Genomic DNA, 66,116 nt, shown 5'->3' on the forward strand with positions numbered 1-66,116 from the left:
AGGTGACCATTTCTTAAACTAGTATGTTATGTGTATCATTTCCAATTGATGTCCATAATCCTCTGTTTATCCGAATGTCAAATTCACCCAGTTACATTTATTAAGATAGCGCATTTATTTGTTTCCTTGCAACCTCTATCCAAGTTGTTCCACCTTTGAAACACATTTAAACTTCCATCGTAAATCATAATTTCTTTGAACACCAGTTTTCATGAATTTGTACATTTCCACGGTCATTATATCGTTTGTTTGTTTTTATTTCGCGCAAAGCTACACGAGGGCTATCTGCGCTAGCCGTCCCTAATTTAGCAGTGTAAGACAAGAGGGAAGGCAGCTAGTCATCACCATCTACCGCCAACACTTGGGCTACTCTTTTACCAATGAATAGTGGGATTGATCGTAATATAATAACGCTCTCACGGCTGAAAGGGCGAGCATGTTTGGTGTGACGGAGATTCGAACCCGCGATCCTCATATTAAGAGTCGAACGCCTTAACCGACGTGGCCATGTCGGGCCCATGTCCATTATACACCTTTTTGATATAAAGATATATTTCAGTATATTTGAGACGCTTTTCAACCATCTTTAGTGATTTGGAAGTTTTTGTGCAGTTTGCTAATACGTTGTTTTGACATGAAAATAGTGGCCCATTTAAAGTCTCTCGTTTCATCACGCGATCTCGTGTCTTTGTCTCTTTCTCGGTTTTTCGTATTTGGTATCATTCCCTCCGCCCATGTATATGTATGGGCATCCTTGGGTTAGCAGAGCGAACAAATCAGTATGTCCCAGGCAGAGAATTCCATGAGAGAGCGACTAGTCAGTCACGTGGTGACATGATCGCGAAACAAAGAAACCGAGGGTTTTTTTTTTGCATTAGTATGGTCCTTAGTTTACAGAGTCCCATTTGGCTTTCATCGTGATTGACTCTGCAGAGATTCATCTCAAGAGAATAAAAGCTGAAGATGAAGACACTGGTCGTCCACTTACTACAAAGGTATTCAAACTGATTTTATTTTCATAGTTGTTGTGCCTCTAATAAGAATCGTTTTCAGTGCCGTTAAGAAGTAGCTTACCAATTTTTCAAGCAACTGGAATCTCAGTCGAGTTTTCAAATTCAAATAACGCAGCACAGTTCCTATTTGACCCTCTAGTGTTTAAAAATTATAATATTAGACTTATGAAAATATGATTATGCTTTGCCAGTATGAAAACTTCCTTCCCTTTTTCATTTTATCATCCAATGAAATTTAAATACACTACGAATCAAAGATGAAAATATATTAACTAGCTTGAGATATTTTTTTAAAAATATATATATTCAGAAGAAAAACCACGTATCTTAAACATATACGTGTGTATGTGTAACTAAACGTCAATGAAGTTTGTCGCTACCACTTTTGTTTGATGCAAAGATAACCTCATGCATATATTTATTTTATATGTTCCATATATTTTTCCCCATTTTTAAATCCATTAGTCATTTTTGTCTTTTAAATATTTTATTTCGTGTTCGACCAGCATTGAAATTCACCCAAGGTAAACACCAATACAAAAATGATAAGAACAATTTGTTATGGTATGTTTGGTATGTTTTTTATGTGACTGATACGGAATTATCTTTTTAAGTGGCTGGACATGATTATGTTCAATCAATTCCGACACTAAAGTAAATATAGAAAAACTTAAGGGAACAGTTCCAGGTGTTTGTTCAATAAGTGGGACGAATAGTCTTAAAATGACAAAAAGTAAGTTCACAACTTGTGGAAACCATTTATTACAGTTGCTGTTTCGATGCCTTTAAGGACGAAACTATGGCCATAAAAAATAAAATATTTGTGACACACGCAAATATTTTTATTTCTCCAATTCTGCAAGACCTGGCATGGCCGGATAGCTGGACTCGCAATCTGAGGGGCGCGGGTTCGAACTCTGCCATTGAACATACTTACCCTTTCAGTCATGAGGGTGTTATAATGTGGCGTTTAATCTCACATTTTACCGATACGTTCGAGCCTAAGAGTTGGTGGTGTGTGGCGTTGACCCGCCGCATTTCCTCTAAACTATCACCTATGTAGAGTTATGTGTAGAGTTATATGTAGAGTTATGTGTAGAGTTATATGCAACAAGAAGCATTTCACAAATAATGACTGTATCATAAAAAAATATCAATTGAAACGCGAAAACAATGCAAAGAAACTTGTCCAGCATTTCTTCGTTCACGCAGTTTGTTTGTTAATAAATCCAACGCAGGGAACAGATCCTAAATTTTAGCCTTATGTACCCACAAACTCATCATTGGGTTATCGAAGGCTGTTTTATGCAGACATAAAAGTGTAAGTCTGAGAACGTAGAACAATCACACTGATATAAGCTTTTGTGCCTCACAGTTAATATAAAAACATATTTCGTATTTATGCAGTAGTCTTACTATTGTTGTGGAGGAATTAGAGAAAGGCATGGTGTGGCCGAATGATCCATGGTACGCATCCCGTGAATAGTTTTGCGCGAACATTTGAAGAAACCTCAGCTGTTTATGTTACCATAACCTACCCTCATGTTTATGTCACCATTATCTATCTTTGTTGTTTATGTTACCATAACCTATCTTTGTTGTTTATATCACCATTACCTATCTTTGTTGTTTATGTTATCATTACCTATCTTTGTTGTTTATGTTACCATAACCTATCTTTGTTGTTTATGCTACCATAACCTATCTTTGTTGTTTATGTTACCATAACCTATCTTTGTTGTTTATGTTACCATTATCCTATCTTTGTTGTTTATGTTACCATAACCTGTCTTTGTTGTTTATGTTACCATTATCTATTTTTAAACGTCGAATAACGAAAGGAATATGTAGTTGTTTCGGCTTTGAAATACAGTTGCATTAAAACTATTTTTAACAGTTGTGGTTTGTTAATAAGCGCAAAGTTACACAAAGGGCATTGAAACCCGGTTGGTAGTGGTATCAGTTCACAGACATACCGCTGTACCACTGGGCTCCTTTTATTTTTTCGAAGGGACGTATACGGAGTGAAATGTTGAAACATAACTAAAGTAACTGATTCTAAAAGATTTATCGTGCGTGTTAAAACTTATAGAAATCTGTCAGTTAGTCAGTAGCATTGGTGTTACGTTTGGAAGTTAAATAATGTTGAAGTAGGAAGTTTTACACCATGTGTTATGCCTTGTGACTGAATATGATAAAAGTAGCAAAAACACAAATGCTGCTTATTCCCAAGAACTTGCACAAGATTGTTCAAACTACACAATTTGGTGTGAATTTCACGCAAAGCTACACGAGGGCTATCTGCGCTAGCCGTCACTAATTTAGCAGTGTAAGACTAGAGGGAAAGCAGCTAATCATCACCACCCACCGTTAACTCTTGGGCTACTGTTTTACCAACGAATAGTCAGATTGACCATAACATTATAACGCCTCCACGGCTGAAAGGGCGAGCATGTTTGGTGTGACGGGGATTCGAACTCGCGACCCTCGGATTACGAGTCGAGGGTTTAACCACCTGGCCATGCTGGGCCGTTTGTTTTTTTTAGGCGGGGCGTAGATTGATCTATGATGTAAGCAGCTGTTTGTAAACCGTTTCGCGCCGTTTCGCGGCGAAACAACGCAGACAGTCTTATGTTCAGTTCAGTTTACGCTATAACAAGCAAATGTCTTTAATATATTAATAAATGTGAAGTAGTACAAAGGAAAACATATTTTTTCCCGCTTTATTTCACCGGAATGAATGTATTCTTGTTCATAGAACATGCACAAAGTAAACCTCTTATAACATATTTGTATTCCCAACACGATAAATGGTAAAGTGGTTTTACGCCTGCTTTTACTATAAAAAAATACTCATATATATATATATATGTTCACGTTTTTTTCATAAGCTATAATACTTTTTCACGCCATAACGATAACGTAATTGGTCTTAAGTATATCAGATATGGGTTTTTTAAAGTTTACGTATGCGAAACTGCAGTATTTTCTCTATCATAATTGACATAACAAACTTAATATTCAAAACCAGTTCAAAAGAGGTGGATATTGGTAACCTACCCGGCACCCGCTTACTTCCTGGAGTCTAATGTTTTATCTTTCTTCTTGATAACGAAAAAAAAAAAAAATCTTAGTAACCTGTAACATAATTTCTTTTAATACTTATAACGAACCCAAGATTTAACGTCACAATTCTGCAAACTAAGCAGTATGTTATCCAGTTCTGTAAGACCATTGTCATGGTAACACTGTTTGAACCCAGTAATAAACCTCACGTATTTAGCGCTGTTTCGCTAGTTTTTCTGGATGATAGTAAAGTTAATTCAAGCAAAATAACAATAATAATAAACAGTTGGTGTTAAAGATAATTAATATTGTGTTAGTAATCCTTGATAAATTATTTAAACAATACTGATAATAAGTACACTTCACTTATTTAACCTGCTTCAAACCGTTACAGTGGTTTCTCTTTCAACAGATAATATAAATAGCGCCTAAACTGATTTTATGTTTGTCGTAACCCAGACGACCTGATAAGCTACAGAACTGACAAAAGGTCTCTTCGGCACTGGGTATGGCAGGGATATTGTGGTAAATAACTTATAAACATTTAACGACGGTCTAAACTAAGAAATACAGAATTCACACAAAACTTTCTTACAAACATTTTCATAATCCGAACTTTCAAGGACATAAATCTTTAATCGATCGAATGACTTCACCCTAAGCAGAGCTGACCGTTAGAAAATATTGGTTCTGTTAGGGGCGATTCTAATGGACAAATATCCGTTCTCCAAAAATATATTACTGTATGCTTTGTTTGTTCGTTGTTAAGTAAGAAGTATACACTGTTCTATCTCTGACGTGCCAACCACGAGTGTTGATAAGTCTTGAGACTTGCCAGTGGGGAGCACGTGCAAGATTAATCTGTGTTTTCACTCATAAGAGCTTAGAAGCATCAACACTTATCAACTGCATCCTGATAGTTCAGCCAACTATACAAAAAAAAAAAAAAAAAGTACACCACGTATATACCGATAACTCATAAAATCAAATCTATTCCGGTCACTGTAAGAAAGAATTACTCTTTATTCGAACGATATATAATACCCACATTTGCGGCTCTATTGAGCACATTATCTACCGTAAACACTTAACGTCAAATAATATCAATGTATTAATGGCTTGTTAAACCGTAATATCCTGAAGTATCAAAATGCACTGGCTTGTTAAACCGTAATATTCTGAAGTATCAAAATGCACTGGCTTGTTAAACCGTAATATCCTGAAGTATCAAAATGCACTGGCTTGTTAAACCGTAATATCCTGAAGTATCAAAATGCACTGGCTTGTTAAACCGTAACATCCTGAAGTATCAAAATGCACGTATATATTTTTTTGTATATTTTAGCTGTTTCAAATCTCCCTCCTCTAGAACAGCGGTAAGTCTATGGATTTACAACGTTAAAATCAGGGACTCGATTCCGCTTGGTGGGCTCAGCAGATAGCCCGATGTGGCTTTGCTAAAAGAAAACCCACACACGCAGTTTCAAACCATTATTTAATGAAAGTGGCGTCTTTCTAGCTGATACCAACATCAGGCTTGTCTGTTAGTCGTTAGTTTGTTGAAACTTTATGACCAAAAAACCATTGCATTTTTTGATTGTTGTCCCAGTATTTGCATAAAGCACAAAGTAATTATTAACATGTAACTTTCATCTGGTTAGTGGTTTGCTTAATATCTATTATGTGCAAAGTTCAATTTACTTTTACTTTTTGCATACATCTGTCTTTCCTTTGTCTTCCAGTAATGTACACCCTTGTGCAAATTAATTGAAACAAGACCGAAAATTACGATTTTTTTTTAATTTTTGCGTTTTATTTCTAAGAATCCAAAAATTACTCACAAATTATTACATGATATGACCGCCTTTATTTTTCAGAAGATCATTAAGTTCACGAGTTGGCATCGAGTCCACGAGTTGACTGCAATCTTTACTAATTTTTGGATCGTGGTACCACACCTCAATTATGGCCTCAATTAGCTTATCTTTCGTAGTACAGACTTTTCCCCGAAGTCTTTCTTTACAAATCGCCTAAAGATTTTCAATAGTATTTAAGTCCGGAGAGTTTTCAGGCCAGTCCAGCACCTTTATTCGCGTTGTAGTCATAAAATTCTTCACAAGTTTCGATGTGTGGCACGGAGCCATATCTTGCTGAAAAATGCCAGATCCATCTGGAAATCTCTTATTTAATTCTGGAACGACTTCTCTGCAAAACTTCGATGTACTGTGGTCCTCGCATCATACCTTTTACGATATGTAAGCCTCTGACGCCATAGTAGCTGAAAAAGCCCCAAAACATCTTCTTCAAGGGATGTTTTACGAACTGATTGATGTAAGATTCTCGAAGTTTCTCACCTGGAGATCTGCGAACATGCAGACTTCTTTGACCCTGTACGAAGAAATGAGTCTTGTCACTGAATAACACCTTCTTTCATTGTTCTTGCATCCAGTTCTTGTATTTCAGACCCCATTGATACCATTTTTTCTTCATTGAGTTGGTAAGAAGTTGTTTCTTGACTGGTCTCCTTGCCCTTCTAATGTAATTTTGAATGACGTAATATTCCTCAAACTTTCGTCATATATCCCAAAAATAAATCGACCGTACTGCAAAACACAGCTAATGACGCCGTCTGTGTGAAAAAATGACTATTAAAAAAAATCAGAGGGTCCAGCGAGTCTACACCGGCCGCCATGCTGAAAATATTGTAAAATGACCATTTGTTTCAATTAATTTGCACAAGGGTGTAGTTTAGTGTTAGCTGAGTGTGTCTCGTAACAAATATCATTTAACACAGAGTGCACTTCAGTTCGTTTATTCGAATCACACCTGGTGCGCAATTGATTCTTTTGAGGACCGAACGTTGCACGCTGTATACTTTAAGCATGTGCACTGAAAGGTTCAGTGTATAGTAAAATGTAAAAAACGAGTTACTATTGATATAGTAATTGAACCTTGAAAGCACTAATTTTCAATGACTACAAATACAGAATTTACGTATCATCTTAAAAGCAACTGAGAATATTTTTTTTTCTGTTTTAAACACATAAAACATTTTGTATAAATAAATAACAAGTCGTCTATAAATCGGTTTTGACCAATTCCGTGTTAGAGGGGAGGAGCTTTTCTTTTTGGGTGTTGACCAGACCTGTTTGGTTTGTTTGTTTGTTTTTAAATTTCGCGCAAAGCTACTAGAGGGCTATCTGCACTAGCCGTCCATAATTTAGAAGAGGGAGACCAGAGGGAAGGCAGCTAGTCATCGCTACCCACCGCCAACTCTTGGGCTACTCTTAACAAACGAATAGTGGGATTGACCGTCACATTATAACGCCCCCACGGCTGAAAGGGCGAGCATGTTTGATGCGACGGGGATTCAAACCTGCGACCTTCAGATTACGAAGCGAACGCCTTAATCCACTTGACCACGCCGGGCCTTGACTCGTTTGGAGATAAACGTCTTTGTCTGAAGTCACTGATATTCTTGCACGTATGATATTTGCACCTTTTTTCTTTGCTACAGTTCTTCGAATACATTTGAAAAAATGACGAGATTCTCGTGTTACATCTTTTAGTTGTAATGAGTGATTCTTTTACCTGCGTCACTATGTATAGGGTTTCGGATTGAAAGCAGTATTACGTTTTGTTCATCTCTTCTGCTCTACTGGTGTATAAACATACCACAAATTTTCTATCGCCTTATATTCATAAATAGTGTAATTAATTTATCAGTTATTTCTGTTCTGTGCTATTTTCAGGAAGGTCGTTAAGCTTGTTTCGTTCCAGCTGCGTTTATTCCTTGTCATTCCATTGAGATCACGTTTGGTTTGCTCATGGGAGGGAGGGGTATAATGCTGTATGTTGTAGATGAATGTTGACAGCAGTGCTCTTCAATGTTAGGTTAGGTAGTATCTCGAGGTTACGGCCTCCCCTATTTTGGGATGAGAATAACTAGTTACTGTGGGTAAATACGACGTTACTTGTGAAATAAAGAACCTTGAATTTAAGTGGTCTGGTTTATGCAGTTCCGATCCAGTTAAGCCGGCTGTCCATCTTCCGAGCAAGTATACACACCGTGTTTTTTCTGAGTTTTCTTTCTAATATATTTATTCTGCTTTCATAGATTTAGATATTCAGGTACATATCTATTACTCTGTAATATACAAATTGACCAATCGCCTGTTGTTTAAAGGACCTATCCCATTTCTCTAAGAATAATCAATTCCACCTGAATATACAATGATACCAGTACAGAGTCTTTAACCGTTAATGTATGGAAACGTTTGGTTCTAATTTTCTTTATGTAGTATTTGGCCATCAGCTCTTCTGTTCATTTTATAGCACTGTTATCACCTTCATTTGAAAACAATATCCTTGCCAAATGCTAGGCACTCCTCAATTGATTAGTGTGGAGTGGCTTTATAATTTCGTATAAAATAATCTCAAGTTAGGTATTCATGGCTGCTTTGTGTATTACCAACGTTCAATAATTAAATAATATGTTGTGGAGGTTTAATAAAAGACGATGACACAATAGAAACTCAATAATTGTTACAATATTATTGTTTTTAGCAGAATTATATAAGTTATTCAGAACAAACTTTTCTGTAACGATGTTGTATTATTGTTTGTAGTTGGGAGTTCGTTCATAGTAGGTGGATGTTCTTTTATTAAAATGTCCCCCTTAGCGGTAAGTCTGTGGACAATTAATGTTTCATGTAAACTCTGTTTTATAGTTTTGATCAACTTAAAGTGTTTCAATTTGAATTTTGTTTTGTAGTTTTATTAGAGACAAGTTATACCATAGTACTTATTTTAATATTTGAAAGTTTTTGCATTTAGATCATGTATTATTGTAGTTTAATATATTTTCAAAATATACTTTAGTTAGTCATGGTAGCTGCGCATAATAAGCTAACTGATTAATTTATTTGCATGTTCATGGTTTCCAGAGATGAACTGAGAAGGAAGGGAAAGCTGTGATGTTCTTAATATCAAACCTGCCAACTCTTGTTCTAAAATTTCAAAATTTTAATAATTACTGTATTTTTCTCGACTTTAGTTGCCTCTAAGAGTCAACTATTGGGTGTTTTAAACCAATATTTAAGAAATGTCATGTCTTTCTAAACTGCCTGTGTGCTCTAATTGATATTTAAGGTGTCTCAATTTTCCGGGTATAATCTTCTCTGGTTGCTAGAAATACAGAACTTTTATTTACCTCTTACTCGTATCATTTGGTGCAGCCATAGGCCTATATAGTTGTAGGTAGGCATGCTATCTATTTTTTTTATTTTCTTGTCTTATTATGTTATTGCTCGAAAGCTACCACCCAGTGGCACAGCGATATGTTTGAAGACTTACAGCCCTAGAAACCAAGTTTCTATACCCCGTGTGAATAGAACAGATAGCCTATTGTGTTGATTTATGCTTAACTCAAACAAAAATTTTCGAAATTTGTTAGTTATTCTGGTACGTGTGGTTTTTACATAATGCATATTCAAGATAGTCGTCAATCTGATTTTGTTCTTTGTCGCTCTCTTTAGATAAAATCTAGTCTTTCCATGAAGGCTAGGACTTTAAAACTGTGCCTCGTGTTTGACTGTAGACAACAATTTCCTCTAATGGTAAAACACGTGGCACCTCGATATTATTACCTGCCATTAATCTGAATAAGAATGAACAACTGCACGAATACTACTGCTCACTCTGGGCCAATCTGACATTAATAAGTTATCTGAGTGATGTAAGGTTTAGTTTATTCAGTCTGATAGAAATATTTATCGAGTGCAGTCAAAGGTATTGTAGAGAATCTAAAGAAAGAACACACACTGTACTTTTTTATATGCAATAAACATTCTTCATTATGTCTTGCACTGTGTCTTATAACTGTATTTCCTTTTCAAACACAAAGTCAGTTTTAGAGTAATTCAGAACTACTCAACTATAAATATCTTGCTTAAATCTCCCATCATTCTGCTAACTTGTCTTGTCATTCTTGAGAAGGTCAGTTCAATTTGAGAATACGACAACGTAGTACGAAGGAGAAGATTTTGTTATTGTGATTACAAGAGATACCATTATTGTATTCTGCGACCATATTTACCTCCCCTTACTCATATTCTTATGTTTAAATGTAAAACTACTTCTATATAATAAAAATGGCAGTTCCCACATCTCACAGGATTTACAATCAAGAGGAAGAGTCTGATGTATGATACAGGTGTTTGGGTCCAAGAGCAGAACTCTCCTAAACATTGGACTTCGCCAATGTTGTAAAGAGTCAGGACTTCCATTCCTGATAGCTCAGGAAGAAGAGGTGCTAATGTCTGGTGCACACATAATATTCATTCACACACTTCCTCTGAGAATTGATATCGGTGTGACAGAAGCATAGACGACTGAGGATTGTGAAGGTGTTGTGGCATCTGATAAGTCTGAGGTCAAGTAATGCAGTTGATATAAGACACTCTTATCTTTACAAGTTAGAATAACCCTACTTCAACTCTGGTTGAAGCCGTTTGATGATGGTGAGAATATACTGGAAGAATCACAGAATTTATAGTGGAGGTAGGTATTAAACAATGAAGGTGGTAAACCATTTGGCAGTAGGTAGCTTCTCTGAACTGAGAGGTGTACTTCCAGACAACCATGGATCACGAAGGTATCTGGTGTTACACAGAACTGATGGACGAGTTGCTAACAGCAACTCCCTGTTATGCCACCCTGAAACACTGATTAATTAGATGCACGACAGTTGGAGTCCCTGAGCATGCCTACTATACTACTCGTGATGCCTAGGACATCTTAATCAGATGGTAGCTGAGAGTTCATGAAGGTAAACTTCTAGCCACGAACATGAATGCAGAGTTAATAACATAAAACAGATGCTATCCCGGTATTGAAGGGTGCAGTATATTTTTTTATTTATAATTTCCTAAAGTATTGCAGGCAGATAACTGCTTTGAATGTTTGATATCCTGAATAGCCTGGAGAATGCCTGATCTTGAATTTGGATATCCCAATGATAAACTCCATCAAGTATTTGAGTGAACACAAGGACACAACTATGGGACTGCAGGACAATCATTGCTGAGTTACATCACAGCTTTAATCAGATGGAAAATTTAGCAATTCATCAGACTTAGAAGAAGGGTATCATAGAGTAATAGGCAATCAACACGTACGATCATCTGCATTATTTGCAAAGTGAAGCCTACCTTGCAATGGTTTTGGCAGACTGTGAGGATATCCTTGTTGAGTGTGTTTGTGTGTTTTTCTCATTGCAAAGCCACAATGGGCTATCTGCTGTGTCCACCGTGGAAAATCGAACCCCTGATTTTAGCGTTGTAAATCCAAAGACTTACTTCTGTAACAGCGAGAAATATCCTTCAACTAAAAAAAACTGAGAACAACATATCACGGAGATGTATTTAGTTGATCGACTGCTAAGCTTTAAAAACGAACAATTAAATTTATTAAAAGTTTGTTTGTTATTAAGCACAAAGCTACAAAAAGAGTTGTCTGTGCTCTGCCATGAATACTGAATCCCGGTTCCTAGCAGTATAAGTCCGCAGACCACTGTGGCACCTGGGGGCTTGTTAAAAATAATATAAAATACGAGTAATATTTAATATACTTTTTTTTACTTGCATTTATAGCATTTACTAACTTCACCCAAAATTATACAGCCAGCCATGTCCAGATCGTTAAGGCACTCGACTCGTAATCTGAGGGTCGTGGGTTCGAATCCCCGTCACACCAAACATGCTCGCCCTTTCAGGCGTGGAAGCGTTATAATGTAACGGTCAATTCCACTATTAGTTGGTAAAAAGTAGCCCAAGAGTTGACGGTGGGTGGTGATAGGGCAGATAGCACTCGTGTAGTTTTGAGCGAGATTGAAAAGAAACAAAATTGTATTCAAAAGTTATTAAATATCTCAGCTCATGTAGTTTTGATATATAGGTATATTACCAGCCTTTAAAGTCACTAAGTAACTATAAATTATTTCATATTTATAAATATTAAATATTCTGATGAAAAATAATAACTATGTCATCTTAAAACCACGGTTTACGTAAATAAACATTGGCCAATAGGTGAGCTGTATAGTATTTTGATCTAATCAATTTTCCTTTTTAATATCCTGAAAATAATAATCCGCTCGTAAACCGTAAGCATATAATACACAGATACGGCACACAGTTTGTGATTACAGTGCAACAGTTCATAAACAGCCTGCTATACGAAACTCGGAAACAGTGCCTTACAAAATTATTTAAAACGACTAAACGCAACAACGCAAGTTTTATAAAGAAAGGTAAATTCGTAATTATCAAATCCTCAGAATATTAAAATATCTCTGAAGCCTGCCTCATAACAATTACAATTACTTCTTTAGTAAAATTTATTCAAAAACAAAATGTTCTTGAAACAAGTTTTGTTGGTAATTAAGTACAAAGGTACACAACGGTCTGTCTGAACTCTGCCAACCACGGGCATCGAAACCCGGCTTCTAACGTTGTGAGTCCGCAAATATTTCCGCTGTGCCACTGGTTGTAACATACCCATAAATCTTTGTTTCACTTATAATAAATTCATTTTTTTACATCATTCCTGAAATAATCCGACCATTCTGTTAGTTCACTGCCAATGACCCCGTATACTTCACGCATTTCTTTCCTTTCTACCTTCTTTTCACACTGGAGTAATGAATTCCAATAACATCGTCCCCGGAAGACTAAAATACTCGAAAGGCGCCTTAGTTGGAAGTGAAATTGATCCTAAGCTGAAATACGATATCATTAGTTCCACCCCTTACCCTTAAAGTATCCTGTCTTGTTTTTTTTAAGGTTTAGATTTACTTGCTAATGTATTGGTTTTGCCGAATTTTATGTAATGAGCTGATATATTTATATTTACAAAAAGTAGTGAGTTAAACAGAGTAGCTGCTACACCTTATATTCAGGGTAATGTACATGACTATCATAATCTGAAGTTATTGTTTTTTATTTTATTTTTATTTTTTGCATAAATTATCTTACTAACGTCATATCTCACGGTTTTTCTACTTTAACAAATCTGTTTGAATTAAATTCTGAAATATGTGTTATTAATAGTTATAAACGATGTATCTTTTACCAGTTGACTTGTATTTGAATTACACCGTAAACCCCTAAACGACTAGGCTTACAGCATGTCATTGATATTAAGAAACACCTATGGTTAAACACATGACGTAGTTTTTATAGTAAACTACTCATGATTGAAGCAGCAGCCAGCCATGAGGATTTCAAATTATTCTTTACTTCACTACATTAACTCAGCTCTCATTTCTTAACACAGGTTTGAAATGTGCATATCAGTGAGAAACAACAACAAACAGTTTCCACAATGGACTTTATAAATCAAGTAATTCAAAGTTAGCTAAACAAAAACAGTAATTTTTACATCGTAACTGAAATGTAACCATAATAATTCCTTATTGCTGACAGATACTGGAAACAAGCTATTCTGATTTGAAATCAATTATACAACTTGTATCATTGAGTGTGTTCTCAAGTGGAAGCGATGTGTGTTTTAAAGCCTGTATGTACATTATTGTTTGTTTTGTTTTGTTTTCAGGTAAAAAGTGGTATATTTGTCGAAACTATTTCTAGGTTATATTGGTTCCAACACTCGGCAGTTAACAGTTTGCATAAAAGAACATGTAAATTTAACAAACGCACTGGACAAATACCAAGCAAAGAAAGAACGTAGGTGCATAAGCGGAATACGGAAGCAAGAATACTGAAATAACCTGCTTTCAAATTATACCAGGGTCCTATTGCGGTGTCCCACAATCCTTAAATAATTAACTACTTCAACTAGCATAAAAAAGGGAAAAACTCCTAACTCATAAAGATTTGCACAAGTAGCATTGCCACCCAGTGAAATAAGCTTACCAAATCATAGATTGCGGACATAGTCTCCAGCTGGCACGAGTTTCTATTGGACAGCCAATAGCCATTTCGACTCTTCATTGGTAAAGAGCATTCCAAGAGTTGAAGATGATCGACGCTAATTACATTATTTTACTTCAATATATCACTTCAGTATTAGAGCCTGATGTCATAGATTGCCCTCCAGAAGCTTCGAACGAAAATCATTGTTGTATATATGCAACTTTCACTAGAATCAAACAAAACGAGCAGTGTCTGTCTATGTCTTCAGCTTACTGGAAAGATTTTAGTAACAAGCAAAACACATGCATGAAATCTTAGAACCAAATTACCCAAATGAAGTCAATACTAATTATGGAAGGAAATATATATACACCATCACACTGTTTGCAAACATATAGCAACATTCGACTTATGATAATTTCAACACTTCTTCAAATAAAATGATGGCATCTTTTCAGTAGGCATCTCTACACTTTTAGTCTAAGTCGTGTTTCATTCATGTTTTCACTTAACGCTTTTAAGTATTGCGGAATTATATTTCAATCCACACAAAACAAAAACAAAACATTTTTGAAAACTGCCAATTATAATGTTCCTCAAACCTTCACGAAGTTAAGCAACTCGTAAGAATTATAATAATATATCGCGTCATTTCTCTTCCAAGTGCATTTTAAGCTATATCAGTTACAGTTATTTCACTTTGGACATATTGTAATATTATACTGTTTTTTTTCCAACACAGCTCATTTGTTTGTACTCACAATATACAGGCGTTTCAAAAAACTTATTTTAAGTGCTGTCTGTTTTTCTTTCCTTCACGACGTTTTGTTACCAAACTGTTTATCAATGCCAAGTTGTAGGACTCTTACATTACCACAATATGTCATGCATTTTAAGGATCAAGAAATCTTGCCAAACTCTTTCATATTTTTTTATATAAGAATTTATTTTTTAAGACTTCGTCGCTGGCTTGTTTTATTGTTGATTCGACTTCGTGTAATGAATGTCTTACTACAAGTTAATATATTTTGTAAACATTACGTTAGTCGAAAGCTATACGCTAGGATAACTACATACCAAAAATACCTAGAATATTCTAACACTGTTTATCAAAGTACTGGATAATATTTAAAATTCTCTCATCAGACATGAGAAGATACGTTTTATACTTGTCTCTTTTAAGTGCTGAACTGCTGCATTACCGCAGACCACAAAAGTCAAGGCGAGAAGAATTGTAAGTCGTTCTACTCGGCGAAGACTCGAACTTGCTTCTTTGTAAAACATCCACGTGTTAACAGTTTTAAAATACCTGTTTAATATAAGCAGAAATGTAGCTTTTAATAGAAAACACTGAATGCAATGTAAATACTCACGTATGTAATCTAACAGTTACTTCATCGTTAGGCTCGGCATGGCCAGATGGGTTAAGGCGTTCAACTCGTAAGCCGAGGGTCGCGGGTTCTAATCCCGGTCGCACCAAACCTGCTCGCCCTTTCAGTTGGGTAAGCGTTATAATGTTATGGCCAATCCCACTATTCGTTGGTAAAAGAGTAGTCTAAGAGTTGGCGGTGGGTGATGAATAGCTGTCTTCCCTCTAGTCTTACACTGCAATACTAGGGACAGCTAGCGCAGATAGCTCTCGTGTAGCTTTGCGTGAAATTAGAAAAACAAACATTTTTAAATATATATTTTTCTCTACAAGTGGGTTTTCTCGTCATTGGCCCGGCATGGCCAAGCGTGTTAAGGCGTGCGACTCGTAATCTGAGGGTCGCGGGTTCGCATCCCGATCGCGCCAAACATGCTCGCCCTTTCAGCCGTGGGGGCGTTATAATGTGATGGTCAATTCCACTATTCGTTGGTAAAAGAGTAGCCCAAGAGTTGGCGGTGGGTGGTGATGACTAGCTGCCTTCCCTCTAGTCTTACACTGCTAAATTAGGGACGGCTAGTACAGATAGCCCTCGAGTAGCTTTGTGCGAAATTCAAAAACAAACAAACAATTCTCGTCATCACTGGTTAGGCCACAATATTTCACCACCAAATAAATAACTTATTCTACATGAGCTCTTACAAAAAAGAAACAAAAAACTTTTGTTAATTGCTTTCAAAAAGTTTTTTGATGTATTCTTTTTTATATACAGTTAGAGGGCAATAAATCAAGCATGTTGTTTGGATTTTCTAACTCATTTGGGTCATCCTGTGCTTAACTGGCATTTTACATTAATATGACGCGACTCTTGTAAATGTGACCCCACAATATAATATTATTTCGGTAATTATGAAGCCATACAGCGTTATACTTTAATGTATCCTAAACCTCCTATGGTATTAAAAGTTTGGTACGTATGAATCACTACATATTATTACTTACACTTAAGAGAATCTCAGAAGTAACGAGTGAAAGGAGTGCGTTCTAGGACAGCTGTTCGTTAGAAAGACAACTTTGAATCGTGTATATCAGAAACGATTCGTTTTTTTGTTTCTTTTTTATTTTGTTTTTTTACCATGACATAAACCGGTGCGAGATGGGTTTTAGCGGGAAAGTCTTAAAATAAATCTCCTGATTCTTAAGCTAGTGCATATAAATGTTTTTTATAGACAATTGATCATCAGCTAGGTGCTGAAATAACACGTTGAAAGAGTCAAAGTACCTGGTACCTCTTGTGTTAATTTGTAACACTCAAGTTTCTAAACTAAATGGCAAGTGTCATAACAACAACGCTATAACTGTTTATGTAACTGACGTTCTAAAACTCACCTCGCTGTGAAGGACAGACTGACTTTGAAGATAAACACTTGAACTTGGCCCAGCATGGCCAGGTGGTTAAGGTACTCACTCGCAATCGGAGTGTTACAGGTTCGAATCCCCGTTACACCAAATATGCTTACCTTTTCAGGCGTGGGAGTGTTATAAAGGTGACGATCAATCCCATTATTCGTTCGTAAAAGAGTAGACCAAGAGTTGGCGGGGGATGCTGATGATTAGCTGCCTTCCATCTAGTCTTATACTGCTAAATTAAGAATGGCTAGCACAAAGATACTTCACGTGATTTTGCTCGAAATAAAAAACAAAACAAAAAATGTTTGCTTTTTAGCAAAAAACCACACGAGGGGCTGTCCTTCGTGGAGAATCGAACCACGTATTTTAGCGTTTTTAAGTCCGTAGATTGATCGCTGAGTCAAAAGGAAAAGAAATTTGAAAACCGATCCATTAAAAGTCGGAATCGGTAATTAATTGAATACTTTGTCTATACAAAATGAGGCCAAGTAATTTATGTGTATATTTAAACTAGCTTTATGTCATATTAATGAAAGCCCTTTGGTTGCACAGCGGTATGTCTGTAGATCTACAACACTATAAACCGTTGTGAGAAGAGTACGGTTGACCTTTTGTGTAGCTTTGTGCTTAACTTCAAATAAACAAACAGAGCAAAGAGATTTTGCATTTTTTAAATGTTAAATCTTAACTAAAACATATAAATATAAAACATGCAAGAAAATAAATGGTATTAGGTTGTCTTTATAACACCTTATTCCAAGTTATCTTATAATGAGGTAGGCTAAGTACAGGGCAACAGTTGTATAAAATTATGAAAAGACGAGACTATGACTGTTTAGGTTTCCTTTTCCTATTTCTCGATTGTAAACACAAGATTTGTTTTTCCACACTGTGAGGAGCAAGGGTGGGGTGGATAAACATACATTTTAATGTTATGTTTATAAAGTGTTCGACGTAGAGCATACTGTTTGTTTGTTTTGAATTTTGTGTAAAGCTACACGAGGGCTATCTGCGCTAGTCGTCCCTAATTTAGCAGTGTAAGACTAGAGGGAAGGCAGCTAGTCAACACCACCCACCGCCAACTCTTTGGCTACTCTTTTATCAACGAATAGTGGAATTGGCCGTCACGTTATAACGCCTTCACGGCTGAATGGGTGAGCATGTTTGGTGTGACGGGGTTTCGAACCTGCGACCCTCAAACTGCGAGTCGAATGCCTTAATCACCTGGCCATGCCAAGCCCATTTTCTTGAGAAAACGTTTACGTAGAGAATTATGACTCCGTGACGACTGGTCACGCGCTACCATTCCATTCTTTTACAAAACTATCCCACAAAACATTTTGAACATTAAAGAAAAATAATTATCGCTTACGATAAATCTGACAACTGAAATATACTGCGAATTTTAAAAACGTCCCTAGAAATTACACTAGAATTCTGACTTGCTTTCGTCCCGTAGAAACTGAAATTCTAGTAAAACCGAAGTTTCGAAAGGTTTAGCAACAAAACTTAACGTGACGTTTCTACCGTTTCTTAGTATTGGTACGTTAGATCTTATATACTAGCTATATTCCTGTTTAAAAGCATGTGCATAATTAAATTCTTCAAAACCTTAAAACTGTGGACTCTTAAACAACGGGACTGTATATTGACTGTATTACTTTCAACGTTTTGATCTTCGAATAACTTTTCGCATCTTCTATTTTTTTGGCATTTGTCAACGATCGTCTTTAAACCTTCCAACACTTTGGAACACGAACGTTAGAAATCATATTATTCAGTTTCAGTATTGTCTCCGAATTATAGAAATGAGTTTAAACGCTTACTTCGGTTAATTCTAGATCAAAACTTCGCTGATGAGTGATGAAACGTGTCTTTATTTTTGAGCTAGATATATGATATTGAAATTAAATATACGTTCCATAAATATTGACTAAATTCGTTGTCTGTTGCGTTTCCAGGTGATTAGAACATTCGAATCGTTATCAGAGGGTCACGGGTTCAAATCCTCGTCACATCAAACATATTCGTCTTTTCAGCTGTGGGGGCGTTATATGTGAATGTCAGTCCCACTATTCGTTGGTAAAAGTGTACTCTAAGAGTGGGCGGTTCGTGGTGATGGCTACTTTCCTTCCTTCTTATCTTACACTACACTGCTAGTATATATAGCCCTCTAGTAGCTTCACGCGAAATTAAAAATACAAACAAATAAACTGTCCTTCCGTATTTGGTAAAGTTAAACCAAAACCACTTGAAATATGATGATGTTCTGGTTACTGCTAACTTTAAACATTATAATTAAGCATCATTAATAACTAACATTACACTTCACGTGGGGGAGGTATATACAGTAATATATACCATATACAGTAATAATTTTGAAGACTTAATGTTGCAGATCATTGAAGTACAATGAAAAGGACACGCCCCTAATTATTATTTTATTTATATCGGATATATATATATAATGGTCGGTTGTGTGGTGCCTCTCAAACTATATAAGGAATGCAGTTTCTACGATGTTTGGTTTGTTTTGAAGTTCTCGCAAAGCTACACGAGAGCTATCTGCGCTATCCGCCTCTAATTTTTCAGTGTAAGACTACAGGGAAGGCAGCTAGTCACCACCATTCGCCCCCAACGAATATTGGGATTGACTGTCACATCATAATGCTCCCACGCCGGAAAGGTCGAGCATGTTTGGTGTGAGAGGGATTCGAACCCGCGACCCTCAGATTATGAGTCGAGTGCCTTTATCACCTGGCCATGCCGGACCTGTTCTGCAATGTAGAATTAACCATAAAGTCAGTCTACTAAAAAGTATTGTTACATTAATACCATATATTCGCTACCAATAATACTCAAGTATGCACACTGCAGAACATTATAAGGCACTCAGTCATCGATAGTAATTCCAACTCTAAATAACTCCATACTTCACATTATAACTCTCATTCGTACCGAGAATTTCAGTGTTTAAACAAGTTTAGCGGCAAAAAAAAATAAAAAATCAGGACTGATGGATTGTTTGTGAACTTTGTGCAAAGCTACACGAGGACTATCTGTGCTAGTCATCCCTAATTTAGCAGCGTTAGACTAGAAGGAAGGCAGCTATTCATCACCACCCAAAGCCAACTATTTGGCTGCTCTTTTACTAGCATTTAATGGGATTGACCGTAACATTATAACGCCCTCACAGCTAAAAAGGCGAATACGTTTGATGTGACGAGGATTATAATCCGCGACCCTCAGATTGCGAGTCGAGTGCCCTAACTGCCTGGCCATGCTGGTCCTGAACTAATGGAATTAGTATCGAAAGTTAAATTGCAAATAATTCTTGTATCAAAAGTTAAAATTTTCTTTGAAATAAAGTGCTTCATCTGATCAACATGTTTTAACCTTAACCCTTACTAATGAAAATAAAAAGCTTTATTGAGCGTTTATATAAGAAATGTATATTTTTGTTTTAATATGACGTATAGTAGAGGTGTTTCTAATAGTGTTTTGGCATAAAATGTACACAGAATCTGTAATGGCGAGCATCTCAGCGAATTATTTATTTGTAAGTAGGATTAACTTCACCAATAGTCTCAGTTCTAAACTTTTCAGAATTAATGTCTGGGTAACTGTGACGCTGTAGTCTTGCCACGATTTCTGTAAATTTCCCTGATTCATCCTGACGTCAAACAACCAACATTATCTGTTCTGGAGTACTCAAGGCCACAGTGATAAACTGCATTTTGTTATACATCACCTTACGCTTTTATCATTAAGAGTATACGTGCTGAACTGAAACCACAAGTCTGAAGAACATACATCTTGAATCACAGTGTTGAAGGGTGGGCTCATAATTTCGTATGCGCAAAAACAAGTACTTCATACGAGTTCCTTGTACGACAGGAAAAATGTTTAGAGGCTTCGTAATTAAATACAAACAGAGTTCATGTTTAGGAGAAACTTCTAAGAATTAGTAAATGTTGATATATAACATTAACAGATATTCCTGTTCAGTTGATGTGAACGCAATGAATGAAGTTAATGCTCCGCGCTGCTTACTTTTTTGGAGTGTTATGGTAACGTAAACTTACACCCGTCTTTGTCTAAAAATGATTGAGAAAATGAACCTCGTTCTTATACTGTGTTTCGCAAAATGAACCTCATTCTTATACTGTGTTTCGCAAAATGAACCTTATTTGTAAATAAATAAAAGACAAACGATATGCGAAAAAAATGGTGATGATAAAATCTAAAACATAACACAGTAAGAGCACAACACAAGACGTAGCACACTAGAACTGGGTTATGAAAAACAACACAAAATGTCACTTTAACGTTTTTTTCAAGATGGCTCCTGATTAGAATCTCTTATTAAAAAGCATATGTAACAAAACGTTTCTCCCCTGTCACGTACTCGTTTGAAGATATAAAGCGATGTCCCACAGAATTGGTCAGACGAGAAAATACTGAACTCCCACCTTTTGAGTTTGGTAAAGACCTGCTGAAGCCTAGTGTATCTGGTCTGGTTGTAGTTGATAATCTGGAGAGAACCTCTTATTGTTCCAGTTCTCGTTCTAGGAAGAGTTTACTGAAGCTTCATTACCTCCAGGATTCTTTATACGGTATAAACAATAAAGACGCCATTCATTTGAAATTAGAATAGTGGTTTTCTGTTACTGTAGATGACGAATTGTTCTACAAATGGAGACTCTATCTCTGCACTGGTTTGACTGAGGGATGTAGCTTTGGAGGTGCCATCATAATGACTGGAATTTTGATATTCGTGTGAAGATGGGATAAAGAATCTCAATCATTTGCTTATTTTTGTAAGATTTATCACTTTCCTAGGTGCGAGATTTTTATTATTGATGTAAAATAATTACTCTTTATTTATTTATCCGGTAAATAATTTGAATGAAGCTATGATATATATAAAGGGTATTATGTAATCTTAACATGTTATGAGCTTTATCTATGCAGATGGTACTACCATTTATTTGCAAACAACGTATAGGATCTTGAATGAATGTTGAGAACTTTTGAGGTTTGGGGTAGAGATAGGGTTATTTCCGAACCTAAATAAAACAAAAATATGGTAGTTGACAGCCAGTGACTAAATAAGCTTCTGAACAGGTGGAGTCGTTCCAGTGTTTGGGATCACTTATCAACACAACCAATTGTAACCAACAATAAGGAAAAGACTAAAAATACAGAAAATTAATTTTAACAAACTTGTTATGATGGTAAAGAACAAAAAGTTAGGACTCAGTTTAAAGATTCAGATGTCATATTTTGTCGTTTGTTGAAGAATGAAGGTGGAAGAATAATTTATACGTTCCAAACTCCCTGTTTTAGAAAACAAGTTATTAATAAATTAATATTTACTGAAATATGATCCAGAAAAGTGATTTTGTGGCTTGCATTTCATAGAGAGTTGAGCTGTTTTGTACATATTTTTATACCAAGAAGAATCTTGAATGCATCATCTAGAGGAAGAAGAAAAACGTGGAAGATCTACATCAAGATGGGAGGAAACCATCTAAAATATGACAGAATTAACAATGTAGAGAACCAAGAAAAGAACCGAGAGAAACATCACATGAAGATCTGTTAAGTTGCAGAGCGTTACATCACATGAAGATCTGTTAAGTTGCAGAGCGTTACATCACATGAAGATCTGTTAAGTTGCAGAGCGTTGCATCACATGAAGATCTGTTAAGTTGCAGAGCGTTACATCACATGAAGATCTGTTAAGTTGCAGAGCGTTACATCACATGAAGATCTGTTAAGTTGCAGAGCGTTGCTTGATGGTTAGCGTGTCGAATTGTGGAGCTCACACAAGAAACGCGTTCTACACTTTTGGAAAGAGAGTGCATCAAAAGAATGACACTTACATCCAACTATTCGGTCTCAGAAAAGCACCCAAGAGCTGGTTATTACTATTATTTACTAATTGTCTTACCTCTAGTCTCTCACTTCAAAATTACGGATGGCTAGCACAGATAGTCCAAGTGAAGTTCTGTATAAAATCTAAGAAAACAAACATATAATGTCAATTGGACATTTTGATTGAATAGATCATATATTAATTTGAGTACAATATTTGTCCAGCTTGGTAATTTTATGATATAATTTGGAATTTTTAAAGCTCTTAAGCCTAAAATTACTTAAAACAAGAGCCGATTGAGACTGTTTCGTCGAGTTGCATAAAATTCAGGAAAAGTGAAGTGAACAAAGGTGTGTCGTATACATATTGATAGAAACGTTCACAGGTATGATACAGATTATCTTAGTTAAACAAACAGTCTAGAATCGTACAAACGGATTCAGAGATAACCTAATCATGAAGTTCTGAACTACTCATATTCTTTTTATCTCTTCTGACACATTATTACCACATTACAGGTACTATGTTTATGTGATATATCATAACCACGCAACTTATCGAATCAGAAAATCATGCAGCCTGAAAGGTACTTACTTAGTCACTGAAAAGTGATATCATGTCATAGGAATTACAGAGGAAATCCGTGATCGTATAGATAAAACCTTTGTAGACGTTCGTCCTACAGAAATAGAAGGTTGAAACTGTACAAGAAGGTTACATGTTGAGAAGTCCTACGTTGATACACAAAGAAAAGGATGGGATACAGGTAGGGATGCAAGAATCACGTAGAAATAATGGTCACGATTCTCTTCACATAAAGGTAAACGTTAAAGTCATATCGGGATGCTTCACATAAAGATAAATAATGACCGTTTATATTTATATTAACAGAAGGGTTAAAGTCACATATAGACTATGCTACACATAATATTATACTTGTCTTCGACTCTACTCGGAATAAAAAGACAGGTTAAAGTCATATCGAGATGCTACACACAAAGATAAATAATGTTCCTGTTTCTGTTTACTCTGTTCATATGAAGATAACCGTTGAAATCATAAGACTATTAGAGGTAACAGTTGTTTATAAGAATTAAACCAGCCATTTTGTTTTCACTACCTGGTAGTTTAGTATAACATATTATTGTAACTGTATGAAGCAGCAACACTAATATATAAAAATGGGAAACGTTTTACTGAATAGTTTTTTGTTTAACTTCCTAGTTTTATATAACTTATATAACTTTTTTTTTTGTATCATATTCTTTATGTGGTTGATTCTTACGTTCACATTTGTCTCCTTTTTTGTACATGTAAAATAAATGTACAATTAACGGTCCAGATAACTTTTTGTTTCTTATTGTTCAACCCAGCTGACGAATTCTAGTGTTGAACGATAAGCAGAAAGCTACACAATGGGCTATGTGTGCTTTATCCACCACGGATATCGAAACCCGTAATCTAGCAGTATGAGTCCGCAGGTATACCGCTGTGCCCCTGGGCGGCTACTGAACGATAGGCCTAGTGAGCAGTGCCTTATGGGAGAAAAAAATATATATATCTTAAAATGTTATTTTTACACATCTCTTACTTGTAATTAGAAATTAGCAAATTAGAAAAAAATGTGTGAAAAGAAAAAAACATTTGCATTCTACGTGACTTTTATCGAAAATCTCAGGTCTGTATCTTTAGCCTAAAGATTTTTCTGTTATATAATCCACACAAGCAGAAAACAGGATAACCAGATTTGTTGTGAGAGTTCATTAATTAATTGAAATTGATATTACATATATATATATATATATAAAGCCAAAACATCCGCAAGATGTGAATAAGAAAACACTGGAATATCATACTTTTACATTGAAATATCATATTTCTACATTGCAATATCATACTTTTACATTAAAATATCATATTTTTACATTGGAATATCATATTTTTACATTGCAATATCATATTTTTACATTGCAATATCATATTTTTACATTGAAATATCATATTTTTACATTGCGATATCATATTTTTACATTGAAATATCATATTTTTACATTGGAATATCATACTTTTATATTGGAATATCACACGTTTTTCCCTTTCCATTTATTATTTTTTCTTTCCCGTGAAAACAGTTAGTAAATATATGTATATACTTATACATGTATGTCAACACACACACATGTATCTGTTGCGCTAAGATAAAACAATAATTCCTGTGAGATTAAGCTTTTTACACGCTTAATTTTATTAACTTTTTTATTTAATGCATATTTTATGTTTCTGATTTCAGTTATTGTTTGGATCATCTCGAGACAGCAACACAAGGTATTAGTGTTTAGGTTGTGTTATGATTCGAGACTGAAGTTTAACGTTTGAGGTTTATGTCTGCCATTCTCAAGCTCATCAGCTTTTAAAGATTATACCAGGCGTGTTTATTTTTCCAATGGAAAAGGCATTACAACTTAATGTAGCAGTAAGGAAATACAATAAACATTTTCAGGTTAAGAGAGTTTGAATGTGACCGTTGACGGATACATGTCTTAGGAACGAGAGTATCGACGGGTACGGTACTGTAGAGGGCGTTGCAGGTGGATGTTAGATTATTGATTAGCATAAGTATAAAGGTGTTCCTTTATATTTTGGTTTTAGTTGCTGTATAAGTATGGTGTTCTTTGATTTTGCCTTTGTTTATATTTGTTTCCCTACTTAATATTTGGAAGTATTTTATGGTAATGTTGTGTTTATTCACATAAAGTTAGTTATGTTCAATAACCAAAACTACCTACAAATAAATGGCCTGAGTATGGGGAATCCCGTGTCACCAGTTCTAGCCAATATTTTTATGACACAGATTGAATCACAAGCGATCAAATCAGCCTCACACGGATCACTATACTGGTACAGGTATGTTGATGGTACAATTGCTATATTCACATCTATAGAACACATTTAGTTTTTTCCATCACGTTAACTCGATTCACCCCAACATTAAGTTCACCTGTGAAGGGGAAAAAACTAACCAAATAGCATTTCTTAACCTCAAAATCACTAGAATTGATATACAATTCAAAACAGAAATTCACAGAAAAATCACCTAGACTCGATTATACATTCCCTGGGACTCAGTACGTGAAACAAACCAAAAACTCAACATATTAAGAAACCAAATGAACACAGCCACAAAACTATGTTCATCTGATAAAATTAACGATGAAATCAACCAAATAAAACAACACTTCATCAACGTCAACAAATTTCCTTTAAAAACCGTGAAAAAAATTATACGCACACACCTAGACCAACAATAAACAAACAACAATAAATCTCAAAATACAACAAACTACAAAACCTTATACAGTGGCACCTAGGTTCTCGAACTTAATCCATTCCAGAAGGCTGTTCTAAAATCGAATCAATTTTCCCATAAGAAATACTGTAAATTAAATTAATCCGTTACAGGCCTCCAAATATTTACGCATTATGAAGCATTTTAAGTAAAAATATTGTTTCTTTATACCTGTATAATAATACTTACATGCATAAAGTAAACCACGAAAACCATAAACACAATAAAAAAACAATAAATGAAAATTTAACTGCACTTTACCTGAGCTGAGGAGAGCTGATGACGTATGTGAAAGGTGGTGAGGAACGTGGAGAGTAGAAGGGTTATTGTTTGGAAGGGGAGTCACTTCCATAAAAACGTCAGGTAACTCTCCTTCTGGGGTTCTTTCTCTCTTCTGTCTCTTTGCACCGCTACAACCTGCTTGAGACTCACTGGATCTGTTTCTCACTAAAAATTTGTCTAATGAGGTTTGTTTCTGCCTGGCACCCTCCCCATGTTTCATCACACTATGTATGCCATTTCTCTTCCTAAATTTTTCAAACCACCCCTACTAGTCTTAAAGGCATCACTTGTATCAGCACTCGTTCTAGGGGTGTTTTTCAGGAGGTCAGCATGCAACTGCTTTTCTTTCTCACAAATGATGGTCTCAGAAATGCTATCACCAGTTAACTGTTTTTCATTTACCCAAATGAACAACAGTTTTTCTACCTCTTCCATTGTTTGTGATCTTTGTTTCGTAAACACTGTCACTCCTTTTGCAACATCAGCTCCTTTGATGACATCTTTATTTTTCAGTATGGTGCAGACTCTAGACTTCGCTATACCAAATTGTGTAGCAAGGTCAGACACCCGAACACCACTCTCATACTTCGCTATGAGATCTTTTTATCACCTCTATTGTGACTCTAAAAACTTTTATTTTTGGTTTGCTGCTTTCATTATCCTTCTTTGACCCCATGATGGTTTATTTAATTAGAATGTTTAGAAAAACAACAAAAGAACAAAACAAAAAGAAAAACGAGAACGTTCACAGCAGATTTTAGCGGATGTGTGGACTGAGCGACAGGTGCGGGTAAAATGTTTTGGGCAAGTTTGGCCTGGACCGAAAATGATCGAAGGGTCGTTCGGGTCATCAGTCGGGTTATTTCGGGGGTTCGGAAACCGAGCTTATGTTCGACAACCGATATATTTTTTCTCAAACAATATGTTCGAAAACCGAAGTGTTCGAGAAGGGAGTCGTTCGAGAACCTAGGTACCACTGCACTGCTGCATACCATATGTTCCCGACATCAGCAGAAAAATATCCAACATTTGGCAAAAACTAGTGACAAAATATGACATTCCAGTTAATACCAAATTTATTCAAAAACCAGGCACAAAACTAAGGTCTATACTATGTAAAAACTACACTAATAAATACAACACTAACATAATTTATAAAATACAATGCAACAACTGCTACGGCTTCTATATTGGAAAAACAGGCAGAAAAATAGAAACTATATTCACAGCACACGAAAAAAACAACTTCACACGTTTTTGAAGTCAAGTAAACACAACATAACCATAGAAAACACACAGATACTAATTAGGAAAGCAATTATAAACAAACGCAAAATTTATAGAAACCCTACTTACACAGCAACTAAAACCAAAATTAAACCAATATAAAGGAACACCTTTATACCTATACTAATTCATAACCTAACGTACACCTGCACCGCCCCCTACAATCCCGTACCCGTTGATACTCTCGTCCCTAAGACATGTGTCTGGCAACGGTCACTTCAAACTCTTTCTTAACCTGAAGATGACCCAGGAAGGTCGAAACGTTGTTCTCACCTTATCAATAAAAGTGTTAATACCCATACCAGCTGTTCTGAGATATATTTTTATTTCAAGTGGGTTTCTCGTCATCAAGAAAATAAACATCCATAAAATTTTGGAGACCGCTTAAGAAAAGATATTAAGACAAACACTTACCGTTTTACGATATATTTTGGTTAAATATGTTAGTGTGAAGCGACTTATATTGATATATTCAGACTTTTGAAAGAGCTATGAGACATACCAAAAAAACACGCTGGATGAAAAGATGAGTCAAAGTGAGTTCTTTTTTATATTTAACCAGAAAACTACTCACCCGTAGGGAACTGCTATTCACAGCATACCGTCCTCTAAAACAGTAGAGCCCAAAGGGTAGGAAGGCTGAATGTAGTTGCTGAAATATTTGACAGGCTGCGCCACTAGTGCTATTGTCCTTTTACTTCATATCTAGTCGAACGTTTATTTTTTTTTCTTATTGTTGTTGAAAGATTTGAGAGTCCAATAAGATGCTCAGCATATTTTACACTAACACCTCCTAGTTGTACAGCGGCATACCTGAAAACGTACAATGCTAAAAAACTGTGGTGGGCAGAGCACAGATAACATGGAGTGTAGTTTTCTGCTTTTATTTTCAAACAAACGCACAATTTCTTTACAGTTTGCTAAATTAGCAGAAATATAGATACATAAACTTCAAAATAATCAATATATAATGTAACTTTATCATACTTCAATGGCAACTTAAATGGCACCCATACGAGGGCTGTCGGTATTTGGGTATTGATGTTGTTAAATACCCAGAAGGGTCAGGTACATTTGACCTCTTCCTCGAGTGCTGTTAAAAAAATACGCGGACTGTTTGAATTGCGCGGCTCCAGTTGGTTCCAGGGAAATCCGCGTGGTGTCGCTACGTTCGCACATATCAGCTGATTACGACGCCATTTCACGATTGCAGATATCTTCATTTGTGTATTAGCTACGCGGTTTTAAGTGAAATGCGATTTTTTTCGTTTGGCGGATTTCAGAATGAATGACCTGAAGGATCAACGACTTGCTGTGAAATTTTGTGTTAAATTTGGAAAATCTGCGACTGAAACTTTGCTATGCTTAACACGGCTTACGGTGATGTTGCTATGAAGCGTACGGCATGTCTCAAGTGGCATGAACGTTTTAAGAATGGTCGACAGTCCATTGAAGATGATGAGCGTCCTGGACGTCCTTCCACGTCAACTGACGACCCACACGTCGACAAAATCAACACCCTGGTGCGGGCAAATTGACGTCTGACTGTCAGGGAGCTTGCTGAAGAGTGTGGGATATCAGTTGGATCTTGTTACGAGATTTTGACCGAAAATTGAAGATGCACCGCGTTGCTGCGAAATTTGTGCCTCAGAACTCGTGAGTTTTTGGCCAAACACTCGATCACTGTTCTTCCCACCCCCCTACTCACCTGACCTTGCTCCTTGCGATTTTTCTTGTTTTCCAAACTCAAAAGACCCTTGAAAGGAAAAAGATTTGAGACGATTCCCGAGATTAAGGCAAATGCGACGAAGAAGCTGGAGGACATTACAAAAGAAGCGTACCAGAACTGTTTCAACAAGTGGAAACACCGTTGGGATAAGTGTGTGCGTTGGGGAGGAGAGTACTTTGAAGGGGTCCCAGACCTGTAACTTCTAAATAAAGTACATTTTGTTTTATGACGTCAGTCCGCGTATTTTATTAACAGACCTCGTATTCCATTTTACCTATCGTTATAAATTTATAGAAGTATCAGTAATGATTCTGACAGATTTCAATCTACTCAGTCAAATAAATAATTAAGTACAATGTTTAATTAGGCGTCAAAAATTACACAAAGTCTCCAAAGTCTAAAGCTTTTCTCTTGTATAAGAATAAAAATATATATTTCAAACAACAAGATGAGGGCATGACTAGACTAAGGTTAGAAAATAAAAACAAAAACAAATATACCTCTTACGTTTGTTTCATTCTGCAGGGACTAGTTATGAACGATCATCAAAAATCTGTTACTCGCATTCGTTTATTTGTTTGGAATTTCACTCAAAGCTACCCGAGGGCTATCTGCGCTAGCCATCCTTAACTGAGCAGCGTAAGACCAGAGGGAAGGCAGCGAGTCATCACCTCTTACTGCCAGCTCTTGGGCGACTCTTTTACAAACAAAAATCGGAATTGAGAGGGCGAGCATGGTTAATGCGACGGGAATTCGAACCCGCGACCTTCAGATTAGGAGTCGAGTGCCTTAACCATCTAGCCATGCAGTTGTTAATACTACGTTCATTACTTCTACGGTGTGATACTATTACTTGGTTAAATAAAAATAAATGGGAAAATATAATAATCTAAATAGACGAAGAACTTATAAGAGGCTTGGAGAGACTTAGCCTTCCCAAAGAAACCGTCCCTCATAAGGTATTATCCTCCCCGATCCAAAATTATTATGCAGTGTATGTGGAGACAGAGGGCGTATGTGAGTCATTAAGGAAAGTTTATTGGGTGAGGAGCACGAACTGATTCTTTCCACTTAAGTAATTTATGACAGACTAGACTACACAAACGAAAAAACTCACTCGCTACTTATGAATCAAAACAATACAACTAAGTGAGAGAAATTGACAAAGTTCAATTTGTTCATAGTTTATATGTTTAAAATATACACTTCATAATCGGCTCGGCATGTCAAAGTAGTAAGAATGTTCAACTCGTCATCTAAGGGTTACGGGTTCGAATCCCCGTCACACTAAACATGCTAGCTCTTTCAGCCGTGAAGGTATTATAATGTACGGTCAATCCCACTATTCGTTGGTAAAAGAGTATCTCAAGAGTTGGCGATGGGTGGTGATGACTAGCTGCCTTTTCTCTAGTCTTACGCTGCTAAGTTAAGGACGGCTAGCACAGATAATCTTCGTGTAGCTTTGCGCGGAAGTAAAAAGAAACAAAGAAACAATTATCTATATCTATCTCTGATATTCCAAGTACGAACCCTTAACACTTTCACCAACTTAGCCATTAAAAAGTTAAGTACAAGTTAGCACAAAAATTCTTTAATTAAAAACGCGAATTTCGTTTTATATACTGATCTGATTACTCAGCGTAAAACCTGAAGATTATGTTGAAATAGAACGTATGAATGCAAGTTACATGTCACAATAACTTTTTTGTTCATTTCAGTGCAGTGGTTTTACGAAAAAACGAATCAAGTTGTCACTTGCTCAATTCAAATACAAAAAGATGTACATTCGAATACAGTTATCGTCAAAGTCCAAGAGTAAAACTAAATTAATTTCTATACATTTTCACTACGAGGTTTTGGTTTCAGTCATTTTCTTTCTGAAAGATAATTTTAATATTTAATTTCAATTACCTGAGACGCCTTATACAAGTTGTATTGTCTTAAGAACCTAAACCTCTCAGCAAAGAAAGATTCAAACTCTTTAACTCTGTGAAATGTGACGAAATAAGGTTTAACTGCAGAGGACATTTTTAACATAATTATTTTAAGTATATTATTGTGACGACACGTCAGATTTTCAGAAAGGTAACGTTAGAGGATATTTTTTCTTTAAATATGGTATAAAGTTTTTCTGAGACAACTTGGGTGCGGTAAACCCGAATATGATTATCACAGAGCGACGTTTTAACTCTTTCGTCCTCACAACTGCAAATGAAGTAGCTTTCAACAGTTAGCCGAAATCTTAAGACCAATGAACATAAAGAAAAAATATGCATTTTGCGTTGTTAGACTTAACCACGTATTTGAGTTGAACTTTGAAAGATGAAAATAAGAAAAGGGAAAATAAAAATAAAAAACATTTTTAGCATTTAATAGGGAAAATGTGAACGCTATGAAATTAGCCTAAATACTAGCTGGTCAAAAGTTTAAGACCATACTGAAACGAAGCGTTAATTGGTAAACACATAACAAAATTTAGTCTTTTTTTCTTCAAGCGTTATCGTTGTCAGCATCTCCCACTGATATCTTCTGTATTACATTGGGTAAAAACATGGCAAATGCTAAAAAGTTGACAGACTTTAAACGTAGCAGAATTGTAAAGCTGCAAAAGCAAGGTCTCTCTCAACGTGCCATCGCTGGTGAGATTGGGCGTAGTAAAACTGCTGTTGCAAATTTCTTAAAAGACCTTGAGGGATACGGAACAAGAATTTCAAGTGGTTAGCCCAAGAAAATTTGGCCGACGTTGAGCAGGAGGATTCGACGGGTTGTCCGGCAAGACACCAGCCGATCGTCGAACCAGATTAGGGCTTTTGCGGACGCAAAATGCAGTTCAAGAACAATATGACAGCATCTACAAGAGAAAGGCTTTAAAAACCGTAAACGTCTTCAAAGGCCACGCCTCCTTTCACACCACGAAACAGCTCGATTAAACTTTGCTGAGAAGCACCAAACATGGGACGTAGAAAAGTGGACGAAGGTTTTGTTCTTTGATGAAAAACAATTTAACCTGGATGATCCAGGTGGCTTCCAACGTTACTAGCACGATAAGGATATCCCATCTGAGACATTTTCTACACGACACAGTGGAGCTTCAGGTTATACAGGGGCGTCAAACAGCAGTTGGCTACATTGGCATCTTGGAGAGAGCATCCTTATCGACTGAAGGCCCTCGCTTGTGTGGAAATGACTGGATCTTTCAGCAGGACAATGCTGCAATCCACAATGCCCGCAGGACAAAGGACTTTTTCATGGCGAATAACGTGATTCTTTTGGCCATCCAGCGTGTTTGCCCGAACTGAACCCCATTGAAAATGTTTGGGGGTGGATGGCAAGGGAAGTCTGTAGAAATGGACGTCAATTCCAAACAGTGCATGATCTTCGTGAAGCCATCTTCACCACTTGACCTGCCGGCCTTCTGCAAACGCTTTTTTCGACCAAGCCAAAACGAAGGTTTGCAGTTATTCGTAATGACGGCCGTGCAACTCACTACTGAGACCTCTTGTTGGGCATTTCATACCCTGTTTAGGACTTCTTTTTGGTATGGTCTTAAACTTTTGGCCAGCTAGTATTTAGGCTAATTTCATAGTATTCACATTTTCCCTATTAAATGCTAAACAAAATTTATTTTTATTTTCCCTTTTCTTATTTTCATCTTTTGAAGCTCTACTTAAATAAGTGGTTGAGTCTAACAACGAAAAATGCATATTTTTTCTTTATGTTCATTGGCTTTAAGATTTTGGCCAGCAGTGTATCATGTGTTACATTTGTTAAAAGTCGGTAACCACAGTTTGTAACATGATTTGTGCATGTTGAGTTTCCAAGCTATATTTTAATCTTTTGACATTCAATACAAAAATAAATAAAACAATTGGAGAAATGTGTACAGGCTGACAGGAATGTAAGGAGCGATACCGTCTTCCCTTACATCGAAGCTTTGTGACTGAAGAGTCTCAAAATATCTTCCCGAATATTTAGTGCAACAGCAGTGAAAGAAAGATACTAGAGTGAGGATGATAAATGAAAATCAATTAAGTTATTCCCCAACTTGAAGTTTGGAGGGTTTGTTTTAATGGCGGTCGATGACTGACGAATGGAGGGAAGACTTCAATGCTAGCTTCCTCTACCAGACTACAGTAACGACTCCATACTTCAGACAGCTACAAAATATTGCTGTCTGCATGTTAAAGTTCCTTTAGTCGTCAAACCATTGCTGTGTCGAAAACATTATGGCCTTGTTTCTTTCTCACCACAGACCTCATGAATTTGACGTAACATGTGAGATCATATTTAACGTCAGACATGATAAGGTCATTAACTCCAGCTAACTGAATAGTCATTCTATGGTCAAGTTCATCAGCCCTCATTTATTCGCATATTCTGAACGTAGTTACGTATACAACTCTATTTGAGATATACTTCTCAAAAAAACATACAGTAGCTTGAGTCTATAAATTTAACATAGGTATAATGTCTTAAAACACTCTTATCAATGGTATAATTTCTGGAACAACTATGCATGACCAGAACTGATAAATCAGTTACAGATGTTCGTGCAATGTGAAGTCATTCTCTGTGTACTGAGAAAAACAATTTTTTGTGTCTGACCACTGAAACAGTATGCTCAGAACCAGAGATGGACTCCGTTCTACCAATGGCCTCTCTGTATTCAAAGCGTTTTTCCTTATAGTTATTGTCATCTTCATCATTAGTCATTTCTCACTTTTTTGTATATGTTTTCTTTATTCGATTCTTAGGAAACAATACAAATACTGTGCGAAACTGTTGTAGGTCTTTTGAGACTTATTACATGGTTAATTAATAACTACAACAAATGTAAATGTTACATACCCCCACCTCGCTTAATTATTGTTATTGACTCTATGGAGAAAAGTACACTATACTCCTGTGTTAATTCTATTCTAAATACAAGTGCCAAAACAGTCACTTACTATTTCTTGTTTTTTAGGTTAAGCACAAGGCAACATAATGTGCTATCTATGCTCTGCTCACCAAGGGTATCGAAACCCAGTTTATAGCGTTGTAAGTCCGGAGACATACTACTTTATTACTGAAGGCATTAATATGAATTAATTAATAGTTTACAAAATGAGTAAGCAATTATTGAAATAAATGAATTTATGAATGCCTATTTTATTTTAGTATTTATTGATGCATTTATTTTGGCATTTATATGAAAGTTTATTCATTTTTAAATTGACTGTTTTGGCACTCGTATTTAGAATAGAATTAACACAGGAGTATAGTGTACGTTTTTCTCCATAGAGTTGGTAACAATAATTAAGCGAGGTGGTTATATGTAACATTTATATGAAAGTTTATTCATTTTTAAATTACTATTTATTTTATGCGGCTTGATAACAAGCAAATTTCAACTTAGCAGATCTAAATTATGTTAAAAACTGCTGTTATAAACCTTTAACAAAGCATACAATTGTAATAAAACGTATCTGCCATAACAATATTGGCGACCATTTTAGTTTGCAATTTTGATGGTCAAAGAGTTAAAACACAGCTTCGTATAAGTAAATTTGGACTCGGCAGTCTAAATCATATTAAAAACAATTGTTATCAACATTTAACAAAACATGTGCCTTGAACTCTTAAGGAAAACGTATTCTGAGTTTACAATTGAATGGAAAAATAGCACATCAGATTATCACTTATATCCAAAGAACCATTGCTTCGAATCATCAGAATTTAGGCTGGTTCTGCTTTAGTTATTACCAACTAAAATGCCATTTTTAGGCTAAACTAACTTTTATATTACAGAAAGAAACAACTTCAGTCAAACGTAACATATCAACTTTGGTCATCATTCAGTCTAAATAATTCTGGACCTTATTCTTTGTGCTTCTGTTCTAGTTTCATAGTGTATTATTAAAAACATGAAGACTTAGAAACAAAAAAATTATAAAACTTATTAATCCAGATCAAAAAGGTTTTACACTTGGATCAAAATTTTAAAAGAACAACAATTCTGAAAACACTAGATGTTTTTAACATGCGATATCTCATGTTTACATATAACATCAACACGTGTTACGAAGATTTGGATTGTTTTGAATTTCGCGCAAAGCTACTCGAGGGCTATCTGCGCTATTCGTTCCTAATTTAGCAGTATAAGACTAGTGGGAAGGCAGCTAGTCATCACCATTCACTACCAACTCCTGAGCTACTCTTTTACCAACGAATAGTGGAATTGACTCTCGAATTATAACACCCCCACGGCTGAAAGGGCGAGCATGGTTGGTGCGACGGGGATTTGAACCCGCGACCCTCGGATTCGAGTTACCTTAACCACCTGGCCGGTCACAAAGAACCAGACTGGAAGAATTTGAATAGTTGGTCTTTCTTCATATGTCAATTGTGAGAAAATGAGTACAAATACGCTGATTCTCAATAACAAGTAACACTAGATGTTTTTCTGCAGATTACCCAAAAGTGTTGCGTTTAAATAATAAATCAAACCAAAATTAAGAGTAACAAATGTTTTCATTTCTTGCTTTTGAAATTAATATGTCGCACTGTGCATCATTTTTCTAGTAATTCATGATATATGCACGTTTTACTGACGTTACAAACTACAAATTGCAACATTAAGCTCCCCTTATGTGACGTCATGTTAGTGTCTACTGACTAACTGACAGACCACAGGTGCGATTGCTTAAAACAAGTAATTTCTCCAAGCGGCCTTCGGATCTCTTTTGGGGAAACATTATTTATACGTGGAAATGTATTAAAAGAAAGTGATTAACATACAAAGACTGCAGTTTCAGTTCGAACAAAGAAAACAGCAAAAGTAGTTGTACTGCATTTTATTTCTCTCATTTTAGTTTTAACTTCAGTGCTATTATTGTAATTATCTTAGTGAAAAAATTCTGCACATAACAGAAAAGGAGGACATACGCTTAAGGACTAAACATAAAATAAGCTAGCCTAATGAAGGTTCATAACAAAAGCTCCATATTCATTCTCATGTACTGGCATTAAGTCATTAGATGATATTGAAAACACAACATAATGTTTAGGGACTTATAGGTTCATCTCGGCTGTCCCATCCTCTAAGCCAAACTTAAACTATTAGATAAAAAAATTAAAACGAGCCCTCGTCATTTATATTTCTATAATTTTTATATTTAAACTCACTCAAATTTACTGTCTCCACAACATCCAAAGGCAACCCTATTTAGAAAATCAAACTGTTCTAGCTAAAGACAGCACTTACTTGCCTAAATTTATATTTGTGTCCCCTAGTTCTATAAATATTGCTGTTAAGGTTGAACAAATAATTTATTTATGGAGTTTAACGTTAATAGTGCAGCCTGGGAGGTTCTATTCATTGTTAAGAGAAGAAATGAAACATGACAGTAATTTAGACTCTTATATGACGGTGGAAAATAACTAGCATTAACCTTCATATACATTCGACACGTGCCAGGAAATTGACTCATTGGAAGTGAACAATATGACATTGTCCCAAATTTTTGGACACATCCCCTGGTTTTGATGATGCAAGAGTGAGATACGCATGTCAGTGCTCTTGGAACGTCAATTCGTTTGTACGACCTTGTCCAAAACTTTGCTGTGTGAAGCTGCTAGGTGTTATCAAAGAATTACGTCGTCCAATACCAGGGTCATTGCTAAGTGGACAATAGAATTACAGGGGTGTATGTATAAAACTAAGTAGTTGTATTTTATATCAGTATGATAAATAAAAATTTTCATGATATTCGTTTGTTTCATTATATGGTCCCCAAATAAGAACATCCTGATATAATATTAGTGTCTTCTACGTGATATAAATCTCTCTTACAATACCTTCAGTCCTAAAACTTATTATTCTTCATACAATAAAAATTTCGATATTACACATAAATAAAGGTATATCTAGTAAACGCATTGTTACATTAAATCACTCTGTAACAAAATTATGAACAAATATGTCATTTAGATATTTATTAGATCCAAATCTGGACAATAATTTTTGTTTGGCTATTTCATACATCTGTAATATCCATAATATATACAATATTGTTCAGATGCTGTTGAATAAGGTCCTTACACAAACCTTCTTATTGTAAATCTACATCAGACGGTTTTTTCTGATGAGTGTTCTTATGCTGTGGAATCATGGAGACAAGCTGAGGGGATCAAAGTATTCTTATTTCCCATTTCGACCAAACTAGATACAGACCCAGTGACTTCCAGGTTTATGACTTGGATCCAAGTTGATGATGTTCAGTCGTTTTTCTGCATAGTTGGGTAACTGACCATTAGCAAACATATCTCCAAGTTTCTTTCTTATACACAAATATTGTGAGAGTACAGAATAAATATCCATAGTGTTCATTGCTCCTTAGATATCAGATGATAATAGTGGATTGGTCGATTTCTAAAATAGACTGAATTATATAGAGACAAGAAGTTTTATAGTGCTAAGGAAAGCTTTACCAAATCGTATTTCCAGTTGTAAATTTTCCTTTATCAATAGGTTAAAGTGGGAATCACCAAGTAATAGGTTGGGTGTGTAAGGTCAAGTACAAAGAGTGTATATCATTTCGAATATTCTCCATACTTTATATCAGTTTCTTGGTCTTGTAACTTTGTTTTTGTTCCACTAAATAATGTTTCATAACTTCATGCATACAGTTCAACTCAAAATCTGGCTGTAACGTTCGAGCAAGAATCTGTTTTCCATCCACATTGATTGATACAGAATTGACACTGTAATGCATGAAATTGTATATATTTTTTCCAAGATCCTGTAAATTCATTGTTATCAATCATCAACACATCCTTTAATAAGACGTTATGATACTTGATTGAAAAATGCACTATCCGTAGATGCTTGTAAGTTCTCTGATAAATTGAAAATGATTTGTTCTTTTTGAAAAGTTATTGCATGTGAAAAAATGACCAAAGGATTGGTTTTTATTTTTCTAATGTGGAAGAAAATATGTTGAAGAAAAACTTTGAAATATGATTTATCAGTCAACATAATACAAAATGCATCTTTACTTCAGAAAAGGCATAGGTCTAAAGTAACGCCATTTGGCAAGAGTTTGCTTTGCAAAAAGATATCCAAATGTAAATGGCCAATCATGTCCACAATTTGACTGCCTTAGCTATATTTGTTTCAACCATCTATTACATCATTGTCTTCACTGTTAAAGTTGAATCGTCAAAACTTCTCGCAGTGTCCTTTACTCACATAGACATAGTCATATGGCTACTCCATCATATCTCAGTAATATTTCTATATAGGTCTTAGAGGCAGAGAGCTTGTGAGATATAGAAATGAGTTTGTCATGCAGGCTTACATGGACTTGAGAAAACAGAGAATGAAGAAACAGATTAACAGGAGTGGACACATCTTCATCTTTCTTTATGTCCATCCCATCACCTTCACATGAAGATACAACTGTGTCAATCTATGTATTTATCTCCTGATTCGAACTTAGAAAATTCGATGTGTCCCTCACTGTTGAAGAGGATAGTATTGCGTTCACATGATTCTTTTGAATCCTCACTTGTGTAGGAGGAAGAAATAGAAAATAAATTTACCTCTGACTTTGTGCACAAACAGGACTTTTCCTGGGGTAGAAGGAACATATTAGAATATTTGGAAGGATATATGCACTTTGTATTTGATCTTACACTTGACCTACAAGCTGGTGATTCCCACTTTTACCTGTTGAAACATGGAAATCTATTAATAAAAGTATGATTCAGTAAAACTTTACTTAATACTATAAACGTTCTCACCTGTGAAGAATTTTGGTCCATTTTAGATACTGACCAGTCCAAAAACATCATCACTGATATCTAAGAAACAATGAACACTGTTGAGCTTCATTCTGTACTTACACTATGGATATTTATTCTGTACTCTCACAATATTTGTGTATGAGAAAGAAACTTGGAGATATGTTTGCTAGTGGTCAGTTACCCAACTATGCAGAAAACAACTGTAAATCATCAACTTGGATCCAAGTCATAATCCTGGAAGTCATTGGGTCTGTGTCTACTTTCGTCGAAATGGGAAATAAAAATACTTTGATCCTCTCAGCTTGTCTCCATGATTCCACAGCATAAGAACATTCATAAAAAAAAAACCGTCAGATGTGGACTTACATGAAGCAGGGTTGTGCAAGGACCTTATTCAACAGCATCTAAACAATATTGTATATATTATGGATATTACAGATGTAGATGGTATCCAAACAAAAATTATTGTCCAAATTTGGATCTAATAAATATCTAAATGACATATTTATTTATAATTTTGTTACAGAGTGATTTAATGTAACAACGCGTTTACTAGATATGGATGTGTGGGTTTTCCTTAGAGCAAAGCCACATCAGGCTATCTGCTGTGTCTAACGAGGGGAATCGAACCCCCTGATTTTGGCGTTCTAAATACATAGACTTACTGCTGTACCAGCGTGGGACTTACTAGATATACCTTTGCCTATATCAAAATCCTTATTGTATGAAGAATAGTAAAAATAATAAAACATTGATGATATTGTCAGGATGATTTATATTATGCAAAAGATAGAAATCTTATTGTATTATATATTCTTATTTTTAGACCATATAATGAAACAAACAAACACCATGAAAAAATTTATTTATCGTACTAATATAGAATACAACTACTGAGTCTTACACGTTCTTACAATACTGTAGTAAATGATGTAATCCTATTATCCACTTAGCAACGCACTTTAACGTTGAATGGCGTAATCCTATTATAACTCATTGCACCTGCACATAGCAACGCGCCTCCTGATGTTAATGATGCATGAGTGAGATACACATCATGTCAGTACTCTCGGCGCGTCACATTACTACATTTGCAATACCTTGTCGAAATTGGGTTAAGGTCTCTTTTGTATTGTTTGGTTACTTCCGACGCCATACGAGCGTCTTAACTACTCACAACCTATTATTCCAGGAAACACAATTGGTTTAATTTAAGTTCACGTTTCGCCATTACAGATTCACTTACTTTTTTGTTTTACAACAAATCCACAGTGGAATAGCTACTATGCCTACCGCGGTTGAATCGATTGTTTTTTGAATTTTGCGCAAAGCTACACGAGAGCTATCTGCGCTACCCGTCCCTAATTTAGCAGTGTAACACTAGAGGGAAGGCAGCTAGTCATCATCACCCACCGCCAACTCTTGGGCTACTCTTTTACCATAAATAGTGGGATTGACCGTAACTTTATAATGCTCCAACAGCTGAAAGGGTGAGCATATTTGGTGTGACGGGAATTCGAACCTTCGACCCTTGGACTTCGAGTCGAGCACTCCAATCACCTAGCCATGTCAGGCCTCTTTGGGTGTTGAAGTGAAGAACATTTTCTTCAGGTAAACACAAAGCATCTTTCTTATTAGGACTTTTTTTAAGTTTTCAAGTAAGAGATTTTATACTGACGATGTTTATATATATATATATATGTACATATATATGTATATGTATATAAAGGCCCGAAACATTTTTCATGAATCTTTCTCTCCTTAAGCTTTAAGAAGTGAACGACATTTTGGATACTATGTATGTGTTATTATATGTCAAGAAGATTTCACACATATTATACGGTCTATTCTTTTCTCAGACTTTAAAGTGAACGACTTTTCGAACTCTAAGTTCAGTACTTCAAAATGTCAAAAGACTTGAAACATATTCCATTAACTGTTTCTTCCTTCAGTCTTGAAGTGAACGATGTTTTAATGTCTTTATGTATTACTTTTTACGACTAGTCAAGACAGGAAGGGTTTATACCCAAAATTCTTGAATGAAAAGTGGTTATACTACCAGAACTCCAATGGATCAATAATAGGTGAGTTATTATTTTATGGTAATATTAAAATGTTATATAGCGAAAACAGTTTACTTTGATCCTACCTATCAGAAGCGAGCAAAGAGAGACCAAACAGTTAACAAAGGGGCGCTATTTGGTTTACAAGTAAATTATCTTCGCTGGGTAAGGCGCAAATCTGCTACACAAATAATGCTCTTTACTTTTAAAGTACAGTTTACCTAGGTACTGATAAGAACCAGGTGATGCGTTAGAAATTAATATATTTGATATAAATAAATCCTGCATGAAAAGTATATTGTCACAAAATTATTTTTATCACTGTGCGAAATAAAAAGAAAGTGAAATATACTTATTAAGATTTTTTTAATCCCTAAAATAATAATAATAATATATATAATCATTATAAATAAACAAATAGTTAGCCATCTAACGACGACATTCCAAACACTGCTGACCTCAATAAGTTGCATTAATGCCAGTTTTGGATGAGAACCTGTAGCGAATATAGCCGGAAGGGTTATATTTCAGCCTTGGGTGGTAAGAATTTAATAAATTAATAACCTAAGTAGACCTTCACCTATCTTTTTGGTGGGACGAAACCTCTTTAGTCTGAAACCGTTTTTAATGGAACATCTTAGTTTATATCAACCTATGTTTATATATATTGGCTGATGTTAGATTCATCAGCCTGAACTTTCAAACTGTCTTCATTTTAAGAAGCTGAGACGACAAAACAAGATTAATCAGCTTATTCTATCAGGTAAAGTCGTATACACAAAGATAAGTAGTCATACGACATGCAGAGCTGGATCATACCACTAAATCTGACATTGTGAGATCATACAAGAGGTATCTCTGTATTGTGTTTAGGCCGCCGACAACATCGAGTTCGTTAATTTCATTTGTTACATTTTGAATGATTTTTAGGTTTTCCTCCAAGGGAAGTTTAAATTAAACCATTTCAAACATAAGTCTGTCATCTGTGAAATAATAATCTCATTAATTTAACAAACAACGAGGAAAATGAAAATATTTTAATAAGGTATTCGTATATACTTACAAAGACATAATTACATTCCACAAAGTAACTAATTTTATCTTACTGATTTACAAGTTGTGTATAAATTAACAAAGATTGCATGTGTAGTGATTGTTTTATTAATGTTTTAAATAAGAAAATGACACAGCAGCAGATAGATTCCAGGAGACTCAAATGACTAGTATCGTTTGTTTGTTTTTCGAACTTGCGAAAAGCTACACGAGGGCTATCTGCGCTAGCCGTCCCTAATTTTGCAGTGTAAGACTAGAGAAAAGGCAGCTAATCATTACCATTATCTCTTGGGCTATTCTTTTACCAACAAATAGTGAGATTGACCGTCACATTATAACGCTCCCACAGCTACGAGAAAAAGGCGAGCATGTTTGATGCGACGAGGAGTCGAACGCCTAACCCATTTGGCCATGCCGGACCTAAATGACTACTAACCTGGTATGTTTGTTTTATACACTTAATTCATTTCAAGTCTTGCAACTTAAAATGACAGACGAAACTGTAAAGTGCTTCTAATATATATCAGCTGAAATATTATTCCACGAAGATCACAAAATAATCTAAGCAGCGTCTATGGATTTGAACTACGATAACGGTGAGTGATTATTATTGTACATATAAAATTATCTCCTTATGTCTGGCTATAGAAAACACTTCTTATTTACATAGTAAATATACATACAAAGGAAAAATACGATTACAATCTTTCCTTTTGTTAATGTTTCTTGACACACAACCCACATACAAACAAAATACTTTCTGTTCCGCTAGACAAATCTTGAATTTAAAAAGTCACATTAAAAACTGATTTTTTTTTTTAACATTGGCTCAATAGGTCTATTCGTACACCCGAAGAACCCACCAAACATCCTCCAATAGAGGAGGACACAGTATTCAAAATAACTCCAGTTCCAAGTTTGTTTGTTTTAGAGCAGAATCATATTGTTCCATATAATGTGTCCACCAACGAGAATCGATCCTCGGATTATAGCGTATACTTACTGGTGGATCAAGATCAATACCATTTATTATTATTGGTTTTATTAACACATATTTCACCAATCAAAGCATACCATGAACATTCACAGATTGTAGAATATGTCATCTACAGATTCCAACTTCAACTCTATTACCCAAAAGAACTTGGTGTGCAAAGAATGTGTAAGTCTAAGTGCCAAGTAAAACAGTTAAATGTGGAATATATTCATTCCCTTTTCATTCCAACCTCACTGATCCCCGTCTTAAAAATAGCTGCTACTTCAGGATTGCGTGTTAAAAATAAAATTGTTTATTTATGTACGTTTCGCTTTATTTTCTTAGAGAGGCCTGGTATGGCCTGGTAGTAAAGACAGTCGACTCGCTATCTGCTGGTGGTGGAATGGAATTTTCCTACTGAACATGCTAACCCTTTCAGCCATGATTCATTATAATGTGACGGTCTGTTCCACTATTCATCGGTAAAAATTAGCCCAAGAATTGGTGGAGTGTGGTGTTGAACAGCTGCCTTCCCACTAATGTATAACTTCAAAATTAAGGACGGCGAAGCCCAGATTGCCTTTGAGCGAAACTACATTAAAAACTAACAAACAATTTTTTGGGAGTTTTTACTTGGATTTCCTACACCTTAAAATTTCATGTTTTCATTCTAAAAATAAGATTTGTAAGAAGTGGACCTATTATTAAGTTGAACTTCTTATGTTGGCAACATAATTGGTCGTGTGTAACCAGTGTATCATATGCGTATTTTACTATCTTTACAGTTTCAGTTAGGTTTAAAAAAACAACAATAAAATAAAATTTAAATACGGAAAATTAAAAACAATCTTACGACTTAAACGTTAATATGATAATGATTTGCTAGAACAATGCTGTTAATTACTGAGTCATTGTCGTTTCAAACGAAGATCCGGCTCCACATTTATCTCATTTCTACAATTCGATTTTATTTGTTTGTTTGTTTTGAATTAAGCACAAAGCTACATAATGGGCTATCTGTGTTCTGCCCATCACGGGTATCGAAACCCGGTTTTTAGTGTGTAAGTCCGCCATTGGGGAGCGATTTTATATGTGTCAATTCAACTAGACATAATTTATGTTAATTACAATTATTAATTTGGGATTTATGTATATATTACTATGTTAGTTTCATAATGTCTTAGTATTTTATTTTATTCGTTATTCCTTCAAAAATTGTAATTTCATAAATTTAATGTATTACTGCAGACCACCCAGGGGGCCGTAGATCCCAGTTTGGGAACCTCTGGACTAGGGGGAAGACAGCTAATCAACATTACTCATCGCCAAAGAATAGTGAGATTGAGTGTAATATTAGAAATTGATGATTTGTTGGTTGGTTGTAATTAAGCCCAAAGCTACACAATAAGTTATCTGTGCTTTGCTCACCACAGGTATCGAAACCCGGTTTCTAGTGTTGTAACGCTTCCACAGCTGAAGGGGAAATTATGTTCGGGGATTTGAACCCTCGACCCATAGACTGTGAATGAATGAATATCCTCACCATCAGGCCATGCCAGACTTTATATTGTAAGGTCTGGTTCTAAGAGTGCTTGTAGTTTTTAAGGAGGATTTTGCTACTGTATATAAGGCAAGTTTGTTTAATTACTAGCAACATAACAGTCACAGAAATCATATACTATTAGAGTATATGTTATTTGTCAATGGGTGAATATTATGATTTAATTGTACTTATCGATAATTTTTCAGTAGGCTATACGAAAGTTATAGAAAATAATCTAAACTTTGTTTTAATCCTAAATATTAAGCCTATTAGTTCATTAGCTTTGTCAAGGTTTGGCGTGAAATCCATCATATTAACTTAAAGTCGCGTAGCGTTTAACAAACAATTTTTTTTTTTCCATTGGGCATGGGCCTAGCGCGTTAAGGCGTGCGCTTTGTAATCTGAGGGTCGCGGGTTTGCGCCGGAGTTACGCCAAACATGCTCGCCCTTCCAGCCGTGGGGGCGTTATAATGTGACGGTCAATCCCACTATTCGTTGGTAAAAGAGTAGCCCAAGAGTTGGCGGTGGGTGGTGATGACCTCTAGTCTTACACTGCTAAATTAGGGACGGCTAGCACAGATAGCCCTCGAGTAGCTTTGTGCGAAATTCCAGAAACCAAACCATCCATTGGGCATAATATATACCATGAAAAACATGGAGAAAAACCTGAGGTCAAACTTGATTTTTATCACAAATATTAGACTGATTGATTTACTCGATTTATGAATATTTGATAGTTAACAACTTTAATATTAAGCAATAATTTGGTAACGTTCAAAAGACAATAAAAGACTTTTTATCATCATAAATGATATTGAAGTATGAATTTAAAATCGTAATATTTAACTTCTGCTATTTTCTGTTTCAAGTTATTTTAGAGTCTCATTATTAATTACTTGATAAATAAATATATATTTGACTTATGTACGCAATCAATTCATATATTAGTCGAGTCACCTCGCTTCAATCTACCAATAAAATCCAAATTCTAGTCAAGGCTCTGCTTTTAAATAAAATAAAAAAAACTATGACTTCTATCAATATTATCCAACAATCCTTTTAATCTTTAAATTCTAGCCAAGGTTGCAATTTTCAAAAAAGCGTTATCTTATAATTTTTCAAACCTGTAAAACCTAACCAAAGGATGCGCGTTTAAAAAGTAAAATGTGACTTGAAGCTACAATATTATTCAGGAATCCTTTAAACATGAACTAATTAAAGAAAACTTTCTTAGCGATATTATAATTAACAGGTCACCTAATTACCTAAATCCTACATGCATGCTATTTAGCTCAAAATGTAAAAAAATAATGTTATGTCACTTAAAAGACTCAGCCATCTTGTTCATAAGTTTTCCAGTATCACCATCCAGCAAAAAAAAAAAATAAAAAATCAATCAGTTGGATCGTTTGTTGTTGTTTTTTCACATACTGCTACAAAAATATAAATCCATGTACGATCCGCTTAAAACATAGCTGTGGTCTTTTGCTTGGCCTAGCGCCTCTACCCGTAGACGAGATATTTAATATAATTTAAAACATGTACGGTTTCTAGCAATGCATCATTAATTTTGAAGTATATATTTTTGAGTATAATTACTACATCTGTTTTATTCCACTATCATCTTATTACATTTTCAATTAATGTCTCTACGTTTACTCTTTTAGCACAGACAGTCGTTTGTGTAGCTCTGTGCTTAATTAAAAACAAACAAATAAGCATTCTTTTACTCTCACGTTTTAATGTTTTATTTACTAGATTTTCATTGTTTAATGCTCGGTAACAAGTACAGGGATTAAAAATAAATTACACTTTATATTTTTTGATTTCCCTGAAGAAAATGTACTAAAATGCAATAAAATATTTCGCACTTTAATCTTTATCGCTTTTCGTAATTGAGGATCTAGTTCTTAGAAATCTGTTTTGTGGTTAACTTTTCTCGCGTATTTTTGGATATTAGTTACAATTATAGCAGTTAGATCGGCATAAAGTGTGCTTTTAGTGTTAGGCTTAGTATTATTTTACAACTATTATTTGCGACTATCAGCGAGAGGTGTTTATACATTAACTTAACGTATTTTAAAAGCTGCTTACATTTATATGATTTGTGTTGATACAAGTTTTCAGGTATGTTATATTTATTAATTTTCAGTGTACCATACTGACGCTTCGGGAATTAATAAAACCGTTAGTTCAGTAAAATTTATGTATTACGATATATAATACTTGTTTTAATTATAAAATAATGCACTAGAACAACCAAATATATATATACATATTTATCATTTAAATTATTAATGATATTCCTCTTCAATGTTTGGAAGATGCATTATTAACCTTTGTTATTGTGCGTATTTTTCATGTCTCGTAGATGTATATGAATTCAGTTGTTAATTAAGTTTAAATGATTTAATTGATAAACTTCTGCACGCAGTAAACACTTAACCCTTGAACGTTTAGCAACCAAAGAATTGGATTAAAAATGAATCAGATTTGCCTGAAACGTTATACGGCCAGTATCTAAGCAACGGACATATCTCTTTCAACAAGCAAATTTAATATCATAACAAATACGAAAAAAGAACAGATTTTTGACATATGAGAAGTGTCGGCACAAAACATCATTGCAAAAAAAAATGAACACCTAACAAAAATACAGTAACTTATATAGTTACACAAATAAATATAAGGACAGTGTTTATAAACAATTCAAGTTCTAGCAGTATGTCTGGAATACTAACTGTTAACACTCAGGTTTGATCAAATTAAACAAAAATGTAATGAACTTTAGGGTAAGCAAAAAATAAAAATTCATTGAAATATCTACAAATTAAATAAAAAAATAGGAATAGTGGAAATGTATTTATACCGCCATCTATTGATATAATGTTACAATAATAGCTCTATAAGTTATTTTCACGAAAAGGGTTTTTGATTCTTACTTATCATGGATCACTGTGAATTGACAAAAAACAACAACAACAAAAAACGATTTATAAGCATAATGAAGTGGTTTATGTTTGGAGAAACACAAGCATAGGGGGGAACATAGACATTTTTGTATAGAACATTAATCTGTGTTATTTCAAAAGAAGATAGATGAATGTTTTACCTCTTTATGTTGCATAACTAATAGAAAAAGTATGAAACAGAATACATCAAGATTAATTCTGTTCTTTAAGATTTAAATTAAGTAAGTTACTAAAGTTGTTAATATCAAACAAATGTATTTGCTGTGGAATAAACTTTGAGTTATTATAGAAGGAATGGTTTAAAAATTACATTTCACTGTTAACAATAAACATCTCACAAACATAAATAAATAAACAAAAGGTTCCCACTGTTAGTTATCAGATGTACAAGAGTATTGTAGTATCCCATTAAGTGTCATTGTCATCCTTTAAAAAACAACATAAAACATCTCATTTAGCAGTTTACACTAAAATTCATTAACTCTTAATGACGAGAAATCCACTTGAAACAAAAATGTATCTCAGATGACAACCTGAAGATGACCTAGGAAGGTTGAAACGTTGTTCTCTGCTTATCAATAAAAGTGATAATATCCATACCAGCTGTTCTGAGATACAAAATTAATTTATATTTTTGTTTTTATTTTTGCAAAATGATGTATGATATCTTAGAGCTTCAACCAATACTAAATCGCAACCATAAACTACACTTTTCTGAAAAAGTACATTAAATCAGTATACAATTATAAATATTATGTAAGAAGTTCTCAGATGAAAGCAAAGTGTGAGGAATACGCGTATTTTCTTGAGATTCAGCTTTTGTGACAGTTGCATATTATTTAATGAATACAGCATATTATTTAATGAATACAGCATATTAGAATGAGATATCTTTTTACATCTTGTGCCCTCCTTTCACACATACAATACAATTGTGGTTTGTTTGTTTTTGTTAAGCCTAAACCAAATTCGTTACTTTACATTCTTCTAAACCTTTCGTTGAACCACCAGAACAGGAAGGAGGATATAGTGGCTGCAACTATACTAGCAGAGTAAGTTCCTTTTATAAACACAATTCATAAATACTTAGGGTAAAGTGACAATTCTAGGATTATTTATTGGGGCGGGGGTACAAACAGTTTGTAGAGGTGTTATTAAGTACATAAAACATAGGCTATTTTGTATTTAATATGTGTCTATTCACTGTTTTTGTTGGTTAAAATAGTTAAAATTACTTCACGATCTCTTTACAAAACTTCAAAGCGGTCTGATACTTCTTCACATCCACTTCTAGATCTCATCTGATTAGAGATATTTTCTTCAGTTTATGTTATATACTATAGCTAATCTGCCCAACAACAATAAAAATTTTGATCAGATATACTTTCTTCGGTTTATGTTACATACTATAACTAATCTACCCATCCAAAAAATATATTTCATGAGAGTGGAAATCACTAAGACTAAATTCTGATTTTTCTGGTGAGAGGACAGAGGTCTCAAAATGAAAACATTTGTCCACTTCCATATGGCAACACACTATGTTTATATACATATATATATATATATATATATATATAGTTCAAAATCTCTTAAGATCAAACACCGAAAGATTTTTGAACACGGTTGTTAGGCGATATGAAAGTATTTCGTTTGCTTAGATCAAACACAGAAGTTAAAGAATATACGAGAGTCCTCACTTGATGAATTGATGTAAACACACATTCTTGATGCGTGAGGAAAAACTGTATTTAATTATTATACCCTACTTATTTTGCACTGTTTGTTTTGAAGTCAAACTTTTTCACGATGTACAAGTATTCACAAATACTAGATACGCTAGATACCATTTACCTTGAATAATAACCACAGGAAGTAAACAGAGTCCTTAAACTAGAAGTACAGCGATAATGGTAAAATAGCAAAAAGTATAAAGATTCTTCTCCACACTTATCTGTAGGATTTCTACTATAGGGTACAAGGACCAAGAGGCCAAAGACATTTGTGATGGCGAATGTGATGTGATGTAACCTGAAATCCACACTTAAGGTGGTAAGTCATAAACAAGTCAAGTCAGCTGCACAAGCTGTTACGTACCGTAATTTATCTCGGACGAGTCTTCGATTTATTATGATACGTATTATGATTTCAAATAGCCGGAAATTTTAATTTAGAAATGAAATAAATGTCCATATTTATTAATTTTACGATATTTGCCAACGAGATTGACACACATTATTTTCTTTCTCAACACAAATATATTTTAATATACAAACAACAATACAATTTTTAATAATGATTATTACAAATAATGATTTATATTTAAAAAAATTACAAACTCACAAACAATATTCAATCTTCTATCTGGTTTAGAACTGAATATTTTATTGACCATCCAGGTCCACGATGAGCGAATTATATCTGAGTTTATATTGTTACAGCTAGCCAGCTGTCGATTCTCGGCTTGCCTCACGCTGCTTACAAGCTGACTTTTTACCGACAAAGATATTTAATGCCCTCACCGAAATACTAACGTCCAAAGTTAATTCTCTAAAGTTAAAACACTTTGTATTGTACGAAATCTAAACAACATTCTTGGTCAAATATCTGTAGTTTTCCAATTAATAAGCGTTTATCACAACTAAAGCTTCTAGGATTTATGATATACTAACTGTAGCAAACCAACAACAATATTAAACTTTCTCTTGGCGCATTGACGGCCCAGCATAGCCAGGTGGTTAAGGTACTCGACTCGCGATCTCAGGGTCGCGGGTTTGAATCTCCGTCGCACCAAATATGCTTGCCCTTTCAGCCGTGTAGGCGTTATAATGTGACGGTCAATCCCACTATTCATTGGTAAAAGAGCATCCCAAGAGTTGGCGGTGATTGGTGATGACTAGTTGCCTTCCTTTTAGTCTTACACCACAAAATTAGAAACAGCTAGCGCAAATAGCCCTCGTGCAGCTTTGCACGAAATTATAAACTAATAATAAATTAAACTAAACTTGGCGCATTGATTTATAATCTTTTAGGGCGAGGCAACAATATTTAAAGATAAGCTAGTGCTTTCGTAAAATATATATTGTTGATTCTTTCTCTCGAGAATCGTCTACAAATTTAAAGAACAGTTGGGACTTGCGCAATACACATTTAACAATACAAGTTACATACACTTATAAAGCGGACATTGCCACAACAGTAGGGTACCCACATTTTACTGTATCTAGAATCATGAAACGTCATCAGACTACAGAAAACGTAGCTCTAGGAAAGTCTATTGGTAGACCCCGGAAAGCCGCTTCTCCGAGGTAGTTTTGTTTTGAGCAAACTAACACGTCAGAGTCTAAAGAAGTCTTGCAACAAGTTAATACGAAAATAGGATCAACATATTCATTTCAGGATAACCAGACGAAAATAAAAAGGATACTGACTAAATAACATTATTTTGTATGAAGGGCTATCTGTAAGCCGATTTTAACCAGAATTAACCCTTGTAATCGTGTTACTCGTGTAAGAAAGCATTTCAACTTACAATTAGAACACCAGAGACATGAGATTGTTTCATATGAGTTCTGTTTTCGGCTTTTCAAAACTAATGGTAGAAGTCGTGTTCATCGTTTGCCTGGAAGACTGTCTTTTCCACATGGAGATGGTATAGTACATGTTTACAGCTATTCATCATAGTGGAAAACAGCTCTTCCTATCCTCCAGAGAAACCTCAATGGCACCAGTATTTCTGTCATATGCTAGAGCAAGGTTTGGCAATGACTTTTCGCTCCAGGATGACTATGCCACTGTCCACAGCACGTGTATTATATAGGATTATTTCAACCAGGAGGACGGTACGTGATTAACATGGTCTGGAGGGTCTCCACATTATAATCCCATTGAAAACTGTTGAACAGACCTGGACTGAAAAACATTTAACAACGGCTATAAAACAGCCACTGTAGTTGAGATGTAGCGCCTTCTAGTAGCAGGTTAGAATAAAATCACAGTGGATTACATCAATAAGGAAAATGATTTTTAGGTTAAAATAAAAGGAAGTAGACGTGTTTAATCTGAAAATCTTCTGCATATATTTTAACTTGCTGTTGTACAAAATACAAAGGCTGATACAACTTTGATGTTTTGCCTGTGATTTATCTTACTTGTTCTTTGAAAGTAGTCTGAAATCTAATTTTTGACTTTGCTTTTCTTTGTACTATAATACACTTCAAAGCTTGTGAGCAAAAACACTTTTTAGCAAAAACAAATTCGTTACAGAAAAGGACATTTAAGAATTTTAGCTTTGTGATACCACCAGAAACTCATTTTAATAATCGATAAAGTACATTAATTTCTCGCCTTCTCAAGTAGATTTGTTTTGAGATGTTTATACAAATGCAATCAATTTTGTTGGATACGTACAGGCAAACATTTGAAGAAATGGCAGTCTTTTGAAAATATGACGTATTGGTGACGCCACATCCTCACTCCGTACTCCTATAGCATATTAGTTGCTGTTGTTAGAGATTCTTAATTTCTCTATTTACTGTGGAAAAGTTAAATATCTGATATCCCAAGAAACATTATCTTATCCCTAGCACAATGTTTTTTTTCACTTCTAGGCTCATAACCACCCTTTTCTACAAGGAAGGAGACAACCGTCTTGAAATTCTGTACTTTCGTAAATGTTAACCTATTTATTGTATTTTTTTAGAGTTTTGACTCTGCGTCTTTTGTATTTTCCCCCATAGGAAAAAGGTCGCTTCTTGTAATGTTTTGTCTCTTTTGTCAGATTTAGCCATACCAATAAGATATTTTAATAGTGATATATTTCAAAGTTAAGAACTAAGTTTACCAATCTCGGTGCCTGTTGTTTCTTCCAAACGAGTTATTTCAATTTGTAAAATAATACCTAATATTTATGGGTCTTTGTAGGAAAGCGTCAATACACACTCTAGTGGTATAGCAGTAAGTCTCAAAAGTTACTACGAGCACAGAATGGATTGTGTAGCTTTGTGCTCAATAACAAACAAAATACTTAAGCATTAAATTAGTGTGCATGTTTTCCTCTGTACACGTGGTTTACTGTTTTCAGTTCCCCACTCGTATCTTTCAGTTAGTTCTTGACAAGTGTGCACTCGAATTCTCAATTATATGTAAATACGTACATACATTGATATTCCACTACAACAGTGGTTTCCAACCTTTTTTTATGCCTCGCACCCATAAAGAATTTTAATATGTTCTCGCACCCTTCACAGTAATTATTTATTTAAGAATAAATGTGAAGGTGGCCAAGACAAATGTTATCTCGCACCCCTGGTTGGGAACCACTGTACTACAAGAACCATATAATATATGAAAATTGCCCAGGGTTGAATACAGATCTCTATTTGACAGTGATCACACCATGATTTTCACATAAAACCTAATTGCAAGTTATTGCCGAAAACACATAATATAGCTTGTGTGGCAAAGCAAACGTATATTTATCACTTACAACGAAGAAACATACAGCAATATCACCATCAGTGAGCAGATTATCACCCATGATCCTTATTAAAGGGTGTATAAAGCAAGCAGAGACTACATTTAAGAAAATTGTCAACTCATGATAAACTTGTTGAATAGTTATAATATAATTATATAATCCATCACCCACTCGAGTTGCATTCTTCTAGCATTTCATTGTGCTAATTTATCCACTACTCACTCGAGTCACATTCTTCTAACATTTCATTGTGCTAATTTATCCACTACTCACTCGAGTCACATTCTTCTAACATTTCATTGTGCTAATTTATCCACTACTCACTCGAGTCATATTTTCTAACATTTCATTGTGCTAACTTATCCACCATCCACTCGAGTCACATTCTTCTAGCATTTAATTGTGCCAGTTCATCCACAACCCATTCGAGTCACAGTTTTTTAAGGCCCGGCATGGCCAGGTGGTTAAGGCAATCGACTCGTCATTTGAGGATTGCGGGTTCGAATCCCCGTTACACCAAGCATGTTCGTCCTTACAAAGTGTTAGTGAGTACCCCCCAAATTTTTCTGAAGACATGATATATAAGTGAAACTCAAAAGGTAATGTTTCCAACTGATTATCTCGATCTGGAACTGCCAGGAGCGAACTGAATGTTTATAATTTTTGTATGCCAGCGATATCTTCTGTTTCTGCTGTGTGTTAATTTTAGGTTCTAAGCACAAATGTGTTGTCCGTATAAAATTGGATTGACATTGAACCATAGCATTTTGTTGGCTTCATTTATAAATAAAAAACTTCAATGCATATGACTCATATTTTCTTGACTACGCTTCCACATTGTAAAGAACAAGAGTGGGGTGGTTAAACATACCTTTTAACGTCATGTTTATGCGGGATTCGACACGGAACATACTGTTTGTTTTGAATTTCGCGCAAAGCTTAACGAGGGTTATCTGCGCCGGGCGTCCCTAACTTAGCAGTGTAAGACTAGAGAGAAGGCAGCTAGTCATCACCATTCACCACCAGTCACTTTATAACGCCCCCACGGTTGAAAGATCGAGCATGTTTGGAGTGACAGAGATTCGAACCCTGCCGTAAAATTACGAGTCGAAGATCCTAACCACCTGGTCAGTCCGGAATAAAGCATATAATCACGAGCAGTATTAGTTATATCAACTTTGATCAACACCAACAGGCTTTAGGATCTTTAATAGATTACTGACAATATTTTTGTGACTCATGATTACTTTGTAAGGCATGATATTCATATTTGAATCTATCATAGAGATACCTTTTAAGGAAGTGGTCAGTAATTTTTCTGTTTCTTCGACATGGTACTGATGCACACATCACATAAATCACACACTGGGCTTTGGTTATATGTAATCAGGCCTTCAGTGATCATATACCGTGCACATTACCAATAGGGTTCCATCGCGTATTCTGGTGCAAAAAAGGCGTGATATTCATTACGTCTAATACTTTATAATATTTCCATTAGCGTCATATTAATTTCTTGGAGAACAGTGACATGTTTATTATCCACTGAAATCAAAATTATTCTATTATTCTTTGGTGTGAATCATTAACAATCCACTGATATTATATATATGTATATATACTGGCCTTCGTTACTTTGTCAAAAATTTGTGACCCTGTAAAAATATCAAGGGTGGGTCAGTTACCCCACTAATTACTCGCAGTGCCTTGTAATGGCTATTGTTGAGCATTATTATATTGTGTTTCATTAAACTAAAGAAAACTGTAACACCTTTATGTTTTATTACTAGTCAATCATATATCATAGAATAAACTAGAGTTTTCAATTGCCATAGATTTCTTACCTTCAGTAATGATCTGTATTGAATTCTGTCTGATCTTTGATTATGTACTATTTGTTCTATCATGGCGGCTACACATGGTCTAGAAAAGTTCATTAATTTTGTGGTGTTCCTAGTTGCTCGGCCTCCCTGGTGTCATGATTTAACATGTACTTGTCTCATAGAAATGTTCCGTCATGGTATCAGGTTTCTGGATTAAGCTGGTTTATGTTAGGATCTTCTTTTTTTAAGCAACTGTGGCGTTGAACCAAGAGATGGACAGCCGACTAATGCTGTCCGAGAGCAGGGGTCACAAAGTAACGCTGTAGCATGAACAAAGATAGCTTAAAAGGTCAAGCGAATTTTCGAGGTGGGGAGAGACACAGAGAAATAGATGGAAACAGGAAGAGCTCATTCCGTTATACAATCAGGAAAGAAGACTCAATTTCGATTTCCACGTGCGTAATCCAGCAGAGTGAATTTTGAGAGAGAGAGCTGCACGACTAAACCAAATATCTTTTAACAGAAAAGTGCTGTCCTCGTGCTGTGGTAGGTATGCACTCAGTTTTCAGTGTTCCTGTGTTATTAGCAATTAAAAAAACAACAACTGTGTTCATTCTAATTAAGGTGTTCCGAGTCTCTTACGTTCACACGTACTTCGAAAACTCGGTCGAATATTCTCTCTCCGGAAGACTGCTTAAATCATTAGAACGAATCTGTTGTTAAAAATGTATCTCAGGACGGATGATATGGGTATTAACACTCTTTGTTAACCTAAAGATGACCTAAGAAGGTCGAAACGTTATTCTCTGCTTTATCAGTAAAAGTGTTAATACCCATACCAACCGTCCTGAGATACGTTTTTACTTAAAGTGGGTTTCTCTTCATCAAGAATCTGCTGTTATTTGAGGATATTTCTAACTATAAATACCACACATAATCTTGATATTAGGTGTTATTTAATTAAATAAATATTTTTATTGACCCTATTTTATTTTTACCGTGACTGTTTAAATTATAGTATCAAATCTGACAAAGTTTAGAAAAAAAGCAATCAAGTTAAAAAACAAAATCGAATCCTCTATTTAATGGCAGCTACAACACAGACTAAGTCACAAACATCGATAACCTTTTGATAATTAAGGCTAGCGATAGCTTAACTGGCGCCCTAAGCAGAGAATAAAGCTGTAATCTTTCTCACAGTATTTGCCCTCAAAATAGCAAACAGTTTTATATTTGATTATTGTTTGCTTTTGTTTGTTTTATTTGTAGTTAAGCACGAAGCTACACAATGGGCTATCTGCGTGCTCTGCCCACTATTACAAGTATCGAAATCCTGTTTCTTGCGGTGTAAGTGTCAGATATCCCGCTGTGCCGCTAGGGAGCTATTGTTCTTCGAATGATCTTTACTCCCATGTTGGGAGATAAGTAACGCTGGTGATAGATTGTGGTTTCAGGCTAGGGTAGCTAGTTTCTTTCTTTTTATTAAAACATCAATATAAATTCACAAAAAAAAATAGCTAAGCTAGAGAACAAAAAGAACATTAACTATTTCAACACAGAATATCCATAAATAAAAAGAAAAAATAGAGAGTTCTATGATGATGTGGTGTGTAATGATTTAACTGAACCACGAACACATGAAGTTAATTTGCCACCCATTCAGTGATATAACATCGATGGTAAGTTCGTTTCGTAGTTACAATACCTGTCACGGTTTTTGTAACAACGTAGAATACCTTTAGTAAATATAAAATATTGGGTGTTCTAAACTACTGAGTTTAAATATTTAAATATCCTTGAACTTGTAGTAGAAAGTACCATGGAATAATCCAAATATAAAAGATCGATGAGTTTGTATGTTTGTTTTGAATTTCGCACAAAGCTACACGAGAGCTATCTGCGCTAGCCGTCTCTAATTTTGCAGTGTAAGACTAGAGGGAAGGCAGCTAGTTATCACCACCAACCACCAACTCTTGGGCTACTCTTTTACTAACGAATAGTGGGATTGACCGTCACATTATAACGCCATCACGGCTGAAATGGCGGGCATGTTTGGTGCGATGGGGATTCGAACCCGTGCCCCCCAGATTATGAGTGGAATGCCTTAACTCACCTGACCATACGGGCCAGATGGATGAGAGGAAACCCACCTGGCCATGCGGGCCAGATGGGTGAGAGGAAACCAAAAAAAAAAAAACATTTCAGTTGTATATTTGTTAATTAAATGATTTCATATTTATAAGGGTTAAATCTTTCTTTTTTACATTTTAGTGTATATCATAAGTTTAAGGGGTTAATGTTTTAACTTTGCTCTGTTTTTTGATCAAAAGAAGTAAAAAAATTATTGTTTGTTACATTTTCTGAAAGTTTGTTTCATTTAATCCATTGTAAAGAAATGTTGCTAAAGTGATTTTTTTCTTTGCTACATTTTCTGAATGCCTGTTTCACTTAATTCGCTATAAACAAATGCAATTGGTGTTTTATTTGTTGTTGTTTCTTCTTGCACGGGAAGTCAAAATGTTTAGTTCTAAAGAAAAAAAGACAACCACAGTCTTATCGAGTTACTTAAGACAATTAGTTGTGTTTACATTTCGAAACTTTTCTCAAAGTGTAAAGTTTGGTTTTTGAATTTCGTGCAAAACTACACGATGGCTATCTGCGCTAGCCGTCCCTAATTTAGCAGTATAAGACCAGAGGGAAGACAGCTAGTCATCACCACCCACCGCCAACTCTTGGGCTACTCTTTTACCAACGAATAGTAGGATTGCCCGTTACATTTTAACAACCCCACAGCTTAAAGGGCGAGCATATGTGGTGTTACGGTAATTCGAACTCGCGACCCTCGGATTATGAGTCGAGTGCCTTAACCACCTGGCCATGTCGGGCCAAACCTAAAGAATCAGCGATAGTTTTCATTAGATTCCTTTATTATAATCTCTAGTGTCTTAGTGGCAATTTCCAGAGCTTAAAACGCTAAAAATAGGTTTTTCGATACAGAGCACAGATAGCCCATTCTGTAGCATTGGGCTTAAAAACAAATAAACAAACCTTTATTCTAACTTAGCTTCTGTGACTCCAAATACTCAAATTATATTGTAAAGTGATGAAGTTGCGATGTACAGCGTGCCACCAAACTATATACCAAAGTTTACATGTTCTTGTCCGTTTTTTAACTAGGAGTGTAGGTTGGGGTTTTAAAAATTCTGACTTTGCTCTCCTGGGTACTTGTCTTCATTTTATTATGTGGAGGATTCCTGGACAGACGAGATATTCTTATCGTCTTTGGTTGCATGAGGGTGTTTTTCGCTGAAGATGTTTGTGTTGTTGTTGTTTTTTTGCAGTTGATATAACCTTTCTTTTGTGGGCGATTTTATTTATACTTTAGTGTAAAACGTAATATAATTAATGTTTTGATCTCGTAAAAACAATGCACTTTGATTAGTTTAGTACATACTTTATGCTTATAAATAGACCTGGTTATTAGGGCACTCAACTCGCAATCTGCGACTGATGGATTTCGAATCCCATCATTGAACATGCCCATCCCTTTCAACCTTATAGGGGGGATTATAATCTGACAATCAATTCCACTATTCATTTGTAAAGAGTAGCCCAAAATTGGCAGTTTGTTGTATTGGCTAGCTGTTTTCTAACTAGTCTGTTGCTTCTAAATTAAGTTTAACGCATATAATTTGTACCTTTTGTAGTAACTCATTGTCCAACTATAAATATTTATATTTCATTTGGTAAAACAAATATTAGGTAAAAAGTGAAAATATATTTAAAGATAATAACATTATTTTATCAAGAAGGTTGTTGCTGTTTTGAATTAAGCACAAAGCTACACAATGGGCTATGTGTGCTCTGATCATCACGGGTATCGAAACCCGGTTTTTGGCGTTGTAAGTCCGCAGACATGCCACTGAACCACTGGGGTCTTCTTAGTTATCAACCCTCAATAATACTTAACCCTACTTTTTATACTAATAGTAGTATTGCATTAATTTTATTTAGTTAAATAACGCACCAAAGAACATAAAATCATTACATGCAAAACAGGACAAAATCTTATAACTATCACATTTTATGGCTTTCTAAATATGCGAGAAGAAAGCCGTTACAAATTCATTCAACTCGTGAGAATGAAGTTTGTTCTCAAAGTTAAATTAACATTTTTCCATATAGGTAACAACATAACGTACTTCATCTAATAATAAAAACCTTGACTTTCTATTGGTTATACATAATATAGTATTAAACTTAATTGATAACTATTGACAAATTCTGAAAGACAGAAAGTGGCAGGTGAGTGTGGCCTGAAAGGTTTGTTTTTCTCTTTGATGGCTTTGTAACTAAACAAAATTGAAAACTATGAAAATTATGTTTTGGCTGAGAGAGGACAACATTTGAATGAGTAATGTACGTTAAATTTCGCACTTTTTAGTGAAATATTAAATAAACTGGAGAAAGGGGGTGGATGCCTATAGAACAAAAGTCACAGTTCTCACACTAAGGTGAATTCTGGATTTTTTATTAATACTGACTTATGCAAGCTAAAACTTAGAACTTATATGCTATAAAAACATGAATGATTAGCTACGATTTTATTATATATTAGTTGTTATGATATAAAAAAAAGTAATCTAATTAAATTTTGAATGTAATTTACTAAAAACCTCGTGACATTTGCAGTAAACGAGGCCTGTGGCTAAATAGGTAATTACTGCTGAAACGTTACAAGACATTTTCTCAGACATAACGCTGAGCCACTGGGGAATCAAGAAGGAAACATGAAAATAGATTACACGATGTAACACAAATTTTGTTTTTGAATAGTATGTGTTATTTCTTAATTGCTTGTGTTGTAAAAGTACAGAAAATGGTCATTATTTCTTTCAAACTTTGCTTTTGTGACCTGAATAATAAAATTTAGAAATTAATCAATTTTTTATGTAAAAACGGACAAATTTGCACATTTTTATTCACGTAAGGTCTGAATAAAATAACATATGAATCAAGACTTACATGTATTTACACTAAAGTTATACAAAAATGTTTAGAAGTGAGTAGTTTTTCGAGATTTGCGACTGTAATGTAAATCACTTTCACGTATCAGACCCCAAATATAGTCTCCCATCATTGTTATACGCTCCTTGGTAGCGGCGTTCAAAGTCCAGTATATCTTGGTGGAAACGCTTGCCTTGCTCCCATGTTGTCCTTAAATCTATCAAGATGAGCGTCAAAGATGTAGACTTTCAGGAACATTCTGCAGCTCATTTTGCCATTGTTCTTCACCAGAGCCTCAACCAGTTCCACATAATTTTCGACCTTGTGATTGCCCAAGAAGCCCTGAACCACTGCGACAAAGCTGCCCCAAGCTTTTTTCTATTCCTACTGAGCTTCTTGGGGAATTCTGTGCACTCCAGGATCTTCTTTATTTGTGATCCAACGAAGACACCAGCTTTGGCCTTTGCCTCAGATAGCTCAGGGAAAAAGTATCGAAGGTACTTGAAAGCTGCAGACTCCTTATCAAGAGCTGTGACAAATTGTTTCATAAGATCCAATTTTACGTGCAATGGTGGGAACAACACCTTCTGGAGGTCCACTAATGGCTTACACTTGACGTTGTGCCTCCCCACAGAGAACTCTGTTTTTTTGAGGCCAGTGCTTCCTGTTGTAGTGCACTGCGGTGTCCCTGCTGTTCCAAAGGCAAAATAGCAGGGAAACTTGGTAAAGCCTCCTTGGAGATCCATCAGGAATGCCACCATTTTGAAGTCTCCAATAACCTCCCAGCCATACTCATCATACTTCAAGGCTTCTAACAAGGTCTTGATGCTGTTGTATTCCTCTTTGAGGTACACTAAATTTTAAAAGGTCTAAAATTTGTATAATACAAAATATTACTATTTAAGCAAGCAAAAATTGTCCGTCTTACCTTCCAGAGTTTTTTTTTTTTCCAGTGCTCGCAGGTAAAATGAGGTGCCCAGGGTTTGTCTTGATCCCTGACAGGCATGCTGAAATATACCTTGTAGGCTTCACACATTTTAGCAGATGCTGTCACAGAGTACTTTTTCGCTCTTGTCTTGATAAATTAGCCACAAACATAGCATAAAATCAGATAGGTCTACGAGGTCTGTTCAAAAAAATACGCGGACTGTTTGAATTGCGCGGCTCCAGTTGGTTCCAAAGGAATCCGCTTGGTGTCGCTAGGTTTGCACATATCAGCTGATTACGACACCATTTCCCGATTGCAGATATCTTCATTTGTGTATTAGCTACGCGGTTTTAAGTGAAGTGCGATTTTTTCGTTTGGCGGATTTCAGAATGAATGACCTGAAGGAGCAACGACTTGCTGTGAAATTTTGTGTTAAACTTGGAAAATCTGCGACTGAAACTTTTGCTATGCTTAACACGGCTTACAGTGATGTTGCTATGAAGCGTACGGCATGTTTCAAGTGGCATGAACGTTTTAAGGATGGTCGACAGTCCATTGAAGATGATGAGCGTCCTGGACGTCCTTCCACGTCAAATGACGACCCACACGTCGACAAAATCAACACCCTGGTGCGGGCAAATCGACGTCTGACTGTCAGGGAGCTTGCTGAAGAGAGTGGGATATCAGTTGGATCTTGTTACGAGATTTTGACCGAAAAATTGAAGATGCACCGCGTTGCTGCGAAACTTGTGCCTCAGAACTCGTGAGTTTTTGGTCAAACACTCGATCACTGTTCTTCCCCACCCCACCCTACTCACCTGACCTTGCTCCTTGCGATTTTTCTTGTTCCCCAAACTCAAAAGACCCTAGAAAGGAAGAAGATTTGAGACGATTCCCGAGATTAAGGCAAATGCGACGAAGGAGCTGGAGGACATTACAAAAGAAGCGTACCAGGACTGTTTCAACAAGTGGAAACACCGTTGGGATAAGTGTGTGCGTTGGGGAGGAGAGTATTTTGAAGGGGTCCCAGACCTGTAACTACTAAATAAAGTACATTTTGTTTTATGACGTCAGTCCGCGTTTTTTTTTTAACAGCCCTCGTATGTGTTCACTTGGGCAGCTAGAACTAAATTGAAATGGTGAGTGGTGAGACCCTGTATATATATGTATATTACTATGGAAAGTTCGAGAAAATTCTCTATCAGCTACTCAGCACTGAATTTACCTGGAATGTTCTGGAAAATGGATAAATTTGAAAATTTCGTTACCCAGGTCACAAAAGCAAAGTTTGAAGAGAAAAATAGGTGTTTTCCCTTTACTTTAGGCATAAGCAATTGAGAAATAACACTTTCTGTCCAGGAACAAGAAAAGGTAAACATTTTGTTACGTAGTGTTATTGAATATTTTGTTTTTCATTAATAACCCCTTTCATTGCAATTTTATGAAAGTAATATAACTTTTAGGATGTGTAAATTGTAGCGAATTATATCTCAGTGAAATATGATACAATTTAATATTAAGGATAAATATACGTAAATTCCATGTTAAATGTCCAGAAAAAATACCCGTAAAATGTGAACAAACATCTTAATTATTATACTTTGAGAAAATTTATTTTTATGTTGGGATATTTAATGTGAAACATAAAAGATTATTTCGTGAAAAATATTTCCAAACTTATTTTGATACCACTTTAAATAGATAAAGTTAAGGAAATAGAAGTAGCAGTGACTGTGATTGTTTGTAGATAAGCACAAAGATACACAGTGGGCTATCTATGCTCTGCTCACCATGGGTATTGAAACCCAGTTTCTAGCGTTGTTAATCTGTATACATGCCGCTGTGCCACTGGTGGTTTTATGAAGCTAGTTGAAATTGTGAAACCGTAGAAGATATTACTAAGAATTATAAAAAAAGGAAAACGTGTGTGTTTTATTATAGCAAAGTCACAACGGGCTATCTGCGAAGTCCACCGAAGGGAGTCGAACCTCCTAATTTTGGCGTTGAAAATCCGTAGACTTACCATTGTGGCAATGGGACAAAAATGAAAATAAAGTGGTATTAAATTATGAAAGAAAGTGAATTTCTATAATAATGATAGAAAGCATAATTAGAATAATATTTTAATCACAAAAGGAAATGAAAACTGGACAACCTTTAACTAATTTTACGTCTTTTTTAAATATTTTTAAAATATTTAATTCATTCAGGTAGTGTGTTACGTGTATGTGCATGTGTAAAAATACTTGTATTTTATTTAGTTGAAAAACGGTACTTGAATGTTTTGTTATAAATTATATGCAGAATTATATTATGAAAAGTGAACTTTGAAGTCACGAAACTGGTCTAAGAAATTAATAAATGAAGTATAAAATTTGAATGTTCTGTCATGTGTAAACACATACAAGGATCCTCATTCGCATTGGTTAACGAAGTCGAGATTGAAGCTTCAAGAGCACGGTTAAAACCCGCTTCAACACTAACAACATGGCTGGGTAGTACTGTGCATTATCTCAAACTAACGACTTTTTGTTGTGGATATTAATGTCAGGTGGAATACTGACATGAAAATTATGAAATCCCAGCTTCCTCTCGTGTAGGTAATGAGCTTCACATTCGATCCGAAGGATGTCTGTTGTTAAACCATGTACGTAATTCATGACGTATTACAGCCAACGCCCACGTCATAAATGGAAACCATTAAACATTCAACCCAGTAACGGAACAACTGTAAATAACTATAAAACTGTGAATAAGTAAGGCATAAAACAAATGAGGTGCCATTTACACGTGACCTCTTAATGACAAAAGATTCTTGTATCGTTTTCCGTTATGATATTTTGCTGGTTTCTTCTGTTCCTGAGGCTGGTACTATTTCTCCAGTAGACTACATTGATATAATAGGTTCTTATATATACGTGTTTCTGTATAGCAAAGGACATTGGGCTATCTCCTGAGTCCATCGAGGGGAATCGAACCCTTGATTTTAGCGTTGTAATCCATAGCCTTATCGTTGTATCAGCGAGGGACAGGCTCTTATAAAGAAACACAGTTATTATTATTTTCATAAGCTCGATACGAGTGATTGGTTGACTAAAGCTATTCTTCTGCACTGTGTCCAGTTTTGGGCTCTTTACTTTAGGAAGACATCGAGTTGTTGAAAGGGGTTAAGAGAAAGGTTACTCGAATGGTGCCTGGGATAGAGGGGTTGGTTGTCATTGGGGGAAAGGCTGAAATCTCTCAGATTGTTTTCTCTTGAAAATAGAATATTTTGGGGGATCTGATTGAAGTGTTTTAGATTGTAAAGGGACTGATAGTGTTGATACTTCATATTTTGTTTATATTTAACAGTGGGGATAGTAGGACTAGGGGACAAAAATATAAACTTTGTTGGGTTGTTCTGCTGAGATAGTTTTATTTTTCCAACAGCGTACCTTCAAATGTTTTACAGGCAATAAATTAAAATGAATTTAAGAAAAAGTCTGGAAAGTATACGAACGATAATGGCTGACTTTAAGGTGTATCGTTTTTTTAAGTTAATTTAGTTCAGGGTATGGAACAGATGAGTAGATTCCACGTAGTCTCTAAACGTTATAATACATGTTAGCATCAGGCCCTATGTTGCTTGTCGTTTTACGACTGCAGCTGAAACCTTCAGGCTTTCATGGTTTTGTTGTAAGCACTTTGTAACTGGAGCTCATTATAACAGCTGGATGCATTTGGATTCGTAATAACACTTGTAGTTCAGCGAACTGTATTGTACTTATTAAAGAATGTGTTCAAATATTATTTCCAGTCTCAGAGATTTTTTTTTTTTTGGCGTAATCTAATGAGACTGAATTATATGAGTCCCCCACCAGTGGCGAAGCAGTATGTGTGTGGACTCAGACAGCTAGAAACTGAGTTTCGATACCTGTAGTGGGAGAGCAAAGAAAGCCAACTGTTTAGCGTTATGCTTAATTCCAAACACACAGACAAACATACTCATACAAACTAAAATCCAGTTGTTTTATTGACACCTTAACGCTTCAACTTACTGGAATAATAATAAACAGGTAAGCAAGACTGATAGAAGTGTCTAACTCAGTGGTGGATTAAGAAGGAATACCATGTTTGTCATCAATGAGTGAATTCTGTGTTAAGTAACATTATTTTCTGAAAAGAAAAGAACGAAGAAGACAAACAATTCTCAGTGGATAAACATTAGTGGAAATGCAGTGAACAGTCTGTAGATACATAATAATCTGAATAAGTTTCTAACTTGATCTTTAGTGTAATGTAAGTGACGTCATTAAGTTCAGTTTGACCGTTTATCACCAACAAAACTGTTGTCCAGGTTTTTTCATTTCGAATTTCTCATAAAAATCTTTATTTAAATTTTTATGCATAAAGTAATAAAAAGATATAAAGTACAATCTTTAATTTCAATTTTTTTGTTTATCCAACTAAGTGTTTTTTATTTGGAAATTATATACATTAAAACTCCAGCCTACTTAGATAAACTTGTCAGCATAAAAGATAGATTCATTTTTTTATTTCTTTTTATTTCTATCTCAAATAGTTTAGAAACAATGAAGTTTGTAGCATGTGTCAAAAATTAACATGCAACTGGCTTTACATTTTTCTTTTATCATTTCCGAGCTTCTAAATTTAACAAAAGCTAAAATAGTTTTCTTTTCTTCATAGAATATTTGTCGTATAAATTCTTATATGGACTGTGAAGTTCTAAACTATTAGTTATAACGTCAGAAGTTTTCTTAATCACAGCATAAAGTCTCAAAGCTACCTTAGTTGTTGCTGTTTTGTAAAAAAAGCATAAAACAACACCATGGGCTATCTGTCTCTGCCGTGCACGGGCATCGAAGCCCGGTTTCTAGCTTTATAAGTCCACAAACATACAGCTGCGCCACTGAGATGGGGAGAGTTACCTTAAACATTTAAAATTATACAACTGGTAAATTGGGCTGTGAGCGGAGATTCCGAAACTAACAAAGAGTTTATCACAAGAACACTAGATGAATAAGCAGAGGACCTGGTCTTTGCCTTTCACCAACCTTTCACCTGTTCACCAGGTTTGTTCTCACTCTAGAGTGAGAAACAACATACATACACACACACACACTAAGTAAGCTAATTAGACAATTTAAACAAATCCTCTATTGTAGAGT

The 66,116-nt window shown here is 35.3% G+C and overlaps 1 long non-coding RNA gene across 2 annotated transcripts; it reads left to right on the forward strand.

Moving 5' to 3' along the window:
• Positions 1-898: 898 nt before the first annotated feature.
• Positions 899-45,063, forward strand: LOC143248391 (uncharacterized). 2 transcript variants are annotated; one of them, XR_013026960.1, is made up of 3 exons: positions 899-995; positions 41,109-41,188; positions 44,445-45,063. It is a non-coding gene; the product is annotated as an uncharacterized LOC143248391 (long non-coding RNA). The 2 variants fall into 2 exon arrangements; XR_013026961.1 differs by lacking the exon at positions 899-995 and adding an exon at positions 40,215-40,715.
• Positions 45,064-66,116: the final 21,053 nt, after the last annotated feature.

This window comes from Tachypleus tridentatus, chromosome 4 (genome assembly GCF_004210375.1).
Source record: "Tachypleus tridentatus isolate NWPU-2018 chromosome 4, ASM421037v1, whole genome shotgun sequence".
Taxonomy (NCBI): Eukaryota; Metazoa; Arthropoda; class Merostomata; order Xiphosura; family Limulidae; genus Tachypleus; species Tachypleus tridentatus.